Raw genomic sequence first — 57,179 nt, forward strand, 5'->3', positions numbered from 1 at the left:
TCATCAATATTAAGGACACACCAAATGCAAATGTTACACTAAGGATTCAGTCCTAAGACCTATTGAGAAGGTTTGGAAACAGGCTCTGAAGGATTATGGGAAGTTCTAAACAAAGTGTCTATCAAGGAGCTCATCATCAAAGATGAAGATGAAGGAGAATAGAATCATATGCAAATTCAAACAGTAACCTATATACAAAAGCACTGCAGTGAGTACCTCAAAATGCTACAGATTAAGGTTAATGGAGTCATGAGGGGCCATGAGCCTGTGGTAACTTCCCAGAGGAAATGAATTTTAATAGTTTTGAGAGGGAAGTGAAATCATAATGGGAAGGAGAAATAGCCCAAAGGGCCAGAAGTGAGCTTCTAAAGCGAGATAAGCTGAGCCTGGGAAGACTATATTCACTTTATGATACAGAGTTTGAAAAGATTACCTCTTTAGATGATCTAAATGTGAACTTGGGCATGTTAACTTTTCTAATCCTCTTATCTGTAGAATAGGTAATATTCACCACCCAGAGATTGTGTGATCAATAATGAATGTAACATGCTTAGGAGAGAAATTATGTTCAATAATTCCATTATTCACTAAAATTATGCTTGTTCACTATAGAGAATTCAGACCACATAGAAATACGTAAAATGAAAATTATACTCCACGTTCCCAATAACATTGTCTTTAACATTTTTGTGTGCATTTCTTCAATTTTTATTCCTTGTACACATTCTAATAGTTATTATCATTATCGATGCTATCATACTACTTTACATCTTGTCACTGAACAGAATGTGTTGAAGAACCTTCCATGTCAGTACATATAGATTTACCTCACTGTTTTTTGTTTTCTTAGATAAGTAGATTTATTAATATAGGATGCTTGTGAAGGATAGAAGCAGGCAAGCAACAGAGCTCTGCCCCGAGAACTAAGTGGGCTACATTTTTATAATCAAAGGAAAAGTGGGGAGGGAGAGAAGACCACCTTCTTCCTCTTCCTTTGTAAAGTTATTGCAGGAAAATTGGGCACAAGAGGACGGTCATGTCCCAGGTGAGTCCCTGGGATGGGCCACCAAGTGAGGATCCTTGGCTTCGCACAGGAAGGAATTCAAGAGCGAGCCATAATAAACTGAAAGCAGAGATACACATTCCATGGGCAGAATGCGGTCTGTCCCAAAAGGCGAGAGTGGCCCCAGCAGAAGCACGCTCCACATACAGAGTGTGGGCCATCTCAAAAGGCGAGAGCGGCTGACCTCACTGTTTTCAAAGTCCATATAGTATTCCACTGTGTGTCCATTGCTTAATTTACTAAACCAGGCCCCTATTTAAGGGCCAACAATCCTTCACTAGGACACTCTAGAACATATATCTTTGCATTGTGGTAGTGTTTCGTAAGAAGCAAAAATGCTCAGTTGAAAGTATGAAAAATTTTCATTTTAATAGAGTTTGTTAAATTGTTCTTTGAAAAGTCTTATTGATTTATCCCTCCCCGCTTTCCTCCCCACCATGTAGGTGCTGAAAACAGAAGACATAACCTATTTGTATTTCAAAGGATGAATTTTTTGTCATTGAAAATATACAGCAATAATGGCCATGAAGGCTGGGAGATCAGCAGCGTTTCCGTAAGTCCCTTCCAGTGAGCCCCTGGACCAGTCCTGTATGGACATTGCCTCAGGTCTTATGTGCTTTTTTTCATCAAAACCAGAGATCCGTATATATATAATACATCCATATGCATACATAATCAGATACATTGTTGCTATTATTATTTTGAACAGACTGATATTTGTTAGATCAATTAACAGTAAGAAAAATAAAACTTTTATTTTACCTTCAAAAAAACAAAAAGAACAATCCAGAGACCCAGAGAGACAGGATTCCCAACTGCTCTGAAGATGCCATCTGCCCTGCAGACCAGTTTTTGTGCTTGACCAAACAGCGGAATCTCATCAAAACAGGAAGGAAAAAAAAAATTTCTTGGCAGAAAGTACCACCTTAGGCAGCTCACTGTTGGGGGGCAGAATTGGACAGGGATGGCTTTAAGAAACAACCCTAGCCTTCTAACTGGCCAAGCAGCTTCTAACAAGCTGCTAATGGAAGAGGAAAATGAAACTCTAGGGGAGAGAGAAATATCCCCAAGTGACTGAGGCACCTCCTGACCTCACATGCTTCCTTATCTAGCTTAGATCCCATGGCCCATCAGTCAATCACTCTTAAAGATACATAACTGCAGCTCTTCTGCACTCCCTTCCTCCAGGTACTTGCCTGGCCAACCTGAAACCCAGGGAGTCTGTCTCCTGTGACCAACACACCTGCAGGGCAGAGTGCTGCTGCAGACAGCTGTGCTGTGAGTCACGATCTACGATCTCGGTGACACGGCCCAAAATTCCACACAGTTCCTCCAGGGGGCTCAGCACCTGTTCCCAACTAAGCCGTTCTCCACTGTCGCCTAATCTGTCTTCTCTCTGAAAGAATGACTCCTCCTCATACTTCACAGAGAATTCAAAGCCATCCAAGAAGACACTGGTCATTCTCTTCTGCACTCCAAGTCCAGCCCTTCACACATGCTATATGACACCACCAGTTATCCACTCCCCTTTCACCAAGTCTCCCATAAATGTCACACATGCTGTAGCATCTCCCTGCTTGGGGGGTGGAGAAACAAATGCAAAACGCTCTCCATCTCATCTTCTCGCCACCACTCCAGCTCTCTACTCCCTGTAACAGCCATGTGTCTTTAAATGTTAGCTTCACTTGATGGCTCCCCTCCTCCGCCCAGTCTCCTCTCACTCTTCAACCCATTTGTCTCCCACCCGCCGTTCCCCTGAAACTGTCCTTGGTAAGGTCTCACTACCAGTTAGGCTTCTTTTCAGGCTCCCTTTTCATCTGGCAACATTCCTGCCACAGCTCCAGACTCTACATCTTCTCTGAAAGTCAGTGAAGGAAAACAGATTCCCAGCAAAATTCTCACAGCCTCTCTGGCTCTGCTCAGGGCTATATGCCCATCCTGGATCAGTCATGGAATACACAGAGGCTCTTCTGATGTCCTGACCAAACTCTGATACAAAGGTCTCCTTTTTAATGGCTGCATAGTATTCCACTGCATGAATGTATCATTATTTATTTAACCTCTCCTTTGCTAATAGACATTTGGGTTTTTCTAGCAATTTACTAACATAAATAATGCCAGGATGCACTTTCTTGGACCTTGCCCACCTACATACACACTCATACTCACACAGTTCTTTCTTCACTAAACTCATAGAGCTCATGACTGCTGAATTGTGCTTTTTGTGTTTTTAAGGATCTTTCCATCACACCACCAACATGTCACATGGTATGTTCCTGTGACCACTATGAGGAAGAGAAGGGGGGAGGGGACACTGGAGGCTGCAATGTCTAGACTTTGTCTTCATTGTCTTCAGTTCACTAAATGTAGTCCAGCTGTCAAGAAAGGAGCTCTATGAAGTTTAATCTAAAATTAGAAGAAAAAAAAGCTTCAAATTTCTATGGAAGTCTCACTTGCCTTCTAATTTCTCTGGGTGACCTGGGGGTGCAGGGGGAGGCAACTTTCTCCTAATCTGTCCTGCCTTTGTAGCCTCTGTTTCCACCATGACAGTTCACATGAACTGTTAAAACCTTGAAATTTCCCATTTCCCTTCTTTTGCCATTGTCTAAGAGCTGCTATGACCCAAGCTGCAGAGAGAGCCTCTACCACATCCCTCCAACTTTCATCCTCAAAGAGGTGACAACACCCCCAGACCAATGCCTGACTTCTTAGCCCTTGTCTTGGTCCCCTTCTTTGTGGTACTGGCCTTACCTGTCCCACAATGCCCTTATCCTGCCAACCCATCACTCTGAAGCTATAAATCAGTGCTTCCGGTTAACTAAATGCAGCATCTCTCAGAATGTCATGTGTTCTTTCTGCTTCTGATGCCTGATTTTTAAAAAACTAATGTCTTTACAAACCTCTCTGGGCTAGCTTCAGTTTAGAAGTCCTAGAACTCAGCTCTAACACTATCCAGATCTGCAGTTAATACTTGATTACACTTCCTGTCCTCTTATTGTTGTTAACTAAGCTTTCTCTTCCTTGACTTGCGGAAAATTTTTTTGCAGTTTTTTCTCTTGTGCCTTCACACGCTCAGTGCCATGACAAAACACCACCAACCCAATTCTCCCATCCTTACAACAAAAGCCCTCTTCCTCCTCCTTCTCCCCCCATGCCCAGCAGGGAGTGAAAACACAGATTGAAAATATTCTCTCTCCTACCCCTTTCTGATGGGATCCCTGACGCTCTCCATCAGCATTCACAACTCCACAGGGGTTCCCAGTGAAAATCCCAGCCCCCTTTGGAATACGGTCTACCCTCGGGTCACATTTGCTGATATTTTATAAACAAAACTTTCTTTTACTGGCACTTAGTAAACTGAATGAACAAGTATCAGTACTACTCATAGGGACTTCACTCGTGGTCCAGTGGCTAAGACTCCATGCTCCCAATGCAAGGGGCCCGGGTTCAATCCCCGGTCAGGGAACTAGATCCCATATGGCGCAGCTAAGAGTTCACATGCCACAACTAAAGACCCGGCACAACCAAATAAATAAATAATTTTTTTTAAAAGTACTACTCATAAAATATAGAGAGAACTTACAACTGCCAGCATTGTTTCTAAAGGGTGTTACAAATGCTGCACTATTGACATTAGTTAACACATTTGTTTTAAAAACTCAATTTTATCAGAAGCTTCAAAACAGAATCAGGAATGGTGTACAAGTTATAGTCCTTACCTTGTGATTATTTTGGTTTTCCAAAGCCTAATTTTTTTCTAGATCTGCATACATGAGTGATTCTTTATCCTGTGAAAGTAGCACTTTATCACTGCATAGCTCCCTAATTCCCATTTACTCACAAGATTTAGAAGAGCGGAGCTCAAAAGGAAAGTTATTCAACTTGAAACAAAATTTCTACTAAGAAAATAACTAAGCGGGCTTCCCTGGTGGCGCAGTGGTTAAGAATCTGCCTGCCAATGCAGGGGACACGGGTTCGAGCCCTGGATGGGGAAGATCCCACATGCTGCGGAGCAACTAAGCCCGTGCACCACAACTACTGAGCCTGCTCTCTAGAGCCCGCCAGCCACAACTACTGAGCCCTCGTGCCACAACTACTAAAGCCCACATGCCTAGATCCCGTGCTCTGCAACAAGAGAAGCCAGTGTAATGAGAAGCCTGCGTACCTCAACGAAGAGTAGCCCCTGCTCGTTGCAGCTAGAGAAAGCCCATGCGCAGCAATGAAGACCCAACGCAGCCAAAACTAAATTAAAAAAAAGAAAATAACTGAGGCTTGAAGCAGAGGAAACCCCAGCTGGCCTATTTCCATTACCTAATTAAGAAGGTAAATCAAGGGACTGCCGTGGTGGTCCAGTGGTTAAGACTCCACACTTCTAATGTAGGGGGCACAGGTTTGATCCCTGGTCGGGGAACTAAGATCCTACATGCCATGCAGTGTGGCCAAAAAAAAATGAAGGTGAATCAATATACGAACGTTTGCTGATTTGATTAATTTGGGGGGTGGTGAATTACATTTATGGTATTCAATGTCTCAGTCTATAATAATGCACATATGTACATATGACTCTTTTTTTAATTTCCTTCCTTTTTAAAAATTTATTTATTTATTTATTTTGGGTGCGTTGGGTCTTACTTGTGGCACATGGGCTCTTTGTTGCGGCACATGGGCTTCTCTCTAGTTGTGGCATGGGCTCCAGAGCACGTGGGCTCTGTAGTTGAGGAACACGGGCTTAGTTGCCCCGAGGCATGTGGGATCTTGTTCCCGTACCAGGGATCAAACCCACTTCCTCTGCTTTGGAAAGGGGATTCCTAACCACGGGATCACCAGGGAAGTCTCACATATGACTCTTTTAAAGGACAGATTCTCTGATCCCCCAAGTCCCACTGGAGCCAACACTTTTCTGCAATCCTATGAGATCCAGGATTGTTTTCCTCTGGTTTGTCCCAGAGTGTGGCACGTCTACCTCTGGAGGTACCTGAGATGACTTTTGGAGGTATGTGAACACATTTTTACATTTCAACAGGTTTCCAATATTTATTTTACAATAGATTACTTTTCTATAGCTACAGTAGATTATTTTTCTACAGATAGAAAAAAACATAGCTAGTGTATCAAACTCCTGAATTCATGGGTACTATTGCTTAGGGTGAGATTAAAGTATCAGTAGTAGATCCAAAGATAAATATTAAGTAAAAACTACAATAAAAAGTACACAGATATGACAAAAATCAAGAAGGTGGTACAAGGGTGACTGAGGTTGAGAAGACCCTGCTCTCTCTCTCATGCTGCCTGAAACATTATGGTGCTTCATCAGTGTTCAATAATGTGATACCTGACCCTCATCCATCCTTTTGCCTGCAATATTTCAAATAGTCTGCCACAGGCAAGGTGAGTTAACTTAGTGGCTGGCTTTCTGTGCTCCCTGTTTCCTGCGTAGCTGGTGCAGCAAAGCAGAACCCACCTGCTGAACTAATTGTGCTGAATTTGGGCATCAGAGAAGATGCCGGTCATTTATCTGTTCAGTGGCTAGTGAGTTCCTTTGGATTTGTTTTACTTTTGAGAAAGACGAAGAGGGAGGTAATGATCTCCTCTCCAGGAGCCCTGGGCAGCTGACTCGGGGTCACAGGACTTGCTGGCCTGGAGGCATTTCAACACCAGGCTCGGGCCCTTGCAGAGCAAATCCCATGACTCCAAGGGACTGCCCCCACTCACTGCTGTGCCAGAATGCCCCTGTGAATGATACTGCTCAAGTGAGTAGGTCCTGGAAAAATCTTCTTATGTTATACGAATTTTATGGGAAGAAGGTGCTTGATCTTGTAGGATTTAATTTATTTTAACAATTGTCATTTATTTATTCAGGTATAACCTTATTCTAGAAAGGATAGGAGATGACTTACAAAAATACTCACAATAAGAGAAAACTTTAAACAAGTAGATGAGGAAACTGGGGCAAAAGGAAAGTGAGAGCAGGAAAGGTAAAATGGAGCCAAGAATGAGGACTGTCACCAACACGCATGCAGTACGGGATCTGCGCTTTCTAGTGGTGGTGGCCCGGGGGCCTCTAGGCTCCCTCACAGCGTGAAGGCAACAATGAGTGATGAGCCCATAGTGACCCTGACTTTTTTCCTAAAAAGAGAACACAAACAAACAGCTGCTCAGGACAAGGCTAACCATTCCATGTGCTGAGATCAGAGGAGTTTCTAGTGTACATGTGATGCCTTCAATAGCATCCTCAATAATGTCCCTAGGATGCACCATGGTGGCTTCACAGGGCTGTTTAATACCAGGTCCTTAAGCAGAGGTGGACAACTGATTTTTGACAAATATCTGAAGGCAATTCAGTGGAGAAAGGGTAGTCTTTCAACAAATGGTGCTGGAACAATTGGATATTCACACGCAAAACATGAACTCTGAGCCATACCTCACATCATACATAAAAATTAATTCAAATGGACCATATTTTCATTTTAATATTTAATTTAATAGCTGTATTGAGGCATAATAAATCGTATATTGCTCATATTTAACGTATACAGTTAAATAACTTTGGCACACATACATATCCAGGAAGAATGGAATTGCTGCTGAGGGAAGGCAGACCACATCATCAGTCAAGGTTCAGTTGCAGAGAACAGAATCCAGTCTAGCAGAAAATTCCACTCTAGTTGAAGCAGAAAAAGACATTTCAGAGTATAAAATGGTGTAGGGGATCATTACAAGGGCAAACAATAGAGGCTGTACCCTGAGCTTCTAGGAACAACTCTCAGTCTCATGACCAAGCCAGAGTCAGCAAGCTGCCTCTGCTAAGCTAGGAAGCCACCCTGACTTCTGCAGGCCTCAGAGCTCTACCACTTCTGCTGCGCTCCTCAGTAGTAAACAGATGCATGTGCCCTGCCTCTCCTCATAAAATCAGTTCCAAATTCAGGTCTTGCAACTGATTGTCGAAACCTAACTGACATCTGGAACTCTAGCTTTAAGAAAGTCTGGGCAATGTAGTTTTTAGCTTTCCAGCCTCTGCAGTATTGGAAGGCACTTAATTTTATTTTATTTTATTTATTTATTTTGGCTGCGTTGGGTCTTCGTTGCTGTGCGCGGGCTTCTCACTGCAGTGGCCTCTCTTGTTGCGGAGCACGGGCTCAGTAGTTGTGGCACGTGAGCTCTAGAGCGCAGGCTCAGTAGTTGTGGTGCGCGGGCTTAGTTGCTCCGCGGCATGTGGGATCTTCCCGGATCAGGGATCAAACCCATGTCCCCTGCATTGGCAGGCAGGTTCTTAACCACTGCGCCACCAGGGAAGCCCTGGAAGGTACTTTAGAAGGAGCTTGGGATAGATGTTGAGCAAGCAAATTCACAATACCCATCACGCTGTGGAAGGAGTTGGTTTGGGGGACAAAATCAGGAGTTCAGTTTTGAACATGGTAACTTTAAGGTATCTTTTAGATATAATAGTAGAGGTGTATAGTAGGCAGGGTAATAAAATGCTGCAGCATAATATAGTTGTACAAGCACAGATTCTGGGTCTTGGGTTGGGTCTGGGTCTTGAACCCAGTCTGCTAGTGTTCATATCATACCTATATCATTTATTAGCTGTGTGACATTGGAAAAGTTACTTAACATCTCTGTGCCTCAAATTTTATCACCTATAAAATGGGAATAGTAATAGCATTTGCCTAAGTAAGGTTGCTATGAAGACTTAAATGAGTTAAGTTTTGTAAAGTGTTTAAAACAGTACCTGTCACAAAAGAAGTGTGTTTGCTCTAGTAATAATTACTATTGTCTTAATTAATAATTATTGTTTAATTAATAATGCAGGTGGTCCTCCATATCATGGGTTCTGGGAAATAATGAATTTGTGCTATTTTAAGCCACGAAATGTGTTTTGTTACATAGCAACAGATAACCAATACAGTGGCCTAAGTATGAAGTGATGTTCAGGAATTATTAAGTTAGAACTGTTACAATTTGGAGTTACAAAACATGTTCTCTTTACCCTGGGGTGCTGCCTGCCTGCCTCTCCCAGAGAGCCTCAACCCCTTTGTTGGGCCCAGTGACGCTGCCTGGACAGTATGTGCTGACCAAGGCGGCCCAGCCCGATGCCACCCGCTCCTGTTCCGTCCAGCCCCAGGCCCTGGTGGCTTCCACCGCTGCCTCTACCCTCTGACTGGGCTTTGCATGTTCCACTGACCCAGGGAGGTGGTGGGTGGAGGCGCCAGGCTTCAGCTGCCTTCTGGGGTAGAGCACTAACCTGACCACGGCGGGTCTGCGGTGCTCACCCCCTTGAAAGCAATTCCAACTTTAAAAAAAAAAAAAAAGGTGATTTTTTTTAGTGATACATATGGAAATATGCAGGAAGTGTCTGGGATTTATTTTAAAATAATGGTAAATAGATAAAAATATATGAAGAAAACACGGTAAAATGTTAGTAATTACTAGATCCAGGTGATGGATATACATGGAATCATTGTGCTATTCTGCTTTTAGATATGTCTGAAATTTTTCATATTAAAATGTAAATATATATACATATAGATGGGTGTGTAGAGAGAGAGAATTCTGTCTTAAAGCCCCTTTCTCCTTCTCCTCCTCCTTTATGTTGATGTTTCCTAATTGTCCCTTTCATTTGTCTCACGAGGGTATCCCCTTTGGGTGGACTGTATTTCTGAAAGGTGTCCCTATTAAAGCATACTTTTATAATCTTCTCCTCTTGAAAGTTGGATTAAGCCTGCAGACTCCAGCTCTGTGTGTCCTGAAGTCCAGTGTGAGCCACCCCAGGGGGACTGCCACCTCCTCTCAGCAGGTCTGGTTGAGCCCCTGGGGGCTGAACTGTCCTTGAACAATGGCCCTTATTTGCTGCCTTTCAGGGGGCCTGGCGTGCTCTCCTGGTGCCAACCCCAGCTGCCTTTTTCACCATTCTGAGCTCTCCTCTGCCACCTCGGCCGAGCCTTAATTCTTTCTCAGAAACCCGATTCCTTCGGCAGAAGCCGTGTGTTCCGCTCAGGCCCCATCTGACAGCTGTGGCCCCTGGCCTGGCCCTACAGACATTCAGTGTTCCCTTTCACAGGCCGTGGCGTGTTCCTGCCAGAAAAGTCCACTTCCTTTACGAGTCTCTTTTTCATGGTGTCGCTCTTTGTGGCCTTGAGTGTCATGCCAATTCCTTGCACACTTGATGAAAGGATTTGGGGGCAGAAAACTTGAATCAATGGGGTCTTTTTATTTTTGAACATCAGTAAACAGCACAAATCGGTTCAATGAGTTCAGACTCAGTTATTTCCATGCTTGGTGCAGTCTCTACCCAGCATTAAATCCCACTGAAAATGCCTCTTATTATCTCCAGCTAATGAAGAATGTTGCTCTTTTTTCGTGGTTTGAACACACTCCAAAGCACTGGCCTGAAAGATCGGTTTAACACTGGACAGCACTGAATACAAAAATCTTTAACTTTCCCTTTTCTACAGCTCACTGACATTATTCTAATCGTTTTCTTTCCTCTCCATTTATTCTGCTCACTGACAGTATTTTTATCTGTTTGGTAGTGTAAAATGCAACCATTTGTTTTTGAGACTAATGAAGACATGCCAGGATCCTCTCCATTGATTCAGTTACGAATAATATAATTAGAGATTAAGAGGTCCAGTTAACCTGTTAATTTGTCATAGTTGTACCTCCATCCAAGCGGCCCCTTCTCACCTGTGTCATTCTCAATATCCAAACCCAGGAAGAACACTTCACAGTATATATTGAGGCACCAGCAAAGAATATGACCCTCAATATTTTTTACTTAAAAATAATTGGTGGTATATGAATTTATTGAGAAATAAAACCACAGAACAAATATTCCTGAAAGAAGATTTTAAGGCAAAAATATCTATATATTGTCCCCTGTAATACTGAATGCCCCCATATTTTTAAAAGGTTAAATCTTTTATAGTTAAACCACTAATACCACGAGCGTAAGTTAAGTGGTACCAGTGATATAGCTTCATCAGGTACTGATAACACCTAGCGAAACCCTCAGCCCAGCAAGAGGGTTCAGTGGCAGATTCCAGAACCAGACTGCAGGGGTTCAAATCTCAGTTCTAGCACTTACTAACTGTGTGACCTTGGACAAATTACTTCACCTCTCAGTGCCTTAGTCCCCTCTTCTGAAAAATCAGAACAATTAGAGTACCTATTGTCTCCCCTCCTCACCTTGGTCGGTTGTTGTGAGGATGTAAAACACTTAAATTATTGTCCAACATATGGAAAACAATCATTGTCATTGCCATTGTTGTTATCTTGGGTGGATGACCATTAACTCTCTCTGCTCTAGCTTCGCAGCCCTGCCAGAATGTTCTTCCTGCAGCACTGCTACCATCTTTTCTCACACTAGCCCACACTTGACAAAACCTCTGGCATTTTTTCACTCATCAAGTGATCTGCCACTCCCCCTTGGGGGAAGTTTCATTTCTGTGGCACGATAAATCACCAGGCTTTCACTCAGAAGGCAGAAATGATCAGGAAACCCCAGGTCACAACATGAAACAGATCTGGTTTTTCAAGATCCTCATTCACTTAAAAAACTTTAAAAAAATGTTAACCTAGATGGAAAGTTGAGTTAATTTTATTCCTCTGTTTGAAGCACATTCTCATTAGTCTCCACATAAGTCTGTTCTCTTGTTTTATATTTTACTTATTCTCTTATTCACTTTCCTCACTCCCATCTTCCCCCACTCCAGCATTCTATGTTTAAGGTGACTCTCTGTTTCGGGCTTTGTGGAAAGGCAGTGTGGCAGTGGTGAATGCATGTGTCTTTAAGTTACACATGTGTTATGTGTGATATTCCCCCTACAGTCTTAAGGTCCACGCTGCTGTGAGGACTTCTAGGCTTCTCTTCTCCCTGCCTAGTACCCCAGAGCACCAATCCTTACATCTGACTCTCCTGGTCCCCAGGTGACAGACACCCAAGTTGCTCCCAAACGTCCTCTACAACAAACCAGGGAAAAGAGGGGTTCTCGGAAGATGGTCTCGGGAAATCTTGCTACTACGTGGATGAAAATAAAATTGGATCCCCACCTCCCACTACGTACGAAGTGAACTCTAGATCGATTAAAGACCAATATCCGAAAGCTGAAACAATGGGATTAATAGAAGTAGTTGTGTGTGACTATCTAAGTGACCTGGGGGAGTAGAGAACTTCTTAAACTAAACCTTAAAAGCATGAAAGTCCTTGAACATTTCTTCCATTCACCTTGGTTTTCCAGTCCTTCCTCACCTCTTGGTCAGCCCTTCTCAATTGCCAAGAGGTTATCTTTTGTTTAAAAACAAAAGTGGAACAACAGAACTTTCAATTCTCCCTTCCTGTAAATCAAAGAGATAGTCTTTTTTCTAGGCTTTTCCTTCGTCCAGCACAGGGGTCAGTAATCTATGGCCCATGAGCCAAGTCTAGCCTACCTCACAGTTTGGTACAGTGTGCTAAAAAAGGTTTTTACATTTTCAAATGGTTGAGGAAAAAACAGAAGAAGAATATTTTGTGACATTTGAACAACCTATGAAATGTCAGTGTCCATAAATGAAGTTCTGTTGGAACCCAGCCAAAATCACTTATTTCCATCTTGTCTACACTTGCTTTCTCACCACAGCTGCAGGGTTGAGTAGTTGTGACAGAGACTGTACGACTCACAAAGCCTGAAGTAGTGACTCTCTGGCCCTTGACTGGAAAAGGTCTTCCAACTGGATTGCATGCCCCTTGATGATGGGAGTCATATCCAATAGGTCTTTTTTTTTTATATAAATTTATGTATTTATTTATTTTTGGTTGCATTGGGTCTTCGTTGCTGTGCGTGGGCTTTCTCTAGTTGTGGCGAGCGGGGGCTACTCTTAGTTGTGGTGCGTGGGCTTCTCGTTGCGGTGGCTTCTCTTGTTGCAGAGCACGGGCTCTAGGCGTGCGGGCTTCAGTAGTTGTGGCTTACGGACTCAGTAGTTGTGGCGCGTGGGCTTTAGAGCACAGGCTTAGTAGTTGTGGTGCACGGGCTTAGTTGCTCCGCGGCATGTGGAATCTTCCCGGACCAGGGTTCGAACCGGTGTCCCCTGAATTGGCAGGCAGATTCTTAACCACTGCGCCACCAGGGAAGCCCCTCCAATAGGTCTTTTATTTCCCTGATGTCTTAGCACAGGGCCTTGCAGGTAACCAGTGCTACTTATAACACATAGGACTACTTTTGGCTTCAAGTAACAGAATACCCTACCGATAGGGTTTTTAATTCTAACGTAACAAGGAATCCAGAGATAGGGCTGGCACTGATTCAACAGCTCAAGGTCTCTTCCCCTGTCCCCTCAGGGTTGCAAGAGAATAGAGATAGCTCCTCAGAGAGTTTCTTCAAGTGACCATGTTCAAAGGCAGAAAACTGGCAGCAACATGGGCAAAGAAATGACCTGGTATACCCTTCTCTTATAAGAGAAAAAAATATTCCCTGAGACACCCCCATCCCAACAGACTTCCCCCCTTGGTATTAGCCAGAAGTGGATCATGTGCTCACTTAGGCCAGGGGCTGTATCCCCCTTCCTTGAGAGCTAGAGATCTCCACCCAAAACTGAAACGGTATCAGAGAATGAGGAATAGGGGATGACTTTGGAGTAGGCAAAGAATAGCGTCTGCCTAAGGATTAACTAATGATGAGGCTGATTTTTGAACTTGGAAAGGCAACCCAAAAATTTGAACTATTTTTTTCTGAGTGGAACCAAGCAATAGCTTGATTCCAACCTTCCCTATGATTGATAACTCATTTTAAAAGAGAATAAATTTTTCAAATAGTTTCAGATGGTTTTCAAACTGCAGACGCACCAAAATTGACTGAGTAGCTTTTACAAGTTCTGCATGTTCTTTTCTAATGAAATTTAACGGTCCACAGTCAGGCCCCTCAGCTGCACAGAGTCACATGGTGGGAGGCCGTAAATTGAATAGCATCCCACAGCCTGCCCTCTTATAGTCAAAACTCTTATATGCATAATGGCTGGTCGATCAGGATCACGGGAGTGATCTTTCACAATGGTTAAACAAGCAATCAAACAGAACGATAGTAATGGCTTCCAAGCAAAGCATGCTGCTGCGTGTAGGAAAGAAAGGCCAGGATGTGAACACACAGGTTCCAGAGAGATGTGAAGCCAATGCCCAGCATGTGATCCGGGCCCCTGTGATTCAGAGCCGCCTGCTCTGGCAGCCTGCCACAACAGGTGGCCCCTTTGATTCTCCTGACTCACGTGTTTCACATTCTGTTTATGAACCTCTGCACATTCAGTTCAGCAGATGAGCAAATGCAGACACAATCAAACAAGGACAAGTAATAACAAGAAAAATAATATAACTTTTAAACCTAGAAATCTCGAAATGCCAGCTCTGTAAAGAGAGCGTTATGATGTGGTGGGTTTTATATACTTTTAGAAGATTTGGCTGGTCTTCTTGCTCAATATCAGTGTTTCCCAAAATTTTTCAGTCTATGACGTTGTGGGATCTGTCCCCACACGCTTGTCCTATTCTGACAGTCCCACCTGCCTCTAAGACCCAGGCGTGAACATAATCCACACCGTGCTGCCCCACAAAAACTTGGGGGAAACAGGTGCAGGGGTAGAAATTACAAATTTATATGTAGCGACTAAAACACTTTGTTTCACAAAGGCAACTTCCTTGACCACTTCAGTGCATAGCCTTAACTTTGTAGATCAATGTTTCCTAATGCCAGAAGAAGGTAAGGAAGTGGTCAAAAGAACAACAACAAAACATATTTAAAAATTTAAACTTTAAAGCATTGACTCCTGCCATGAACCTTAGTCTACCCAAACTTCTCCCAGAAATTCAAATATGGCTATGGACTTGCTCTCTCTGCTTCAGTCAAACATTACACTTTTTATGACCTGTTGTCAATATTATCGCACCCCCAATACACACACATACACACACACATACTCAAAAATTGTAATAGAATTTGCATTCTGTGGCTTGCATTCTGTCAGCTTCCAACTGTATCCCCTTCTCCTGGGTCCCTGGGAGAAGCAGGGGGTGAGGCCTGTGATGCTGGGCCCTAAACCTGACTCTACTCACAGGTCTCGGCTCTGGAACAGAGCATGCAGCTGGGCACAATTTTCACTGAACTGGAGTTCTTTTGCATTTCCGTATTTAGTTCAAGGTACTGAGAAAACCCCTGTTTCATTTTCAGTCATTTCATGTAAAGGATTAGTGAATAGATACCATTTAGCTCTAAAACTACATAAGCTTTAGAATTCACATGATTCATAAAAGAAAGATAAATAAATGTGCAAGAAAGTTTTTGTCCAAACCCACCAAATTAAGAAAATGCTGAAGATAAAGAGAGCAAGATGGAATGTAGCCTCTTTATAAAAACTGACCTGCTCTAACAAGGGAGATTGTGTGTGAGCTGAGGTTTGTTTCATTACAGTTATGTATGTCTTCAATGAAATCACATTCTAAACATTTTCAGAATTTTCCCATATATACTTAAATCAGAAGCTTGCTGCTTTTTATGTGAAGGAAACTTCAATTTGTTTTATAAATTTCATGTGAGAATTGCAATAGCCCTCTCTTATAGGCATAAGGCCTCCAAACCTCAATCAATAAGAATGGTCCAGAGCCTACTCTATGCCTTGCCCTGTGCTGTTTGTATATACTTACTTTTAATTAATAGTCTCTTCAATTTAGTGACTAGAAAAGTGTTCAAAAGTTATTAGAAGATGTGATGCAATAAAAAGGAAGTAGTATTACTTATGCAGTACTCAAAATGCAGAACCTGAATGTAAGCATGAGGAAGCATGAGACAACCCTAAAATGAGGGGCATTCTGTAAAACACTGGCCAATACTCTTCAAAAATATTAATGTCTTGAAAGATAAAATAGGCTGAGGGAATGTTCCAGATTAAAGAAGACTAAAGAGGGCTTCCTTGGTGGTGCAGTGGTTAAGAATCCGCCTGCCAATGCAGGGGACACGGGTTCAAGCCCTGGTCCGGGAAGATCCCACATGCTGTGGAGCAACTAAGCCCGTGAGCCACAGCTACTGAGCCTGCACTCTAGAGCCCACGAGCCACAACTACAGAGCCCACGTGCCTAGAGCCCGTGCTCCGCAACAAGAGAAGCCACCACAATGAGAAGCGCGCGCACCACAACGAAGACCCAAGACAGCCAATAAATAAATAAATGTTCCTTTGCAAAAAAAAAAAAAGAAAAGAATGCTGGAGACAGACAGTTGGGTGTAGGGAGTGGGCATTAAGTCAATTATGTGTAATGGGAACTTGACCTCTGTGTTTCCTCTTCTTTATCTCCACTCCTGGGAAATAGGTCAGAGAAAACAATACCAGATGTGCATTAAAACATCGTCCCTATTACACTCACTTTCCGTAGAAATCAGGCTTGACCCTCTGCCCTGGCTGTAGGGTGAGCTTGTCACCCTCATAGCTCCCCTCCAGCTGTGGCCCCCAACCCCTGACTTGGTTGCCTGGAGCAACACAAACTCCAGGCCACTGCTCAACCCGTGGGGAAGCTCTTCCTGTCCCTCTGGAGCTGCTCTGTGTGACACACCAGCCACTGGCACACGTGGCCAGCGAGCACTTGCAATGTGCTGGTCTAAACTGACACATGCTGTAAGTCTAAAATACACACTGGACTTCAAAGACTTTGCATGAAAAAAATATAAAATATCTCATTAATAATTTTACACATTGATTACATGCTGAAATGATGTTTTAGAGATATCGAGTTAAATGGAACATAGTCTTAAAAGAATTTCAACTGTTTCTCTTTTCTTTTGTAAAATGTGGCTGCCAGGAAATTTAAAGTTACACACATGGCTCACAATATATTTGTCCTGGACAGTGCTACCCAGCTGGGACTGAGCAGCCCCTTTCTTCGTGCCCTCAGTGTGCACCCTGACATATTAGCACCTGCACATGCTTCTTCACCTGGCTGTTAACTCCAACTGGACTGCCAGCGCCATAATGCTTGGTGCCCTTTTATCCTCGGTTTCTAGCATCGTGCCTGGCACACCTAACAAAGGGTGTCATGGAGTTAATCATTACTGTTCTTTTTTTTTTTTTTTTTGTAATCAGGGTGAAATTCACACAACATAATATGAACCATTTTTTATAGTAAATATTTTATACTTTTATTTATTTATTTATTTAACATCTTTATTGGAGTATAATTGCTTTACAATGGTGTGTTAGTTACTGCTTTATAACAAAGTGAATCAGTTATACATACACATATGTTCCCATATCTCTTCCCTCTTGCGTCTCCCTCCCTCCCACCCTCCCTATCCCACCCCTCTAGGTGGTCACAAAGCACCGAGCTGATCTCCCTGTGCTATGCGGCTGCTTCCCACTAGCTAGCTATTTTACATTTGGTAGTGTATATATGTCCATGCCACTCATATGAACCATTTTAAAGTGAACCATTCAGTGGCATCTAGTACATTCACAATGTTTTCCAACCACCACCTCTATTTAGTTCCCAAACTTTTTCACCATGCCAAAATAAAACCCATACTCATTAAGCAGTTACTCCCCATTCTCACCTCCCTGTAGCCCCTGGCAATCACCAATCTGTTTTCTTTCTATGGATTTGCCTATTCTGGATATTTCATATAATAGAATCATACAACACGTGACCTTTTTTGTCTGGTTTCTTTCACTTAGCATATTGTTTTCCAGGTTCATCCACATTGTAGCATGCATCTGTGCTTCATTCCTTTTTTTTTTAAATGTTCCTTCTTCTATTCACATTATTCCCTCCTACCTGAATGCACTCTCCCCGTGCCTCCTCTGTGCTTATCCAGCTTAACTCATCACTCAAGAACTAAGTCATACTTTCTCCATAAAGATTTCTCTACACCTTCCATCTTCTCTGAACTCCTTTAGCTCTATCTACATTACTTAATTTAAATGCCACACACCAGTGATGTGTAGGATTGGTTTTTAAATAATCCAGCAGATAATGGTGTGGGGAGGGGGATGAATAAGACAAGATTGGCCATATATTGATGACCATTGGAGCAAGTGATGCGTACATGGAAGTTGATTATGTCATTCTCTCTATATTGTGTATGTTTGAAAGTTTCCAAAATAAGAATTTCAAAAGGTGTTTCATACTATTACCTGTTCTGCGAGTCTCATCCTCCCCATGAGATCCTATGCTCCTCTGAGGTCAGAGATTGTCATTCATGCCTTGGTTGATGATGGCCAGTATAGAAAGGCAGACCTCCGCTGGTGAATTAAATTCTATCTGAGGTGTTAAAAAATTTCATTGAGAAAAAGCTGAATTTAGACATGAGAATAAAGATCCAAGAGGCTATTCCAGCTTCAGTTTCCTGACCTTTCTTCTACAGTTAAAATCCCTTTTGATTTTTGCTCTAATTTCTTTCTTGGGCTTACAGTTGATCTCCCATGAATGAGTGCAATGCACTGTCATCTGCGTTCTGAGACATGTCTGGATAATCCATAATTATCAAAAATCTGGAAGCCAGGTTTCCATTCAGATTTCTATTTTTGTCCCTCCCTTCTTTCTCTCTGCTTAGATCCCATTCTAGTTCTCTCTTTCCTCCCACTGATCTACGGGCACCAAAGTAGAAAAGAAAGGCATTATTGCTTCCACCTCCACTCATTAAACTTTCATGTCTTATTCTCCTTCTACACTAATAATTCAGAGAAAGTACTTTAATAACAAAACTAGGACTTAGTATGATAACCCACACTTTTCTACACCTACTGCTCTTTCTAATTTCAAACGGGCAACTCCTTAAGAAGAGTCTTGTCAAAAAACATTTGCAGCCAGCACCCCAAGAAGAAAACTCCTTTACCCGAGTCTAGTGTCCGATTCCTTCAGGTAGAAAATCAGGCTAAAAATATAACAGCAATTGCCACTTTGTGATAGCAGAGGTGACCAGAAAACGATGCGCTGACCTCTTCTCCTCTTTCCCTGAAAAGCAAGGGAAAATATTTTCATGGAAGAGTAATTTCAAAGCTTAGCAAACCTAGAAACCAGGGGGTTTAATTACTTATTCGTGTGGGGAGCGCCCAGACAGAAGAGGCCGAGGAACTGGACACAAAACAGAAGTCTCTGCGTCATTTGTTAATGCTTAAATCTGAAAACTGTGACTCTGATTATAACACGTTAGAAAGCCCACATTAGGACAAAGCAGTCACATGGGCTTTCTCTCTCTCTGAACTGATTCCTTTATCTTCAGTTTATTCTTGCCTTCTGCCCTGCCAAATATCAAAAGCTTTGTTTCAACAAGTCATGTAACCTCTGAGAGTTACTTCCCACCACTGCTCTTATCACACACTCCTCTTACAAACAGAATTTTTTTGCTAAATCACCTGCTGTATAACTGTGACAGGCAGAATAATGGAGCCCCCAAAGATGTCCACATCCTAATCCCAGGAACCTGTGAAGCTGTTCTGTGGCAAGAGGGGATTAAAGGCTGCATATGGTATTAACGTTGCTAATCAACGGACTTTAAGACAAGGAAATTAACCTGGATTATCCAGGTGAGCCCAATGTAATCACAAGGTCTTATAAGTGAGAGAGGGAGGAAGGAGAGTCAGTGTCAAGAGTGATTGGGTGTGAGAAAGACGTGCCTGGCCATGGCTGGCTTTGAAGATGGAAGCGGGCCCCGAGCCAGGAAATGCAGTGAGACCTCTAGAAGCTAGAAAAGGCAAAGAAACAGATGCTTCACTGGAGCTTGCCTGCTGCCGCTTTGATTTTAGCCCGCTGAGACCCATACCAGAAAGCAAGGTATTAGATTTGTGTAGTTTCAAGCCTCCAAGTTTCTGCAAATTCTGCTAACAGTGGCGATGGGGAACTTATCCAACAGGTATTTACAAGAGTTGGAGAGAAAAGGGCCTTCATTTTTATTCTCTTGCTTAAAAACATCAGTTGGAACTAAAAAATTCCTAAAACTAAAGGGAACTCCCCCACTGCCTGCCGTGACACCTGGGTGTGGCCGCCACCTGTCCCTCCACGAGCCCCCCTTTAGGTGGCTTCTACCCTTCTCCCAGCTCAGGGGCTACTCCTCAGGTTGGGACTCTGGCCGCACGAGGGGTACCAGAAGCCAGGCCGCTGAGAGGCCATTTAGGACGTTCTCAAAAGTTGACTATTTGCTCAACAGCATTTCCACCAGGATAATCATGTGGCTAATACCAGGTAATTGAGATGGTTCCCTTCTTTGAAGGAACTATTTCAAACCTTTTTCACAGTATAATTTTATTTTACAAGGAAAAAAAAAACCAAGCTTGAAGATATTTCTTATCCAAAATAGCCCAGTATCTTGAATCCTACAAAGTACTTTATATGTTGTCAGCTGTTGATTATCAAGGCACTGATTAGCCAATTTGTAGTGCTTTGAAATTAAGAATTTCTGGTGCCTTGGCCTCCATCCAGCTGCCTACCTTTTGCCTGTTGCCTTAGTTCATTGCTATCGCCTGTTGATGGGACAGGGAAGGAGAGAAGACAAAAGAGAAGACTTGATCATTGTGTCTGTCACCCTAAATAAGATCTCGTTACAGAAGAGTCTGACACTTCCAGTTTTCTTAGAGACAGAAAGAGCTAATCTGGCCAAAAATAGAAGCCAGAACTAATCGTAAGCAACAAAGGGAAATCACACTTTTCAAAAATCAATAGTAAGTTTCCCCTACACTGAAGAGCTTTTTTTAGTTATAAAAGTTTTTCGTGTTTGTTGTAAAAAGAAAACAGAACTATATAGATTATTCACATTACATAAAACCAACAACTACTTCCATTATTCACTTACTCATCTGTATTTGAAAACGGTTTTGTTTCAGTTGTGCATATGTTCCCTTCCCTGTTTTTTGCTTCATATTTGCTTCAAAGGCTGTAAAAGCAGCTCTAAAGAGCTGTGTGTGGCCTTAGGGTAGGGAGTTTCACAGACTATTTATTTCTATTCCTCATTAGCACAACTGAAACATAAATCACTACCACAAATTTTCCCCTCACCCCTGACCAGGCGTTCTACATGTACTGAAAACGGTTATGTGGATGTGACTTAGAGAACGATCACATGCAGGAAAGTCGTGTTGCCACATTTTCTGCACATTCTGTAACCAGAAACGATTTGATAAAATGTATGTTCTAGGCAAGCTTGTTTTTACATTTAATGCTTGCTTTCTGTAACATGAAATAAATATGCTATATGTTGAATGCAGTTGGTCCTGAGTGATACAACACAAATAAATGCTTTGAGAGCAGTTATCAAAAATGATGCAGGTGGTTCCAAACGTTATATGGAATTGCACAGATATCCTAAATGCACTTTTGAGTAAATTTCTCAACTACCGGAGGTGGTGCAGCTGCTTCAGTCCCCTTTCGGCACAGCGTATGTTTTTATCCATGTATGTCATCCACCATTTCAAGTGATGGAAGAGATTGCTCCCCATCTTAGTTTCCTCTTGGGGGAAGGGGATGTACAAGCACTACCTAGCGCTGGGAAGAGCTGGTCGTCTAAATTATCGCAAAAGAAGCATAATTATGACATTTCAACATGAGCTGGGTGAGTGAATCAGCAAAGGAGTCACAGCAAGTTAATCAGTGAGGTTGGAGAAAAATGGTACAGATGAACCGGTTTGCAGGGCAGAAATTGAGACACAGATGTAGAGAACAAACGTATGGACACCAAGGGGGGAAAGCAGCGGCAGGTGGGGTGTGGTGGTGTGATGAATTGGGAGATTGGGATTGACATGTATACACTGACGTGTATAAAATGGATGACTAATAAGAATCTGCTGTATAAAAAATAAAATAAAATTCAAAAGTTCAAAAAAAAGAACAGAATGAATGAACAGGATCTAATTCAAAATATAAGATAATAAAACATATTTCAAAAATTTTTTTTAAATATCAGTGAGGTTGGAGATTGAAATTTTATTTGGGGAAGGCTATCAAAATAGGGCCCATAGGAAAGTAAGTCCCTTTAACTAGAAATATGGAATAACAACACTGAAATGGTGTGCATCTGAAAAGTGAATAAATAGATACTAAGAGCAAGTGAGTCAGAAGCACATGAGTGGTTGAACTCCAGAGACCAGATCAAGCAGTGCTGCTTAATACCATCACATGATCTGCCCCGAGGCCCATATTTAATTAAAATAAGGAGTGGAGCACAGCAAAAACCAGAAGAACACTGTTGCTCTTAGCGGATGGAGCCAGAGGAGCTACAAGTTAAACCTTGATTGCCTGGATCTGTGAGAATTCAGCATGGAATGTCTCTACTGTTGCCTGGGATTTCTGCTTCTGGCTGCAAGACTGCCACTTGATGCTGCCAAACGTGAGTAACTGTCAATTTCTGTATTTTTAACCCGTTCTCTGGCTATTGTCTGAAGTGATGGGTTTGTCTGAAGTAACTTTGCCTGAGCCCAAAGTTGGACTTTAGGAAGCATTCACGCTCACTTGTTTCTTCTTCCGAAAACCATTGGGGATGTTGAAAGTACAGCAGAATGTGTTCAGTCCCCCTTCTTTGCTCCAGGCTCTTGAAGTGAAAGACGTGCAGCCCCTCTGCTGTGGAGGTTTTTTCTGTCAAAATTGCCACCCACTGTCTTAGAGACATTGGGATAGTGGGGGGGGGGGGTGAAGGGCACAGTCTCTGGCTTGAGAACACAGCAACGCTACCCACTAAATTTTGTTTCGTTGCCATCCAACAGGATAGAGCCTCAGATGAAATGGGGCCCAAAATCTAATAATCTCAACCCAGAAGCTATTGCCAATCCTGCTGAGGGAATTCCCTGGTGATCCAGTGGTTTGGACTCCATGCTTTCACTGCCAAGGGCCCAGGTTTGATCCCTGGTCAGGGAACTAAGATCCCACAAGCCGCTTGACAAAAAAAAAATCCTGCTGATGTTAGGTTTTCACAGACCTGCAGGAGTTTGCTGCCACCGAAGTGAGGATACTGAGAAAAGAGCTAAAGCCCTGGGTCTCTTTTCTAGTTAGAGTAGAGGCTGGGGACTTTTTAACAATGCTGATGTCCAGATCAATGAGATCAGAATCTTTGGAGGTGGGGTTGGAGCATCCTTGTTTAAAAATCTCCTCTTGTGATTGGAACGGAAGCCAGAGCTGCGAGCCACTGAGCTCACCGGCGGCCCACTTGTCCAGCCCAGGGGATGGGCGGCCATGGCAGCCCCTAGCCTCCAGTGGAGTGGGAGAAGGAAGTGAATTAGACATCTCGCAGAAGGTCCACTCCACCTCACTCCAGTAGAGTGACAACGTTCCCTGGAGGAAAAGTCCTGATTTTGCCAGACGACTCCACTGGGGGAGGTAGGCGCTGAGAAGGGACCCCCCGTGTGTGCGCCCTGTGCTGGCCGCTTCACTTCAACCAGTCGGGTAGTCCTCACAGCCCCCTTGGCAGAGCAGATGGTCCTCCCACTCTTCAACGGGTGAGAAAACGAGGAGCCCAGGTCGGGCTTTTCACCTGCGGGGCCCAGATCTAAGAGAGGAGGATCCTGGACACACGTGCGCGCGCTCCTCTCACTCCTCCCAGCGGGAGAGAAAAGCCCTACAACGAAGAGGTCCTTGCAGAGGGCGATCCCCGGCGGCTGCTGGGTGGAGGAGAAAGAGAGGGGGCCGCTGCAGGCTCGGGGCGGGGGGGCGCTGAGGAGCGGGCGCTGGGCGCGCCGCGAGCCCGCGGGGCTGGGGTCCGGGATGGGGACCTGGGCTGGGGGGAGGGGAGGAGAGTGTCCGGAGGCCAGTGCTGAGGCCGGTGACGGCGCAGGAAGAGGACCCGCGACTTGGACCCGGGAGCCCAGACGCAGGGGCTGTGCCGGCGGGGGGCGGGGCCGGAGAGCGGCGGCCCGGGGTTTGTCGCTCGTCTGGGCCGCACTGGGGCCTCGCAACAGCCCGGGGAGGCCGGGCAGGCCGGCGCTGTTCCCCTGTCCCGGACAAGGGGGAAGGGCCGCACGGCGGATACGAGGACGAGGAAGGCTTTTGTGGCAGCCTCTGTCCTTCCTGCCAGCCGTGGGGCTGGACCACGAGTGACTCAGCGCCCCCGAGCTTTCGCTTCTTTGTTTGCAAAACTGGGTTATAGGGTTCTTGTGACATCAGCTAACAAGTGCCTGGAGTAGGAGTCGTTCGTGGCAGCAACTGTCTCGTCTGCATGTCCCCCACCGCAGGACAGACTCCCACAGAGGTCCGGGGGATGGAGGGACAGAGAGCGGACAGGTCAGTGGGAGGCCCCTGCACCTAATTGTAGCCTGCTGTCCACCAGCAGCCCCTTGCTCTGCTCAGCAAGGCCGATTAGCCTGAGGCCGGCTGGCAGTTTGAGAGGAGGCCCAACCTATTAGCCACGTAACAAAACCTGCTGTGCCTGGCTTCCCCTTGCCTTAAGACGAAATATCCTGGCCACAAAAAATAAGGATGGGTAGAATTTAGCAGTATATCAGACAGCAAGGGATTCCTTGCCATTTTCCAGTCATAGCCGTGGTAAAAAGAGGAAGGAGAGGCTATTGACAGAGTAGCTCACAAGCGGCCAAGCCGCCATGTCTCTGCTAGTAGACAGAGCAGGGCGTCCGAAGGCTAGAGGGAACAGCCACAGGGGTGCTGGGTGCGACCCCATTTACCTTCACATCTATTCCCCTCCCCACTTCCTTTTTTAAAGTCTTACTGTTGGGGGTTTTTTGATTGTTTATTCTATTTTTTAATTCAACTTTTTATTTTTTTTATTTTATTTTTTAAAGGGAACGCTATTTATTTATTTATTTATTTTGGTTGTGTTGGGTCTTCGTTTCTGTGCGAGGGCTTTCTCTAGTTGTGGCGAGCGGAGGCCACTCTTCATCGCGGTGCGCGGGTCTCTCACTGTCGCGGCCTCTCTTGTTGCGGAGCACAAGCTCCAGACACGCAGGCTCAGTAGTTGTGGCTCACGGGCCTAGTTGCTCCACGGCATGTGGGATCTTCCCAGACCAGGGCTCGAACCCGTGTCCCCTGCATTGGCAGGCAGATTCTCAACCACTGCGCCACCAGGGAAGCCCTCAACTTTTTATTTTGAGGTTATTGTAGATTCACATGCACTTTTAAGAAATAATACAAAGAGATCCCCCGCTATGTACCCTTTACAGGGTTTCTCCCAATGGTAATATCTTGCAAAGTTGTAGTACAATGTGGCAACCAGGACATTGACATTGACACGGTCACAATGCAGAACAGTCACATCACCACAAAGATCCAAACCCACTTCCCTTTCCCACTCCGCCCAACCCCCAGCCCCTGGCAACCACTAATCCATTCTCCAGTTTTATAATTTTATAACTTCAAGAATGTTAGAGAAATGGAATCATACAGTATATAATTTAGGGGAGCTGGCACTTTTTTACTCAACATAATCTATGAGGTTGTTGTGTATATCAATAGCTAGTTCTTGATCACTGACTGGTATACCTTACTACATGGATGTACCACAGTTTATCCATTTGCCCACTGAAAGATTTCTGGGTTATTGCAGCTTGGGCTATTATGAATAAAGCTGCTCTGAACATTAATGTACAGGTTTTTATGTGAACATAAGTTTCCATTTTTCTGGTACAAATGCCCATGAGTACAACTGCTTGGTTGCATAGTAATTGCATGTTTAGTTTTACAAGAAACCGCCAAACTGTTTTCCAGAATGGCGGTACCATTTCCACCAGCAGTGTATGAGTGATTCAGTTTCTCTACATCTTCACCTACATCTGATGTCATTTTTTTTTAATAAATTTATTTATTCTATTTTTGGCTGCATTGGGTCTTCATTAATGTGCGTGGGCTTTCTCTAGTTGGGGCGAGCAGGGGCTACTCTTTGTTGTGGTGCTCAGGCTTCTCATTGTGGTGGCTTCTCTTGCTGCAGAGCACAGGCTCTAGGCATGCGGGCTTCAGCAGTTGTGGCACACGGGCTCAGTAGTTGTGGCACACAGGCTTAGTTGCTCCGCGGCATGTGGGATCTTCCTGGACCAGGGCTTGAACCCATGGGCCCTGCATTGGCAGGCGGATTCCTAGCCACTGAGCCACCAGGGAAGCCCCTGATGTCAGTATTTTTAATTTTAGTCTTTCTGATAGGTATGCAGTGATATCTCATTGCGGTTTTAACGTGCATTTACTCACTGGCTAATGATACTGAACATCTTTTCATGTGTTACTTTGCCTTCGGTACATCCTCATCTGTGAAATGTCTGGTCAGGTCTTTTACCTGGATTATTTGATTTTTTAACATTGAGTTTTGAAAATCCTTTATATGTTCTAGATATTATTCCTTTTTTGGAAATGTGGCTTGCAAATATTTTTCTCCCTGCAATGTGCCTTTTTATCCTCTTCACATGGTATTTCACAGAGCAAAATTTTTTAATTTTAATGAGGTCCAATTTATCAATTTCTCCTGTTATAGATTATGGCTTTGGTGTTAAGTCTAAGAATTCTTGCCTACCTAGAGCCTGAAGATTTCTCCTATGCTTTTTACTTTTTTACAGTGCCATGTGTTGAAAGGCTAGCTTTTCTCCATTGGATTATATTTGCAAAACTCAGTAGGACATATCTGTGAGTCTATTTCTGGGTTCTATAGTCTGTTCTATGGGCCTATGTGTCTATTCTTTGTCACTCGCCTTTTAAGTTTGTATTTTTCCTTGATTTTTGACATTTATTTTTTAAAATTTATTTATTTTTATTTATTTATTTATTTTTTGGCTGTGCTGGGTCTTCGTTGCTGCGCACAGGCTTTCTCTAGTTGCGGCGAGTGGGGACTACTCTTGGTTGTGGTGCCCGGGCTTCTCATTGTGGTGGCTTCTCTTGTTGCGGAGCATGGGCTCTGGAGCATGGGGGCTTCAGTAGATGCGGTGCATGGGCTCTAGAGCACAGGCTCAGTAGTTGTGGTGCACGGGCTTAGTTGCTCCGCGGCATGTGGGATCTTCCCGGACCAGGGCTCGAACCCGTGTCCCCTGCATTGGCAGGTGGATTCTTAACCACTGCGCCACCAGGGAAGCCCAGACTTTTGACATTTAAAATCAGAGGAGAAATCTGTTTTTGGATTATGTTTCTGGAAACACTGACATTCACTCAGGATCTGAGGAAGAGGAAGACGTTGGAAGAGTAGAAAAAACTGATCCTGGGACTCAAAGATGCAAATCTTCATTTCTACTTGATTACAGATGACTCTGAGTGAATCATATCACTTCTCTAGGCCTGAATTTCTTCGTCTGTAAATGAAAGGATTTGAACGAACTATTTTTAGTTCTTTCTATATAGCACATTCTACCATTCCATGACTCAACATTCAACTGAATTTCCAGTAATAATAAACATTTATTGATAAACATAGATTTCCTGCCCTCACTTTGTTCCTTTTTGGGAACATATACTATCTCACAGTATCACAGGACATTTGTTTTTTTTGCCTGATGTGAAGGCCCAGAGGAGAAACATGGCCTGAAATCCCACAGCCTGTTTCGTAGTGGGTTCTGTAACTTCCAGCTCAATGTTCTTTCCCACTCCATCTGCCTCCATTATAAGAAGGGAATTACGTGCTTCCCCTTCCTCCTACCAGCAAAGAGGAATAAAAGGCAGAGGCTAGTGGCATCCATTCAGTATGGCTTCTCTGAGTACCTTCTAAATACCGCCCCTCATAGGAGGCCTCTTTCAGGATGTAAGAGAAAAGGCAGTGTTTCTGCCTCTGAGTCCATAGCCAGACCAAGACACAAGACCATATGACTAGATGAGACAACAGTTTATAGCAGTGTATGATTAGGGGCTGGTGAGGGTTATAGACAGTGGAGCTTTTGCCTGTGAGTAACAGATACTCAAATAGGTTGAGTAAGACATTTATTGTCTCAGTCCACCCGAAGGTAGACAAGGCTGGAGGAAGAGCTCAACAACATTGTCAAGGACTCTTTCTTTTCATCCATCTATTCTGACACCCTTGGTGTGCTGGCCTGCTTCCTCAGATTTTTGCCCTCATGGTTAAATATGGCTGTCACAGTCCAGGCATCACATCATTATACTACTGTCTCCAAAATCAATTCTCAGGAGGAAAAAATGGAGGTTTTTCCACTTTTCTTTTTTTTTTTTTTTAATGATGGAGGAACATGTTTCCCAGAAGCCTCCAGCAGACTTGCTCTCAGCTCCCGTCGGCCAGGATCTAATCATCAGTTCCTGCCCAAACTGTAAGGAAAGCTAGGAAAGTGATCCTCTGGAATTTTGAATCATTATGGTAAAAACTCTGCAACAAGAGAAAGAGGACAGGTGCAGGCAGGAACTGTCTGCTACAGTCCTCAAAGAAAGGACAGACAATGTGACCACCAGACTTGTCAGGAGAGGCAAAAAGACAGACATCAAGATTGGAAAGAATTTTAAAAGAATTGGAATACTATAAACCTTGGAGCAACCACTCAAAACAAAGAGGTATAGCTAATAAGCCAATAATGCAGATAAAATGGAATCCAGAAATAATCCCAATAAGTATAAGAAAAGAAGAAAAAAGGAATAAAGAACAGAATGGATAAATAGAAAACATATAGTAGACAAATCCCACAATATTGATAATTACATTAAATGTAAATTACCTAAACACTCCAAATAAAGGGTAAAAATTATTAGACTAGATTTTTTTTTAAAAACAACAATATGCTGTCTACAAGAAACCCACTTCAAATATAAAAATATTTATAGGTTAAAAGTAAAAGGATGGGGACTTCCCTGGTGGTGCAGTGGTTAAGAACCCTCCTGCAGTGCAGGGTACATGGGTTTGATCCCTGGTCTGGGAAGATTCCACATGCCACAGAGCAACTAAGCCCGTGCACCACAACTGCTGAGCCTGCGCTCTAGAGCTCATGAGCCACAACTACTGAGCCCATGTGCCACAACTACTGAAGTCCACGCGCCTAGAGCCCATGCTTCGCAGCAAGAGAAGCCACCACAATGAGAAGCCTGCGCACGACAATGAAAAGTAGCCCCCGCTCGCCACAACTAGAGAAAGCCTACATGCAGCAATGAAGACCCAAGACAGCCAAAAATAAATATAAATAATTAATTTTAAAAAAATTTTAATATGCAAAAAAAAAAAGTAAAAGGATGGAAAAAGATGTACCAGTTAAACACCAAGCACTAATATCAAAGTATTCTTCAGAACAAGGAATATTACCAGGGAAAAAGAAAGTCAATTCCTAATGTTAAAAGGGTCAATTCATCAAGAAGACTTAACAATTTAAAATAGAGCTTCAAGATACATAAAGCAAATAATGCCAACTGAGAGACAGAGTTGGCAAATTGGCACATCCATAATTATAGCTGAAGATTTCAACATTCCTCTTTCAGTAACGAAATAACAAGCACACAGAAAATCAACAGGAACAGAGAAGTTGCCAAAGACAATAATACCAACCAGCTTGACATAAGTGACATTAAAAAAACACAATACCCCACAACTATAGACTACACAACTGTATATGGAACGTTCACCAAGACAGACCATGTGCTGGGCCATAAAAACATTTGTTCAGCAGTGGGCCCTCCAGTACTGGTACACGTCTCCTGGAACCTTGGAGGCATTCCTCAGCCTGGCTCTCCTTGAACCAAGTAAACCGTTCAGAATGGAAAAAGAGGAAAGACTGCTCTGAAGATCAATGGCATCAGTGTCTTTCCTAATGATAGTGTATCAAATCCAAATATTCAGAAGACATGTTTTGAGAAACCAAATGATGTCTAAGAAATACTGACATTCAAAAATGTTCCTTGATTCACTTAAAGTACGTAAAGAGATAGGGTCTGAGTACTTGTATTCAAGGTATTTCTGGTACACATTTTTTTAAAAAGCACTTTCTATCTGCTTCACATATTGGAAATATTATGTATGTGCTTTCCAATCTTATGAAGTGAAAAGTTGCTTTAACCATTGTTAGATAATACTAAATGAGAGATGAGGTAGACAAAATAATTTTTTCTTCAAATATTGTTATAGGCGTTCATGATGTGCTGAGCAATGAAAGACCTTCTGGTTATATGCGGGAGCACAAGCAATTAAATGGCTGGTCATCAGATGAAAATGACTGGAATGAAAAACTCTATCCAGTGTGGAAGAGGGGAGACTCGAGGTGGAAAAACTCTTGGAAAGGTAAATCAAAAGACTCAACCAAAACAACTGTAATTTCTTTTTTTTTTAAATTTCAAGTGTACAACATAGTGATTCAATTTTTTTAACTGAAGTATAGTTGATTTACAATGTTGTGTTAATTTCTGCTTACAGCAAAGTGATTCTGATATATATATATATGTATATGTTCATATATATATATGAAGACACACATTCTTTTTTTTAATATTCTTTTCCATTATGGTTTATCTCAGGATATTGAATATAGTTCTATAGTTCCCTGTGCTATACAGTAGGACCTTGTTGTTTATCCATTCTATACGTAACAGTTTGCATCTGCCGACCCCAAACTCCCAGTCCATCCCTCCCCCACCTCTCCTCCCCCTTGGCAATAACAAGTCTGTTCTCTACGTCTGTGAGTCTGTTTCTGTTTCGTAGATAGGTTTGTGTCATATTTTAAATTCCACATATAAGTGCTATCGTATGATATTTGTCTTTCTCTTTCTGACTTACTTCACTTAGTATGATAATCTCTAGGTCCATCCATGTTGCTGCAAATGGCATTATTTCATTCTTTTTTATGGCTGAGTAGTAATCTATTGTATATATGTACCACATCTTCTTTATCCATGCATCTGTTGATGGACATTTAGGTTGTTCCATGTGTTGGCTACTGTGAACAGTGGTGCTGTGAACATAGGGGTTCATGTATCTTTTTGAATTATAATTGTCTGGCTATATTCCCAGGAGTGGGATTGTTGGGTCATGTGGTAATTCTATTTTTAGTTTTTTGAGGAACTTCCATACTGTTTTCCATAGTAACTGTACCAATTTACATTCCCACTAACAGTGCAAGAGGGTTCCCTTTTCTCCACACCCTCTCCAACATTTATTATTTGTGGACTTTTTGTTGATGGCCATTCTGACTGGTGTGAGTTGATACCTCATTGTAGTTTTGATTTCCATTTCTCTAATAATTAGCAATATTGAGCATCTTTTCATGTTCCTATTGGCCATCTGTATGTCTTCTTTGGAGAATTGTCTATTTAGGTCTTCTGCCCATTTTCCGATTGGGTTGTTTGATTTTTGTTGTGGAGTTGCATGAGCTGTTTGTATATTTTGGAAATTAATCCCTTGTCAGTCACGTTGTTTGCAAATATTTTCTCCCATTCCGCAGGTTGTCTTCTAATTTATGGTTTCCTTTGCTGTGCAAAAGCTTGTAAGTTTGATTAGGTCCCATCTGCCAAACAGCTGTAATTTCTTATTTCAGTTAGCCTTGTAGATTGTAGACTCTGAGATCACAGGGCTCATGGTGCTTCCATGAATGACAGTACTCTAGTTACCAAGTGGGAGGCACCTGGATTTGGCAATCTTTCCTTTATCTCAACAATATCACTTTCTAAACTCCTCTGCCCCACCACACGCACAGTAAAATCGCCTTAGAAATTTACAATTGGTGCCTCTTGGAAGATTTTGAAGAGCAAGCAGGTTTGGCCTCAAACTTAAGTAACTGATGTGGGAATGGTCATCTTCAGAAGTTCTGAGACTCCAGGGCACTTTGACCATCTCAAAAGTGTGGTTTGTTAGAAAGTTAATATCTTTCTGTTCATATCAAAAATCAATGAATTCTTCAGTCATTGGTTTTGAAATTAAAAATTGCAAATCTTTAATACCTGTCTCCTCAATCCAATTAAATAGATTTTTAATTATTTTAAGTAAATGTTCTTTCTGTGGTTAGAGAATTCTTCAATTGGTCTGACTTTTTGAGTTTGTCTTCTGGAATGTTGTACTCTGACAGCAAAAGTTAAGAATCCTGCAAATAGTTTGTAAAGAGGCATAAGGATCCTCTGGTTCTTTTTTTTTTTTTTTTTAATTTATTTAATTTAGTTGTGGCGCACGGGCTTAGCTGTTCCACGGCATGTGGGATCTTCCTGGACCAGGGATCGAACCCGTGTCCCCTGCATTGGCAGGCGGATTCTTAACCACTGTGCCACCAGGGAAGCCCTCCTCTGGTTCTTATTTGTAGATTTAACTTTACTTTTATTTATCAGTGAAAGGGAAAAGAGGTGTTTGATTGAGCTCCACTTTTCTATGCCCTAGGAGGCCGTGTGCAGGCACTTCTGACCAGTGATGCACCAGCACTGGTGGGCTCAACTATAACATTCGCAGTGAACCTGGTATTCTCCAGATGCCAACAGGAAGATGCCAGTGGCAACATAGTCTATGAGAAGAACTGCAGAAATGGTAAGGAATGTTAGTCACATCACAGGAACACGCTAGTTCTCCTAACTACTGGAGACCCCCCTCATAAACCTTAATGCTCACAGGTACTTCTGTAAATGCAAGATGCTGCAGTTGTCCCTTGTCACCGCCTCCTCAAGTTGGATGACAGGGGATGTGAATATGTCCCTCCATCAACATCAGCCAAACCCATTTCGGCCAACTGGTGTCTCTCCACTGCTTGGAACTCTCCTCAAATCTACATTGTCAGGCTTGGCCTTTTTTTTTTTTGGCTGCCCTTTGCTGCACGTGGGATCTTAGTTCCCCGACCAGGCATTGAACCCATGCCCCCCCGCCCTGCATTGGGAGCTCGGAGTCTTAACCACTGGACCGCCAGGGAAGTCCCTAAGCTTGGCCTTTTCTTAGTGTCCAGTTGATTGGAAAGAGAATACCTTGTTGGTTCTCAGATTTTGGTTTTATTACTTGGAATTCTTCTGGCTACTCAAAGAATAGTCAATTTGACAGATATTTGTTAATCAGATAGGTTTCTGCTCACAAGAATTCCTTAAGCTGTGTGCCTAGCACAAATGCTAAGATGTGTCTATTTTGGTTTTGCTTTGCTCTTAGTTAAAGCAGATAAGCTCTTTGCCCATGTTAAAGAGCACAAATGATTACAAATACATCAAGGGGGATTATCTTGTTAGAACTGTACAGCCTTAGAAACTCAGGTAATTACTGAGATTCCTCAGTCAGTAACAAGGCTAATAAGTGCAGTTATGATCTGATTTTATTACTTAGAACTTCTATGAAACAGTCGATGTGTTTATTTCTTATTAATTCATCATCTTCCTATGAAGAAAACAATAAATTCTGTGTAGAAAGAGTTTGATAATTAAAAAGTGTTGTTTATAATCGTCTGTAGCATTTTTCTTTCTTTCTAAAAAAGTTAATTCTTCTGAATGTTTGAAATGACAATCTAGCCCTCTGAGCACTTTTATATGAAAGAGTCCTTGTGACTTATGAAAAGTTATATAAAGTATATATCACCACTAGAAGAAACTAGAATTTTTGAAGAAATGACTAATTCCAGGTGTAGGACAGGGAAAGTACCACGTGAACCAGGGACATCTTGTTGTGCCAGAAAACAAGGGAGTAATGGGGACATGTCACAGGGACACAGAAGGCAGCTTGAGGGGCTCCTACTGGCCATGTTTGGGACAATTTAAGAATAAAAAAAAATAATGGCTGTAGTAGATTGATAAATAAAAAGGCTCTTCATAAATGTCAGTGACATAAAAAAAACGAGGGTGAGGGGATTGTTCTGGATGAAAAGGTATTGATCATGACTTGTTTAGAATGGAAAACTGATGTTTTCCAAAACATACAGAAAAGTAGAAAGCAGGTACTTCGAGATTCAACAAATTTAACATTTTTTTCCTGTTTCCGTCTATCTATCTATCTACCTATCTAGGTATCTATCATCTATCTATCTATATTTCTAGGTATATTTCTTTTTTTTTTCTGAATCATTTGAAGAAACAAAATAGCCAAATGTATGATGTGACCCTTGACTAGACCGTGGTAGGCGTGGCGATGATGTGGTTAGGTAGGAGAATGTCCTTATTCTTCGGAGATGTGTGCTGAAGTCTCTAGGAGAGGAGAGTCATGATGTCAAATGAGTCAGGGAAAAAAAGCTACAGATAGAGAGAGTGTATCAAAGTAAAAAGATACAGCGTCCCTCAGTTTGGCTTGAATATGCTTGTGATTTGGAGACCCAATACGAAAATAAACATATTAAGTGATAGATCTAAATTTCCTGAAAAATTGCTTTATCTAAAACTCATTGGGCTTCCCTGGTGGTGCAGTGGTTGAGAATCTGCCTGCCAATGCAGGGGACACGGGTTTGAGCCCTGGTCTGGGAAGATCCCACATGCCGTGGAGCAACTAGGCCCGTGAGCCAAAACTACTGAGCCTGCGCGTCTGGAGCCTGTGCTCCGCAACAAGAGAGGCCACGACAGTGAGAGGCCTGCGCACCGCGATGAAGAGTGGTCCCCGCTTGCCACAACTAGAGAAAGCCCTCGCACAGAAACGAAGACCCAACACACTCGAAAATAAATAAATAAATAAATAAATTTATTTTAAAAAAAAACTCATTGAGCCCTTCCGTGGTGGCACAGTGGTTAAGAATCCGCCTGTGAAGGCAGGGGACACAGGTTCGTGCCCTGGTCCGGGAAGATCCCACATGCTGCAGAGCAACTAAGGCCGTCCGCCACAACTACGGAGCCCGCACGCCACAGGTACTGAAGCCCATGCACCTAGCGCCCATGCTCCGCAACAAAAGAAGCCACAGCAATGAGAAGCCCGCGCACCACAACGAGAGTAGCCTCCACTCACCTCAACTAGAGAAAGCCTGTGTGCAGCAATGAAGACCCAAGGCAACCAAAAATAAAAAAATAAAATAAATTTATTAAAAAAAAAAAACTCATTGAAATATAATATGTAGGCAGAAAAATGCACAGGTTGTAAAGGTACCATTAGATGAATTCTGAATATTAGGGTTTTAGTTGCCCAACCATATTTAAACGAGTTATGAAAAGATATGAAAATGTGTTGAATTCAATGAAGAGCATTGAGCGTTCTGAGTCAATCATGGCGTGTTCCTTTCTCTCTTTAGATACTGGTCCATCTCCTGACCCGTATGTTTACAACTGGACGGCATGGACAGAGGACAGTGACTGGGGAAATGGCACCAGACACGGCCATCACGGGAAGCCTTTCCCACACCCCCCGAAATGGAATTTCGTCTATGTGTTCCACACACTGGGTTGGACTTTGACAAACCCCCTTAGCTTCTTCTTTACCTTTCCTTCAAATTTTAAATTTTTTCTCTTTCCGTATTCTATAACTGAGAATTACAACACTGGGAGTTTAGCAACAGTTACTCTTTTAACTTTCCTTAGCTGGAGTGGAGGGTGAGGGATAAAAGTTAAATCTGGGTTAGCCTTGCCATATCTCCAGGACATCAAATAATTAAAAGGAGAAAAAGACAGGTTCAGCTTTCTTTCTTTTTTTTTTTTTTTAAACTGTAAGAAGTAATGTATTTTTTTTTTTTAATGAGGTGCGTTTTTTAAATTTATTTGTTTATTTATTTATGGCTGTGTTGGGTCGTCGTTTCTGTGCTAGGGCTTTCTCTAGTTGTGGCAAGCGGGGGCCACTCTTCATCGTGGTGCGCGGGCCTCTCACTGTCGCGGCCTCTCTTATTGCGGGGCACAGGCTCCAGACGCGCAGGCTCAGTAATTGTGGCTCACGGGCCCAGTTGCTCCGCGGCATGTGGGATCTTCCCAGACCAGGGCTCGAACCCGTGTCCCCTGCATTGGCAGGCAGATTCTCAACCACTTCGCCAACAGGGAAGCCCCAGCTTTCTTTTTTTAAAACAAAGCTACTCAGGGACTTCCCTGGTGGTCCAGTGGCTAAGCCTCCGCGCTAACAATGCAGGGGGCCCGGGTTCGATCCCTGGTCAGGGAACTACGATCCCACATGCCGCAACTAAGAGTTCGCATGCCGCAACTAAAAATCCCGTGTGCCGCAACAAAGATCCTGCACACAGCAACAAAGATTCCGAGTGCTGCAGCTAAGACCCAGCACAGCCAGATAAAAAAATAAATATTTTAAAACGAAGCTACTCAATTTTTTTCCGTCTAAAACAGTAATATGAAAAATAATATTTATTTATTTGAACCGCACACGGATGGGCATTTGTTGATTTATTCTTTAATTTTTTTAATGTTTTTAAAAGAATTTTAAGAATTTAACTTATGCTCTTTGTAGGAAATTTGGAACATGCAGAAACACACAAATGAAAAATCAGTCATCATAATTCATACCAGAGATTATCATTGTTAACATGATGGTGTTTTCTCTACTAGTATTTCTTTCTTTCTTTTTTCTTAGTATTTTTTGATTAAGATCATAAAATATATACATTTTGATCAGTATCATGAGCATTGGCTAAAATTCTTGCACGGCTTGTGGGATCTTAGTTCCCTGACCAGGTATCAAACCCAGGCCCCAGCAGTGAAAGCACCGAGTCCTAACCACTGGACCGCATGGGAGTTCTCTAAACTTTTTTATATACGTTATTTTAATGACCGCATAATATTCTATTGAGTAAAAGTAAAATAATCTAACTACTCTTCTTCTTTGACATAGCCTACCCTCTTTTTATTTTTTTTTAACCACAAATGGTATCCACTTGCTTTACTATTAGTGAAGTGATTTTTTTTTTTAAGGAGGACTAAATTTAGGTTATTATTAGCAAAGCTGCTAAATTCTTAGTTAAAAATCTTACCAGGTGCCACCTGGCTCTGAGTATTTCAAATCTGCTACCAATCATGCAGACTCCAAATTTCTAAATGTTTGGTCTGTCTTCATGAATTACAGACAGCTTCTCTTTCTTCAGTTAACTTATTTATAAACCAAAATAACATATTAATAATACATGGTCCAGTTGAACAGAGTACAAAATATATAACAAATGCTATGCTTGTCTGTTTAAATCAGCTGATTTAAAGCCGACTTTTTTCAGTCCCTTCATGGCCCTGTCAGTGAATTCCCCAAGTGTCATGATTTCTTTGACCTGACAGTTTGCATGGGGTCACTTAGGCTCACTAACACTCCAGATTCTGTTTCGCCTAGTTAACGTCCATTAACTTAACTAGTTAAGATGTCTTTATGTAACATCAATTTCCAGCCCAGAAACCGCTGTTTTCCTAACAAGACGGTTTTGAATTTCCATCTTCTGCTGAGGTCTCAGAGTTAACTAATATTTTTCCTCAGCTAAGCGCTGCCTCTGTGCTCGGTGCCAGAACTAACATTTCCTCACGTATCACTAATTCCAAGAGACACCTCTTCCCCCTATAACCTCTAACAGAACTGCCTCTGCATTTCAAGGTAAAGGGGGATCACAAGCCTTTCCTGGCACTTTATTTGTTATTTTTGGGGCTGCAACTCGCGTCGTGTGAGATCTTACTTCCCCGACCAGGGATCGAACCCGTGGCCCCTGCAGTGGAAGCACAGAGTCTTAACCACTGGACCGCCAGGGAAGGCCTCCCTTTCCTGACACCTCTGACCATGTGATGAACATGGCCTTTAAACATCCCCATCTCACAAGCATCCATCTTACAATACTTGTTTCAATGACACACCTGTGCCAGGTGCCTCAAAAGGATTAGAAAAATCCTTGAGCCCTGAAGGAGAGGAATTACTTTCACTAGCTAGCCAGTGGCAGTTAGATTTAGGTTAGAGTGGGAGAAAGAAAAAGAAGGACTCAAGGGCCCTAGAAATGTTAATGGAACTACTCCGTTCCTTTTTATACCCACCATACCCTGTTTCTTTTTCATTACTTACTGCATTTTTATATACAAATACTACTAGAAGGTAGAGGATTCTAGTTCCCTAAAAGAAAAAAAAAAGTTGCTTAACAATATAGCTGAACTACTAATATTGTTACAAAAATAAGGTAGATTTTTGGATATATTTTTAACTCCCTTGGACACCTACATTAAAGGTATTTTCTGTGGGAAACATATGTATTTCAAGTGCCAGATCACTTCCTTCTAAAAATTATTTATTTGTAAACTAAGGACTAATGGCATTATCCCACTAAACAGCTCTTTTCATTTTAATCAACTATATACAATTACATTTATGTTTGTGAGATTGTTTTGTAAGGTTTCATATAAAAATGAGCACTGCCTTCTTTTCTGAAGGAGCCAGGACTACATTCCCATCCTGTTTTTCCTTTCCCAGAACTATCTCTAAATTGCAGTTGTTATGCTTTAAGAAACATCAACTTTCTATAATGATCATATAATGTGGCCAGTAACTAAACATTTCCATCCTCTCAAAGGTCAGTATTTCCGGAAACTGGGACAGTGTTCAGTGAGAGTTTCTATAAACACAGCCAATGTGACTCTTGGCCCTCAAATCATGGAAGTAACTGTCTATAGAAGACAGCGACGGGCATACGTTCCCATAGCAAAAGTGAAAGATGTGTATGTGGTAACAGGTGAGTGGAATGAATTCTAAATTAACTGAGCATGAGGCACTTAGTTCTGGTGATGTTAGTGGGTTAGAAAGAATTAGAGCCAAGTATTCTGGGTTAGGTTAAATGTCATCTGGACTCCTTCTTAACCTTATATATTTAATAACATATTCCATCTATGTTTTCCAGAATCACCTGGGAAAACTCTAGGAAACTTGTATAAGAAAAGGGAAAATGATGCTGAATTATCCCTAATTTTAATTTCTAAACTAAAAACAAAGTCATCCACTTAAAGTCAAGCAATGGTGACTTTCTTTCTTCCTTTCTTTTTTTTTTTTTTTTTTTTTTGGATGTATCTTTTAGATCAGATTCCTGTATTTGTGACTATGTCCCAGAAGAACAATCGAAATTCATCTGATGAAACCTTCCTCAAGGACCTCCCCATTACGTTTGATGTCCTGATTCATGATCCCAGCCACTTCCTCAATGAGTCTGCCATTTTCTACAAGTGGAACTTTGGGGATAATACTGGTCTGTTTGTTTCCAACAATCACACTTTGAACCACACCTATGTTCTCAATGGAACCTTCAGCCTCAACCTCACTGTGCAAGCTACAGTGCCTGCACCTTGTCCTTCACCTTCACCCAGACCTCCAAAAACCACCCCTTCTTTGGGTAAGTGTCTTCCAGGTCATTTTTTTTGTCAGGGTTCCTTAACAGCTAGAAAAAAAATTCATGTGGGTTGTATAATTAGATCCTTAGTTAAAGAGATTGTGGAAAGACTCTGCAATAATTTCATTTTCTACCTGTTAATATCCTTTAGCTACTTGATCACTATTTTTAGTTGTTAGAGTATGGAAGAAAGGAGAATGTGTTTAAAGTCACTTGGTGACTCGTATACAGCTCCTTGACCTTCCTAATTCTCACTGGCCCTTGTTATGTGTACAGATGCTTTCCCCCTTCTAGCCTGTCACATTTCTGTTTGCCTCCCTTTTTTTTTTTAGTTAAGAGACATTGACCCCTTGTAAACATTCAGGCCATCCCACTGTCCTTCCTCCCCCTCCCACATTTCCTTCCCATTTCCATTCTCCTCCCCACCATGCCCACATCCACCCCACGTCCCATGAAAACTCAGCCACCCTTAAATGTAGCTTACAGATAGGCTCGAAAAAGAATGCACCTTGAGAATATTTCTTGGCTGGCAGGCTGGAAAGATTCCAGACACTAAAATTATTCTAGATATAAGGCATGATTACTTAAATCCCACCTTCTAATAATAGTATATGAGGTCATTCAAGAAGTTCTTAAGAGTTTACTTTGTGAAGCATTAGCTTCCATCTGATTCTACACTCTACCCCACACTATTACCATCCTTCCCCCTCTCAGCCATGAGTACATTTTACCATCCCGGCATCCCGGGGACGGTAATAGACTGACATCCTCTCACTGGACACTAGAGGGCACCATCACCAAGTCCGGACAGAACACTCGATGATGATGTCCAGACTTGTTGCAATTGGTTTTTTTACCCAAACCTGTTAGATATAAATAATAAACTGTTATTAATAAGCGTGTTATTAATAAAAAATATCTTGCTAAGTCAAGCATATCTAAAGCAAGACACTATAAGTTATTACCGATTTTGCTTAATTCTTTCTTGGAATGTTTTAAATTATAAAATTAATGCATGTCCCTTAATAAAAATTCAAATACAGAAATTTCAAATAAAAGTGAAAGTTCCTCTTCATGCTCTCCTCCCGAGAGTTAAACCCTGTTAAGGGTTGATAGTGTTTCTTTCCAGATCTTTTTCTGTATATTTACAAACATATTCTGTAAATACATATAGGATTTGTGGTTTTGATTTTTAGGTAGATGGGTTCATGAAATATGTATTCCACAGTTTGCCTTTTTTCATTTAACAAACATCATAGACATCTTCCCATTATCAGTACATGTAAGTCTAACTCACTTTATTCAGTGGCTTATTTATTTAACCATTCTCTTACTGGTAGATGATTCAGTTAATCCTAATTCCAGTTGTAAATATAACTGCATTGAACAACTCGAAACATATAGCTTTGTTCTGGTATTTCTGTAGGAGAGTCAATTTATTTATCTACAAGAATTGGTCTTCCTTACAAATAAGCAGACCAGGTGTAAAATTCAAAATAAATTACAAGTGCTTGTTACATCTGTCTAGAAATTCCTGAATGGTAAAAGTCTTAATGTTAGCTTATTTAATGTTAGTCTATCTTGAATTGCATTTTTATAAAGCTAGCTTATTTTTCTTAGAACATATTTGTATCATAACATGCAAAAAAATATATTTTAAGTCAGTGAAAGAGTATTTTAAATTTGTTATTATTTTCTATAGGTCAGACCATAAGATATAAGGTAGCAATTTGTTAAATTTGTTGAATTTGTTAAATTTCATAGTGAAAGGAAGCTGCCTGGCTTTATCTAAAGGTGTTAGATCAACCATAATCAACCCCAAAATGCCTTAAAGCAGCTGTGAGACTTAGGGAATGGAAGGATGGGACCCAAGGTGATGATAGGAGTCAGCCCATGACTTGAGAAAGGGGTTGGGGTACTTGTCCTCTGGAAGAGAGAACATTTTCAGCTATGCAGAGCATATTAACAGGCTTGGATTATTGAGCACTGGATTATTATTTGACCAAAAATTATATTGTCTCTGCTATATTAAGTGGCTTCAAAATAAGTACAGCTATTAAATAGAAACCAAATGCAACCACAGGAGTGAGACAGAAGCAGAGCTGAAGTGGTGATTCAGGAAGATAATTACATTATAGGGCAGACAGGTATGCACTAGTTTTAAGCCACAGAATTCTCCTCCCTTAGCTAACCATGCCATTGATCATTTCTGTGTACAAATCTAAAAAGAAAAACCTTTGTAAGACTGATGCACAAATCTAAAAAGAAAAACCTTTGTAAGACTGATGCTAATCAGTGTAATATTATATATAATATGTATATATCATATATATATCACATCATGTAGAACTTTTCAACTTTCCCAAAGAATCAAAGGATCTCACACCATTCTCTGAGTAACACGGACATAAATAGTGAATTAAGTAGGACGCTTACCTTCTTCCCCATCTGTCTGTTAAGATGTTAGTTATTCTCCATTAGCCCTTTAATCATACCTTGACTTTATATGTATAGATATAGATTTGACATTGTACATACATCTACAAAACTCCACATGCATTTTTATAAGCATTCTACCAAAGGTAAAATCGTGGACATTTATTAGTCATTTTTTATGAGAAGTTTTATTTTAAAAGATGGCAGGGTCATGATTCCATGCTCTAACTTGACAACTAAATTTCACCTGTCAAGACCTTCAAAAGGAGTTTTCTAGGGAAGAGCCAGCCATCTTTAATACCCTTCACAAACATACATACTTTTGCTTCGGAGCCCATCAGTTAAATCTCAGAATAGGATGAATGATTACCCTGTAACTTCCATAGGACCACCGTGAAACTCAGGGGACACAGCCAACCCTGCCATAGCCAAGCCTGCTGATAAACCACTGCATCTGAATCTGGCATGGCATCAGAACCTTTCTGGGTTTTACCTAAACAACATTTCCCAAAGTGTGTGCCGTGGGGCACTAGTTTCCAGAGATGCTCTGAGAACTGCTCTGCGAAGGTCCCTCTGAGCAAAGGAGCATGACAGGCACATTCATTCACCCACTAGAGGCTCCGAGGAGCCCTGGAGAAGTCTCCCAATTGGCTTCATACTTACATATCCCTGTGTTAGAGATGCAGCTCTTATGAAGCTTTGATTCCCCCCAAACTGGGTCCATTTTCATGCCTTTGGAAATTTGAGACAGTAATGTTGTATTCTCAGTATTATATTTTCTTTCCAGTCTTTTTATCTTGTTAATGGAACACCAACACCTTAATTAGAGCTTTTTAAATTGTAACTAATAGAGCATTAAATTCTTTGCTCTAATCACACTCAAAGGGTTATTTTTCAACAGCATCTTGTATTCACTCCTTTCCTTCCCCACACCTCGGCTCATCATAATGACTGTATGACTTCTAGAATGTAAACTTAGGATCTATGAGACATTCAAACAGGGAAGGAATTGCCTTTTTCCATGTTGTTTCCTTCTTATCATTTAAAATTATCCACCTTAACATTTAAAATTACACATCTTATTACATATATATGTTATAGCACATCTATATCTACATAGATGTAGAGAAGTACATATTGGGATAAGGAAACAGATATTTATTATGCACTTCCTATGTGGCAGACATGAGAAGCAAGTTTTATATACCTTATTTTATTTAAGTTTTATAGCTCAACTCTAGAAGGTCAGTAAGTATTGTCCCTATTTTACAGATGAGCAAATTGAGGAAGGAGAGGTTAAATGACATGCCCGTGGCCTCAAACAACTAAAAACAAGGGACCTAGAATTTGAGCCCAGAATACCTTCCTCCAAAATTACAATATAATTTTATCTGTTGTGGCCTGCTTTATTTCATCATGACTGTTGTATTACACATTTTAATATGGCTTCCACCTTTCATTTGCTATTTGTGCTTGAACAAGATAGGGGATTGTGTTTACTTACATAATTTAACAATTTTATAATGCCTTATAGCTCTCACATCTATATGAATTGTTAAACATTTAGTTCAAATTTCTGCAGCAATTTAACAGTATAGAATTCTTGATGTTTTTCTAAAGAGCAAGTAGACAAATGTTTAGATCTTTGGTAATATCATGTACATCTTTTACATTCTCAGCAACTACCCTAAAATCTTGTTATTCAGACTCTCCAGTACCTGGTGGTGACAATGCCCTGGAGCCGAGGGAGATTCCTGATAAAAACTGCTATATTAACAGATACGGCTACTTTAAAGCCACCATCACAATTGTAGGTAAGACCATGGAGGAGAGATGTTAGAATCCACCTTGGGTCACCCACTCCCTTACCTGACTCTGGAGGGGTGAGGATGGGGAGCAAGGGCACCCACTCTCTGTCCGAGGTGGTACCACATGTGCACAAGCAAAGACTCCACTAGTTTCTAGATTTCCGCCTGCCTTCCCGGCCTTCCTTAGACATCCTGGTGGAAGTGAGCCCTCTGTGAGGCCCACAGAGCAATGAGCCTGCCAGGGGGCCTGGACCTCCGACCCTGTGCAGTTCAGAAACCTGAATGAATGTGGCCTGAAGGAAGGCCAGTTGCAAATTCTCACAGCTCCCACTTTCTTCCCCTGGGTGATTTCACAAAGTCACACCTCCTGTGTGTAAGAAAGAGGGTTGAACAGGGCCACCACACCGGGCTGTGCGCTTGGGGCGCTGCTCACAGGTGCCCAACAGAGGAGACGGCTGGGGCTAAAACCCACCTGGTGGTCCAGGGGCTACGACTCCACCTTCTGATGCAGGGGGCGCAGGTTCGATCCCTGGTCCGGGAGCTAGGATCCCACATGTCTCACGGCCAAAAAACCAAAACATAAAACGAGCAATATTGTAACAAATTCAATGAAGACTTTAAAAATGGTCCACATCAAAAACAAACAAACAAAAAAATCAAAATAAATAAATAAATAAACCCCAAGCTGTGCCTACTGGGGCTGAGCCACTTGGGCAGGAGAGACAGTGGCCGAGGCCTGAGCCTGGGCCTGCCCCCCTTCAAGGTCATCTTTCCCGGAAACACCTCCTCGAGTGGGTGCCGCCTCCTGACACACACACAGGCTCCAGGACTAAAGATCGAGGTTGGGCTAAAGAGCTGTTCAGTTTGACTTTGAAAATGCTGCCTGGACATGTATCCAAAGCTCTGGGGTAGATTCCCGGGTCTGGGGTGGTGAGAAGCTGAGTCCATCTTGCTTGGCCTTCTGATTTGTTAAGAAGTGGTTTGGTTTGGTTTGCGTTGTATTTTGATGTGTTTTTCTGCGGGGCGTTGTTCCATTAGAGGGAATTCTAGAGGTTAACATCATCCAGGTGACAGCTGTCCTGATGCCCGTGCCACAGCCTGACAACCCCCTGGTGGATTTCGTCGTGACCTGCCAAGGGAGGTGAGTACATTATCTCCAAGAAAGGGGCCAAGTGAGGACCCCAGGCTGAACAAAGGCCTTCATACCCCTCTCCCCTTTAAAGTTGATTTGGATTCTAGATCCTCAGCAAGCCAAGATGAGGAAGGACCCTCCCAGGTGCTCTCAAGCGTGCACTTGCTTTGCTAGAGTTGAGCAATGCTCATCACCTTTAACTGTTGAAGAAGAATTACTGGTTGAACACTTACTGTGTCCTTCACATTTTACTTCTGTTTTCATGTCAAATCCTCACACAATCGTATGAGTCTGCTCATTTACACCAGTGATAATAGTACCTCCCTAGGTGGCAGGTACCTGGCAGAGCAAGGTTCCCGGGTTGAGGTCTGGCTCAGAGCCTCTTAAACTCCCTGAGGCTCCTCCGGAGTCAGGGGAGGCAATGTGGAAGCGCTGTGTCCTCGTGCTAAATAGTACCAATGCCTGATCATCCTGTCTCGCTTTAACTTACAAAGCTCTTTCTAATGCATTATATAATTTGACTTCCTAATGTTTGGTTATAACTATAGAAAATAGACTGAATATAAGCTAATTAATATATATATACTATATCAGTTAAGCCATTAAATATGTGAATGACTTACTAATTTACATATAAGTCAATCAAGTAATTAAAATGTATGTGTATGTGATATATAAATTAATCAAGAGAATGGGCTGGTATAAAAATGAGGCTTTATTTGATCAACAAGGATAGCTCCAGGGAATTCCCTGGTGGTCCAATGGTTAGGACTCTGCTCTTCCATTGCAGGGGGCACGGGTTCAATCCCTGGTCAGGGAAATAAGATCCCGCAAGCCGCGGGGTGCACCCCAAAAAAAAGGGGGGGATAACTCCAAAGCTCTTTGGATTGGGGAGAGAATGGGATGAGGATGACAGAAAGAGAGAAAACCCTGACTGAGGAGGTGAAGCTGCTTCAAGAGGCCAGGGGCCAAGTGAGAAGAGAGCATGAACTCATCTAATTTCCCACGCCCTCATCAGGCCCAGCTTCAGAGCCTGGTCTCTCCATCCAGCAAGTCTACTCAGAAGTGAGACAGTGGCTAAGACAGTAACTCATGGTAGCCGAGTGGTTACAGGGACAGCTGCCAAACCTCTTTTATTCAAGTCCCAGCTCCACCTCTAACTGCTTTTTTAACCTGGGGCCAGAGATCTCCCCTCCCTGAGCTGGTTTGTCACCTGCTGCATTAGGATAATATTACTTTCCTCATCAGGTCGTTGAGAGGAATACACAAAACTATATCACTTATCAGAAACTCAGTGCCTTGCACACAGTAGCTGCTGCATAAACAGCTCTGGTTGCTGCTGCTGCTGTTGTCATATCTATGCAGGAGGCCACGCAGGGCCGACTGGCATTTAATACTACCTTTGCCTAACACCTAAGCCGTCTGCATCTTTGGGCATCTAGGGAGCCAAAAAGGAGAGGGAAGTTCCCAGCAGCCCCTTGCCTTGGAGGACATAATTTCTTCCTCCTCCAGCAAGAGGGGCTCATCTTCCTGAGGATACAAAAGAAACAGTGTCTCACACCCAGGCTTGTTTAAGAGTAAATTAAGATCCCACATGCCGCGGAGCAACTAAGCCCGTGCGCCACAATTCCTGAGCCTGAGCTCTAGAGCCCGTGAGCCACAACGACTGAGCCCACGTGCCACAACTACTGAAGCCCGCGTGCCTAGAGCCCGTGCTCCGCAACAAGAGAAGCCACCGCAATGAGAAGCCTGCGCACCACAACGAAGAGTAGCTCCCGCTCGCCACAATGAGAGAAAGCCCGCACGCAGCAATGAAGACCCAACGCAGCCAAAAATAAACAAATAATTTTTTAAAAATTTTTTTAAAGAGTAAATTATATGTGACAATTTCATGTCATATGGTTTGGGTAAGAATAAGTAGGATTCCATTTTATAGAAATGTAGTGATTTTTCTTTCTACACGGATGTCACATTCCTCTCTCTGTCTCTCTCGGTGTCATTCGTGCCCTCAGCATCCCCACAGAGGTCTGTACCGTCATCTCCGACCCCACCTGCCAGGTCACCCAGAACACAATCTGTGACCCTGTGGACATAGACCTGGGCGACATGTGCTTGCTGACAGTGAGAAGAGCCTTTGGTGGGTCTGGGACATATTGTATGAACCTCACTCTGGGTGATGATGCAAGCCTGGCCCTCACGAGCACCCTCGTCTCTATCCCTGGAAGAGGTAAGTTTTGTTTTATGGTTGTATGAACATTTCATATTGCAGATAAAGTGTGTGTCCAATACCAAAGCTACTCAAGGCTTCACTCTCAATATTTAGTTTTATTTCCATGTAAAATTCATTGAACTGTTGTTAACGTGGATTTGAGAAATGGCATTGAAAGCCAACAGCAAATCTACTTAGGGAAGGGATGAGAGAGAGAAACCCAATGAAATAATGGCCAGAGAAAAGCCTTTTGATGAAAAAAAATCAGCTGTGATCATGGACCAGTAATAATGGGATGTGGTCACTGCACACTCAGATAGATTTGTAATTCAAGAGGAAAGTGCAAAGCCCAATATCAAAAAATAACAATGTTCTCCAATTAAGCTACAACGAAGGGGAGGCTGGTATCATACTGTCATTGGAATCCACCTGGGCAAAGATATGAAGCCATGAAGAGAAATGAGAAACCAGGTGGACTCCTGGTTCCCTTCTGACTTGCCATGTGCCCTCTCTTTCCCTTCCCAAATTCTACCAAGCATTACACTGAGGCAGAAATAAACCAATTTACCTAGTCCTTAAATGTTCACCAGAAAAACTACTCCTTGTCCCCTTAATGCTCGGAGAGGTAAAATGTTAGCAAAGTGGTTGAAGGAATTTCATTGAGAAATTCCCATTTACTGGTGGCTGCTAATTTTCCCCAACCCGTAAGGACTCTACCTGGCGACCCTAACTGAATTTCACTTGTAACTGACTGTGTTGTAAGATACTGCTTTACCTCTTAGAGGAAGTGCTACATGGTGGGACGGAAGACACAGATTAAATTGTGCACACATTACAGCATGTGTTTTGCTCCTTAATTTGAGTATTGTCGGGTACAACCTAACAACTAACTCACAAATAACTTTCGGTCGTGGAGTCTATCTTATAAGGTGAAATGTACTTAAACATATATTTACTCATTAACTATATAAAAGGCAGCTTTAACCTCATTGAAAGAAAAGCGTAAGTAATCATGCATATGATTATTTGCATGAGGGTTTATTGTTGGTGAGATCCAAGGTGGACATTAAAAAAAAAAAAAAGAAAAGAATGCAAAGGTACGCTGCTTCCTCCCAGGGAGGGTGCATGGGGTCTGGGGTGCAGAAGTGGGGAGCCGGGCGGAAAGAGGCAGCCGGAGCCTCTGTATTCGAGTGAGTGTGGATCTTCTACACCATCACCTCCAGGAGCTACTGGGGTTGTTTTTCTTGTGCTGCTGCAGTTACTTTTAGAATTGCCTTTTAAAGTCCCAACCTATTCTGTGAAGCTTTCTCAGTTCTGGCAAACCACGGTTCTCTTACCTGGATTAGACGCTTGGATATTTGCTTCCCTTTAATCCTTCTTGTAGTGAGTGATAACTTTAGGTGTGACCTGAGCCATTTTTAAAATCCAAAAAAGGAAGCTCAGAAAGAGAGCTTTTAATCCAATGGGAATTGTAACTTGATGACTTGGGTTTCAAAGTCAGTATCTCAAAAGTCCATCCTTGTTCAAAGGCAAACCCATTGACTTTTAGCTGAAATTACTTTTAATCATTGATTCAAGGAACATTCATGAAGCACCTGCAATGCTTTCAACAAATATTCACTGGGCGTCCACTCCATGTCCATCACAGCTCCAGGCACCAGGTAGCCAGTTCTAGATAGAGTGGGAACAAGGTGAGGAAGGTCCCAGCTTTTGTGAGCAGAATGAGACAATAAACAAATACGATGATATTGTGAAGACAGTGAAACAAGGCATGGAGAGTGACAAGCATGGGAGAGAGGACACAGAGGTTGGCTCTCTAGACTGGGAGGTTGGGAAAGTCCTGCCAATGCAGTGGCACCCGCTTGGTGAAGTGCCTTCTCTGAATGAGGAGAAGGGCCTCCTCCTCCTCGTCTGAGACCTGCATTTCAAGAATGAGCAGCCCATCTAGATCCTTATGCACCACAGGTAGGGTTTGGGTTTTATTCTGTACGTAAGAGGAACCACTGGAGGGGTTGAAGCATAATCTGATCAATGCTATTAGATGATCGTTCAGACTGCTGAGTGAAGCAAGGGTTATTGGAAAGTAGCAGTGGAAGCGAGTAGACAATGAAGGTGATTCCCTTAATCACCTCAGGGAAGAGGGCTGGAGGCTGGGACTGTGATGGCGGCAGAGAAGATGGAGAGAAAATAGACGAACTCCAGTTATACTCTGGTGGCAGAGACAAGACTAGTTGATTTGCTGGGTTCTGGGAGTACAGAGAAGACATACTCCCTGCTTTATGGCTCTTACAGTCTAGCAGGAGAGAAATTTGTGTAAAGAAGTAATTGCGGGCTTCCCTGGTGACGCAGTGGTTAAGAATCCGCCTGCCAATGCAGGGGACACGGGTTCGAGCCCTGATCTGGGAAGATCCCACATGCCGCGGAGCAACTAGGCCCGTGCGCCACAACTACTGAGCCCGAGAGCCACAACTGCTGAAGCCCGTGCACTTAGAGCCCATGCTCCGCAATGAGCCCTCGCACCGCAATGAAGAGTAGCCCCTGCTCACCGCAACTAGAGAAAGACCACATGCAGCAATGAAGACCCAGTGCAGCCAAAAATAAATAAATAAAATAAATAAATTTTTAAAAAAAGTAATTGCAACACAGTGTGATGGAGGCAGAGGAAGAGAGACAAGGAGAGAAGTGACAAAGGAAGGCATGACCTGGTGCCCGCATGCATGTCTGGAAGGTGTCCCAAAGGGGCAGACGCTGGAGATGAGTTGGGAGAAGGGTGTTCCCGGCAGAGGGCATGGAGATTTGAAAGAGCACGGGGAGGATGGATTTTTAGCACAGCTGGAAAGAAGGCAGTGGAAGATGAGGCCAGAGGAGTGTGCAGGGGGATCATGAAGACCTTCACCGTGTGTGCGCAGCTGGGTCAGCTCAGACCCCATCAGGTATCTCCGGGACGTGACATCTGTCTCCTGAGCCCTTAACACAGTGTTCCAGACACGCTAACTCATTCTCTAAATGGAAGATAAGCTGCCCCCAAAGACTATGTATTATGTAATGGGAAAGATTACTGAAAGCGCAGAGAGAGCCATATATCTTCTGTTAGCTCTCTTCCTCATTGATTTAATTGCATTACAAGCAGCATGTCCTCGAGGTGGAAGTTGTCACTAATACGGTCTTGCTTTTGTTTTAAGACCCAGCCTCCCTTTTAAGAATGGCAAATGGTACCCTGGTCTTCGTTGGCTGCATGGCCATATTTGTCACTGTGATCGCCCTTTTGGTGTACAAGTAAGTTGCTGGTTCTAACACTTTAAATCACTAGAGTATATTGTCAAAAATAAATAGCATATTTCTGCACAAGTGGGCTGTTTTCCCTTTTTCGCTTTTAAACATTTTGTGTGTGGGAGGAAAATCTTCCACTGAATGACGAATACCAAACTAGCCTATTAATTTTGCTGTTTTTTTTTTAATCCCTAAAAATGCTACCAAATGTCAGTCACTTTACCAAATTGTGTCAGCTTAATGTTTAACATATAATCTCAAGTTATAGTAAGCAGACACATTTCTTGCATGAAGAAGAGAAAATAAATATATTTTCATAAGACATCAGTGTCTTAAAAGCCATAAATTAAATAGAATTAACCATTCTGCACTTGGTATGTAAAAGACTGTAGAAAGCAACCTTTTCCAGCTGGAGATCTTTTTTTAATCTGTCCAACACATTGCTTTCAGAAAACACAAGGAATACAAACCAATAGAAAACAGCACTGGGATCGTGGTCAGAGGCAAAGGCCTGAATGTTTTCCTCAATTGTGCAAAGATGTTCTTCCCCGGATACCAGGAAAAAGATCCACTGCTCAAGAACCAACCGGGAATTCTTTAAGTCTTCTGCCTTACTTCTGACCAACAGCTCACTCTTCAGCGCCATTTATGTCAGCTATGCTAGAGTGGATGACGATTAACTTTTTAAAAAGGTGATCGTAAAATATATATTGTGGTTTAGGGAGGTCCAATTTTTGTTATAGGTTAAATGACATTTTAGAGAGGTGGAGGGGAATTAAACTACACACAGCCTCACCCATGTTATATTAACTGATAAAACCAGTTAGCAGCGCTTTCTTTCGTGATGGTTTATATTTCACTTATAATGTCTTAGGTGATTAGTAGGATAAATACACTGTATCCAGAGTAGCAGAGGAAGGTACTTTCGTTAGAGTCTGACCTAGGTTAACTGGAAGGAGAGGCTGGATGTGTTCTAGCTTTCCATATAACCATATGCATAAAACCAGTGTATTCCTGTTCTGAAGGTCATGTTCCAAGCAACCTGAATCCTATGTCAATGAACATGCATGACCTCCCAACAGAACACTAACAGGTAAGCCTTTAGTAGGCTGTGCATGCTTGTTATACTAAAAAAAAAAATACTAATCTAATAAATGATTGTGAATATGTTTGTGACCACCTGCCGAGCCCAAATGTGTAAAGGAACGGTACTCATTCATTCATTTTTCCCATGGACATTTATGTAGCACTTTCTGTATACCAGGCATGTTGCTAAGTACATGGCCCTGTACTCAGAGTGTTGACATTCTTGTGGATATATCTGAATTTCTGTACACTCTGGCACCATAGTTGAAAATTAGAGTTCAAATTATATATTACGATTCTCCAAAGAAGGAGGCCCCTGGTTTTCCTACTGGTTTCTCTATTCAAATGATACAGAAACTTAATCACCAAAGATTTTACTTTCATTTGTAACTGAAGCTACTATATGTCAGTCATGACATTCTTCTTCTCCTTCCTGGAAAATAAAGTATGAAAATAAAAAAATAAAATAAAGCACTTGGAATTATTTTTCTAATTTGTTGTTTGCCATTTAATTTCATTTAGAGTTTTAACACATAAAAAGTTGTTTAACTCTGCCCCATGGAGCACTGATAGTTTCATAAGTATTCTGTTTTTTTTTTTATTTAAAGTTATTTTGGACTTTTTTTTTTTTTAATTTATTTATTTGCTGTGTTGGGTCTTCGTTTCTGTGCGAGGGCTTTCTCCAGTTGCAGCGAGGGGGGGCCACTCTTCATCGCGGTGCGCGGGCCTCTCATTGTCGCGGCCTCTCTTGTTGCGGAGCACAAGCTCCAGACGCGCAGGCTCAGTAGTTGTGGCTCACGGGCCTAGTTGCTCCGCGGCATGTGGGATCTTCCCAGACCAGGGCTCGAACCCGTGTCCCCTGCATCGGCAGGCAGACTCTCAACCACTGCGCCACCAGGGAAGCCCCCTGTATTTTTAAGTATATGTATACAGTATGTGAAATTGCAGTAAATTATATATATATATATATATATATATATATATATATACACACACACACACACATACATATGTATATGTATATATATATATATGTATATAATCAGGCCAGTCTAAAAGAAGAGATTTTCTACAGGCAGTTCTGGACTCTTTGAACAGTCAGGATTATATTAAAAATAAAGGTTAGAGGATGGTTCTAGGTCACAGATTGGCAATCTTTTTCTGTAAAGCATCAGGTAGTTAGTATTTTAGGCTCCATGGGCCATACGGTGTCTGTTGCAACTACTCAACTCCAATATTGTAGCACAAAAGCCATCATATACATAAATGAAAGCACATGGCTGTGTTCCAGCACAAGCATATTGACAAAAGCAGGTGGTGGGCCACATCTGGCCCACAGGCCATAGCTTGGGGACCCATATTCTAGACTAAAAGAGACTAGAGAGACACAGCAACCAAGAGCAACTGAGGAATCTAGATTGCATCCTATTATTAAAGAACAGCTATGAAAGATATTCTTGAGACAACTGAGGGAAATCTGAATACACACTGGATACCAAATGATATAACAGAATTAGTGTTAATTTTCTTAAGGAGTTAGTCTAGTTCATTCACTTCATAGATGGCCGAGGCCAAAAATAAGCTCTTTATTCTGGAATCATCCCAAAGGGTACAAAATTTGCAGAACAAGAAATATGGAATTTATCTACATTTATGAGTTGGCTGAAGGTCAGTGGTTCTCAACCACAGGTTACTTTGCCCCTCGGGGGGCCCTGGCAATATTAGGAGACTTTTTTTTTTAATTTTTTAATTAATTTATTTATTTATTTATTTATGGCTGTGTTGGGTCTTCGTTTCTGTGCGAGGGCTTTCTCTAGTTGCGGCAAGTGGGGGCCACTCTTCATCGCGGTGCGCGGGCCTCTCACTATCGCAGCCTCTCTTGTTGCGGAGCACAGGCTCCAGACGCGCAGGCTCATCAATTGTGGCTCACGGGCCTAGTTGCTCCGCAGCATGTGGGATCTTCCCAGACCAGGGCTCGAACCTGTGTCCCCTGCATTGGCAGGCAGACTCTCAACCACTGCGCCACCAGGGAAGCCCCTAGGAGACATTTTTGATTGTCAGAACTAGGGTGGGGTGCTACTGGCATCTAGTGAGTAGAGGCCAGGAATGCTGCTAAACATCCTACAATACACAGGAGGGCCCCCACAGCAAAGCACCCCATCTTACCTGACCCCAAATGTCAGCAGCCCTATTGTGGAGTAACTGAAGAATCTCTGGACATGGATGTAAAGAGAGAAGACTTAGATTTGAATCCAGCTCTGCCACTTAAAGCTGAGAAACCCTGGGCAAGTTATTTGAACTTTCTTGAGCCTCAGTCTCCTCATCTGTAAAATGGATATGCAGTCCCTCCATAACTTACTTCATAGGGCTACTGCAAGCCCCTCTGAAAGAATTAATGGATGTGAAAGCACTTTGTATAGGGCATAATTGTATATATACTACATGTGAGAAGCAGTGTGAAGGGGCTTGCCATTTTTATGATGATTAGGAGGCCAGGACATTCATACCAAAAGCAGAAAAATAATATCAAGTTGCAGCAGAATCTTTTGTAGGTTTGTTAACCACAGGCTTCTGAGCCCAACCCCCCCAAAATTATGGGTCGAGGCCCCATAATTTCTGTGTCTCACCAGTTCCCATGTGATGTTGATACGGCTGCTCCCAGACCTAACTTTGAGAAATACTGGTCTCGAGATCTACTCTTGCCTTCTCATATCAACAGGGGGTAGCAGAGAGCAGCAAATATCCAGTCAGTCACCAGGGAAGTGAGTTGAAATCCTCATGAAACCTCCCTCGGTTTCAATCTAACAAATGGCAGGAGAGACGGCTGAAATTGTGAATTATTTAGATTTATATTCTCCTTGTGACCTTGGCAACAAGTCATTTAACTTCTGCTGAATTGCTATCTGTAAAATGGGGGAAGTAACCTAAAAGATAGTGGGATGACTTGATTAATGTTTGCTGAGAATTAGAACTTCCAAACAAAATTGAAATGGGCAGGTAGTAAATTATTCTGGGAATTTCTTATTCCTTGGACCCTTTATAAACATCTGCATTTTAAACACTTCTGACTCATTTGTAAACATTGGTTGCCTTCGATGCATTTTCAGTTGTTTAACAGTTTAGAGGCAATACTTTGTACGCATTCATTATATCCAGAATGTGTAATAACTCCAAGCCTAAGAGACAGGCTAAGGGCAGATGAGAAGATAGTTATCCAGGGGGTGAAGGTGACCACCTTTTGATGGGGCCCCTGGTGGGTGGGAAATCCTTTAAGGTTTTTGCAGAGTGGCCCCAAAGCTGCTGGAATAGGTGCTCTAAAAATTCAGAGGCCAGTTCCCAGGAATCACCTCTTACAGGCTAATTTTGATCCTTTGACCATCATTTACTAAGCACCAGTATGTCCCAGGCTCTGGTCTGGAGGCGACACAGCCATGAACAAGAGACAAAGACTCTGGGCTTCCCTGGTGGCGCAGTGGTTGAGAATCTGCCTGCTAATGCAGGGGACACGGGTTCGAGCCCTGGTCTGGGAAGATCCCACATGCCAAGGAGCAACTGGGCCCGTGAGCCACAACTACTGAGCCTGCGCATCTGGAGCTTGTGCATCTGGAGCTTGTGCTCCGCAACAAGAGAGGCCGCGATAGTGAGAGGCCCGCGCACCGCGATGAAGAGTGGCCCCCGCTTGCCGCAACTAGAGAAAGCCCTTGCACAGAAACGAAGACCCAACACAGCCAAAAATAAATAAATAAATAAATAAATAATAAAAATAAAGGAATTCCTTTAAAAAAAAAAAAAAAAAAAGAGACAAAGACTCTGCTTTCTTGGAGTTTGGGTCCCAGAGGTTTACTGCAGTGAGAGTCCTAACCTCTGGCCTGGAGTCCCCCATCCTGGCCACCCCATTGGCCTCAGTCTAATCTGCAGAGGTGATTTCTCTATTATTTACCATAGAATTGTCATTCCTTTTGCCATCGAAATTCTGGAATAAAATTTGCTTTGGAGATCTTCATAGGCTTTTTGGAATTTAGGTGCCTTATTTAACCAATTTTAATTCTCTGTGTAATTTTCCCACCCATATCATCATGTCACCTCCCCAGTGAAAATTTCTCTCAAATTTCCAATGCAGTTGTCACTGTTAATTGCGTTGCGCAGGTTTTAATAATACAAATTAAAGATCAAGATTTGAGCTTACTGAATCCTTAGTTTTAAGGTGTTTGTTAGAATAAATTCCTTTAGGGTGAAAAGAAAAGATGAATTACTTATGAGAAGTGGCAGGAGGATTTTGCGGCTATGGGTCGAATTTTAAATTTTGCTTTTTGGAATTGAGTGGAGGGAGGGAGGTAGGCCTTAAATCAAGACCCCCAAACTCCAGCCTGGCACTGTCGCTCACGAGCTATGCAGCCTGAAGTCGGGCACTTTCTCTCTCTGCACCAAAACCTCCTTCTCTGTAAAACGAGGAAAGGAGGAGGAGAAGGAAACTAACCTGGACGAATGCTAACGTCTCCTTGGGTTCTCGTGTTCCACTGTGCAAAGTGGGAGAGGGATATTAGCCAGTTGCCTTACAGGGATGTCAGGAGGATGTGTTCTAAAGCAGTAGGGGTTGGCACACTACTGTTTACGGGCCAGATCTGCCTCTCTGCCTGTTTTTCCATGGCTCACAAGCTAAATTTGGTTTTTATATCTTTTAATGTTTGGGGAAAAAAAGAGAATATGATTTTGTGCCACATAAAAGTTGTATGAAGTTTGAAGTTCGGCCTCTGTAAATGAAGTTTTATTGGAGCATAGCCACGCTCATCCATTTACGTATGGTCGGCAATGCTTTTGTACTCCAAGAACAGCGATGAGTAGTCGGGACAGGGACAGTACCTTCTACACAGCCTAAAATATGTACTATTTAGTCCTTGATTGAAAAAGTTTGCTCATCTGTGTTTTGACACTTTGTTGAACTCCATTCCGAACTGAATTGAGAAAACAAGAATTTTTCAGAGAATTTCAGTTCCATGAAGTGCAATTTTCTTAATTGAGCACGTTGAGCTCTTACCTGCAATCTCATGTCACATTCTGTAATGACAACAAACGCTGTATTATCGGACATAGTGAGTTAAGTGTACATTGCCTACAAACTGCTATGGGGAAATGTCAAAAAAGACCTTTCTGAAGAAAATAAAAATCTAGTAATCCTCGCAGGAGAAATTACAGATAGAATCACAACATGAAGAACCAAGTGATGAAGGATTTAATAAATCCCCAAAAGCACCAACCATAAAGAAAATGACTGATATATCAAATTACATCACAATTTTAAATTTCTGTATGAAAAAGATGCCGCAGACTTCTTGTCTAATGACCCACAGAATTCTCATACTCTGCTAGTGAAAGTGCAAGATGGGAAACAATTCAGCTGTTTGGGAAACAATTTGGCAGTTTCTCATAAAAACAAATATACATATATCACATGGCCCTTCTACTCTTAGGTATTTACCCAAGAGAAATTAAGACATGTTCACACGATGACTTCTATGTAAATGTTCATGATAATGTTATTCGTAATAGCCACAAACTAGAAACAGCCTTAATTTCCATCAACTGGTGAATGGATAAATAAATGTGGTGTGTTCATGTAATGAAATACTACTTGACAATAAAAAGGAATAAACTGCCGATAGATGGAAGAACATGGATGAATTTCAAAAGCATTTTGCTAAATGAAATAAGCCAGATATACTGAATGAGTATGTTTATATGATATTCTGAAAAAAAGCAAAACTAGTGACTGAGAGCAGATCTGTGCTTGCCTGACACTAGAGGTAGGGGGACGAGAGGGACTGGGGGCACAAGGGAATTTGGGGGGCAAGGGAAACATTTTATGGCATGACTGTAGCGGTTAGAGAACTGTATCCATTTGTCAGATATCAAATTGTAGGCTTAAAATGGTTAGGTTTATTTTGTAGAAATATACCTCAATAAAGTTGATTGAAAATGGAAAGGTACAGACTGGAAGAAGGTATTTGCAATACATGTAACTGATAAAAGATTAGGTTATGTAAAGAATTGTTAGGGAAATGCAAATCATCACACAACTAGACATTGTTTTATACCTACCAGATTGTCAATGAAAAAAATCTGACAAAATCAAGTGTTGGTGAAAGTGAGAACACCGGA

General features: G+C 42.3%; 1 protein-coding gene across 3 annotated transcripts; it reads left to right on the forward strand.

Annotated features, from left to right (window-relative positions):
• Positions 1-22,186: 22,186 nt before the first annotated feature.
• Positions 22,187-51,499, forward strand: GPNMB (glycoprotein nmb). 3 transcript variants are annotated; one of them, XM_007170315.2, is made up of 11 exons: positions 22,308-22,380; positions 30,016-30,168; positions 32,248-32,391; positions 35,042-35,191; positions 38,276-38,434; positions 38,774-39,085; positions 43,225-43,332; positions 44,365-44,467; positions 46,471-46,685; positions 49,850-49,943; positions 50,388-51,498. In XM_007170315.2, the coding sequence occupies exons 1-11, from the start codon at positions 22,311-22,313 to the stop codon at positions 50,536-50,538; spliced, it is 1,659 nt and encodes a 552-aa protein (XP_007170377.2). In that variant the 5' UTR covers positions 22,308-22,310; the 3' UTR covers positions 50,539-51,498. The 3 variants fall into 3 exon arrangements, with proteins under 3 accessions (XP_057406502.1, XP_007170377.2, XP_057406501.1); XM_057550518.1 differs by lacking the exon at positions 22,308-22,380 and adding an exon at positions 24,137-24,263 and having other exon boundaries at positions 50,388-51,497; XM_057550519.1 differs by lacking the exon at positions 32,248-32,391 and having other exon boundaries at positions 22,187-22,380; positions 50,388-51,499.
• The last annotated feature ends 5,680 nt before the right edge of the window (positions 51,500-57,179 follow it).

Source organism: Balaenoptera acutorostrata, chromosome 7 (assembly GCF_949987535.1).
Source record: "Balaenoptera acutorostrata chromosome 7, mBalAcu1.1, whole genome shotgun sequence".
In the NCBI taxonomy this organism is placed as follows: Eukaryota; Metazoa; Chordata; class Mammalia; order Artiodactyla; family Balaenopteridae; genus Balaenoptera; species Balaenoptera acutorostrata.

What these genes read in the sequence shown, in the direction of transcription:
- GPNMB (XM_007170315.2), top strand. Translation starts at nt 22,311, where the DNA reads ATGGAATGTCTCTACTGTTGCCTGGGATTTCTGCTTCTGGCTGCAAGA. An exon ending in CTATGTGTTCCACACACTGG is followed by an intron (nt 35,192 to 38,275) that starts GTTGGACTTTGA and finishes ATCCTCTCAAAG; the next exon opens with GTCAGTATTTCCGGAAACTG. An exon ending in GTCGTGACCTGCCAAGGGAG is followed by an intron (nt 44,468 to 46,470) that starts GTGAGTACATTA and finishes TCGTGCCCTCAG; the next exon opens with CATCCCCACAGAGGTCTGTA.